Raw genomic sequence first — 72,089 nt, 5'->3', positions numbered from 1 at the left:
AAGTTGATGATGAGAGGATTCCTTAAAATAGCATATGCGTCCGAGGTTTTGATGGTGGAGGAAAAGAATCGGTTGGTGATATAGTGCTTGAGTTGACAATAGGACTGGTGGAATTCACCATGGAGTTCCAGGTACTAGACGTGGCCGTCTCCTACAATTTTGCTATTAGGTCGACCTTGGATTCATGTCGCCAAAGCAATCCCGTCCACTCGGCACCAGATGGTCAAGTTCGAATGGGATAGACAGGAGATCGTCGTGCATGGTGAAGATAATTTGTGTGCTCACAGTGATGCCTCTATCCCGTTCATTGAGGTTGCAGATGACGAAGGGCCTTGGCTCTATCAAGTTTTTGAAACAGTGCTGGTCGAGAAAGTTCCAGAAGGGAAATGTGTTCCTACTCCAAAGATAGCCTCTGCATCCGTCATGGTGGCCTCTGAAATGCTGAAAAATGGCTTTGTGCCAGGTAAAGGTCTAGATGCATCCTTCCAGGGTATCATACAGCTAGTCTCCCTCCCTAAAAACTTGGGTACGTTCGGTTTTGGATTCAAACCCACAGCAGCAGATGTGCAAAAGGCTAGAAAGTTGAAACAGAGGGTGTGGGCACTTCCAAAGCCTATACTGTGTCTCTCCAGGTCCTTTGTCAAGCCCGGTGCCAGAAAACACCCAGTGACGACAGTTCCAAGTTCTGTGGTTGACATTGATGAAGAGTTAACTGAAAGGTTCTAGAAATTGTTTGATGATGTGAACATGGTGGAAGTTGGAGAAGGTTCTAGCAAAGCAGACATGCAGTTTGCCGGGCCGAATGTAAAGCTTAACAATTGGAAGACTACTCCTCTCCCTACCAGGAAGGAGTCTTGGTAGTTTGTTTTATTTTCCTTTCTATCTAGGTCATTCCAGGGTTGTGACCCAGATTTTTTTTTTCTTTTCGCTTGTTGATGTACAAACCCTGTTATCCTTTATTTTCAATGAAATGCAATTTCCCTTTTCCATCATTCCTGATAGTTTTATTTTTGTTTTTTCCTTTGTACAGTTCTTTTTATGCTGGTTTCAATGACATGACATGCATGAAGAATCTTTAGACCAGTCTTAAAAGTCAATCTAATTCTGAAATAATGATCCAAGAAATAGAGTATGATGACGAGTCAGAATATGATGACGATGAGGCCTTTGAAAAGATTAGTAAGGAACTAAGTCATTTTGAAGAAAAACCCAAGCCTAATCTGAATGAAACAGAAGAAATCAATCTAGGGGATTCAGATAATGTCAGAGAAACTAAGATAAGTGTCCATCTTGAATCGCAAATCAGGGAAGAGATAATTAAAGCATTGTTTGAGTACAAGGATATTTTTGCATGGTCATATGATGACATGCCAGGCTTGAGCACCGATTTGGTGGTCCATAAATTGCCAATTGATCCAGCATTCCCTCCCGTCAAGCAAAAGTTGAGAAAGTTCAAAACTAACATGAGTGTGAAGATTAAAGAAGAGGTCACAAAGCAGCTTGATGCAAAGGTCATTCGAGTCACACGATATCCCACGTGATTAGCCAATGTTCTTGTGCCAAAGAAAGATGGTAAGACCTGGGTTTTGTGTTGACTACCGTGATCTCAACAAAGCAAGTCCAAAGGACAACTTCCTACTCCCAAACATCCACATTCTGATCGATAATTGTGCCAAGCATAAGATTGGATCTTTTGTGGACTACTATGCGAGGTATCATCAAATTTTAATGGATGAGGAAGATGCGAAAAAGATGGCATTCATCACACAGTGGGGAACATATTGCTACCGGGTCATGCTTTTGGTTTGAAAAATGCTGGGGCAACTTATATGAGGGCAATGACAACCATGTTCCATGACATGATACACAAGGAGATCGAGGTTTACGTGGATGATGTGATCATAAAGTCCAGGAAGCAGTCTAACCACATCAAAGATTTGAGAAAGTTTTTCCAAAGGCTATGCAGGTACAATCTTAAGCTCAACCCTGCAAAGTGTGCATTCGATGCTCTATCGGGGAAGCTGTTGGGATTCATCGTCAGTCGGCGGTGTATTGAATTAGATCCGTGAAAGATCAAGGCTATCCAGGAATTACCACCGCCAAGAAACAAAACCGAGGTGATGAGTCTGTTAGGGAGACTGAACTACATCAGTAGGTTTATCGCTCAACTCACGACAACTTGTGAGCCTATCTTCAAGTTGCTAAAGAAGGATATTGCGGTCAAATGGACCGATGAGTGCCAGTAAACCTTCGATAAGATCAAGGAGTATTTGTCGAACCCATCTGTGTTGGTCCCCCCAGAACCCAGAAGACCTTTGATTTTTTATTTGACAGTCTTGGATAACTCATTTGGTTGTGTGTTGGGTTAGCAAGACATCACCGGAGGGAGAGAGCAAGTCATCTATTATCTTAGCAAGAAATTCACATCTTATGAGGTTAAGTATACTCCCCTTGAGAGGACATATTGTGCTCTAACTTGGGTAGCACAGAAGTTGAAGCATTATTTGTCGTCCTACACCACTTACCTCATTTCTCGCCTGGATCCTCTAAGATATATCTTTCAGAACCCATGCCCACAAGACGGCTCGCAAAGTGGAAGATCTTGCTCACAGAGTTTGACATCATATATGTGACCCGAACGACGATGAAAGCCCAAGCTTTGGTCGATTACTTGGTCGAGAACCCGGTGAATAAAGAATATGAACCTTTGAAGGCTCATTTTCCTGAAGAAGAGGTAATACACATTGACAAGGTCGAGAAGGAGGAAAAGCCCGGTTGGAAACTCTTCTTTGATGGGGCTGCTAACATGAAAAGCATTGGGATAGGAGCTGTACTCATTTCTGAAATAGGGCATCACTACCCTGTCACTGCTCAACTTCGTTTCTATTGCACCAACAACATGTCTAAGTACAAAGCGTGCATTTTGGGTTTGAGAATAGCTATAGATATGGGAATCCAGGAAGTCTTAGCCTTGGGAGACTCGGACCTTCTGGTGCACCAGATTCAAGAAGAATAGGAGACACGGGATTTAAAGCTTATACCGTATCGACAATGTCTGCATGATCTTTGTCAACGGTTTCGATCTATAGAATTCAGGCACATTCTAAGGATTCATAATGAGGTTGTCGATGCCTTGGCTACTCTGGCGTCGATGTTATATCATCCAGATAAGGCTTATGTTGACCCTTTGCATATTCAGGTCTGTGATCAACATGCTTACTGTAACATGGTGGAAGAAGAACTTGACGGTAAGCCTTGGTTCCATGATATCAGGGAGTACATCAGGTCGGGAGTATATCCAATACAAGATATAGGGGATCAGAAGAGAACAATTCGACGTTTGGCAAGCAGTTTTTTCTTCAGTAGAGGAGTTTTGTACAAAAGAACTCCAGATCTTGGATTGTTGAGATGCATAGATGCTAGACAAGCCACGACTATCATGACCAGAGTGCATTCCGGAGTCTGCGGACCGCATATGAGCGGGTATGTTCTAGCAAAGAAAATTCTCCGAGCAAGTTATTATTGGCTCACCATAGAGAGAGATTGCATCAGTTTTGTGCGCAAGTGTCATCAATGTCAGGTACACGGAGATTTGATTCATTTTCTGCCGTCTGAATTGCACACAATATCCGCACCTTAGCCCTTTGTTGCTTGGGGTATGAATGTCATCGGACCAATTGAGCCTGCAGTATCCAATGGGCACAGGTTCATTCTGGTGGCCATTGATTATTTCACTAAGTGGGTTGAAGCTAAAACGTTCAAATCTGTGACCAAGAAGGCAGTGGTCGATTTTATTCATTCAAATATCATTTCCGGTTCGGAATCCCAAAAGTGAGCATCACAAATAATGGTGCTAATCTTAACAGTCATCTGATAAAGGAAATGTGTCAATAGTTTAAGATTACACATCGTAATTCCACCACATACCGCCTTAAGGCGAATGGAGCAGTCGAGGCAGCCAACAAGAACATAAAGAAGATACTTCGAAAAACGGTGCAAGGTTCCAGGCAATGGCATGAGAAGTTGCCATTTGCGTTGTTGGGTTATCGCACTACTGTTCGCAATTCAGTATGTGCAACTCCTTATTTGTTGGTATATGGCACTGAGGCAGTGGTACCCGCGGAAGTTGAAATTTCATCCCTTCGAATTGTTGCTGAAGTCAAAATTGATGATGATGAGTGGGTCAAAGCCCGTCTGGAGCAGTTGAGTTTGATTGATGAGAAAAGATTGGTAGCAGTGTGTCATGGCCAGTTGTATCAAAAGAGAATGGCAAGAGTATACAATAAGAAGGTGCGGCCCCGGAAATTTGAAGTGGGTCAGCAAGTATTAAAACGCATCCTTCCACATCAGGCTGAAGCAAAAGGCAAGTTCACCCCAAATTGGCAGGGGTCATTCATCATAACGAGAGTGTTATCCAATGGTGCTTTGTATTTAACAGATATAGAAGGCAAATGTGTAGATATGGCTATCAATTCTGATGCAGTCAAAAGATATTATGTATGATGCCTTTGGTTTAAATTGTGTCTGTTTGTACTTGGCATATTTTGAAGTTTGGAATGACGAAGACCTTTTATTCTGCTATCTAAACACTTTATCCTTTGTTACCCCTTTGAGCTTTATTTATTTTCTTTCATACCCCACTTTTGGAATCAGTAGCAAGGTTTAGAAACACGGATACAAAAGGTAAATAAAGAAGGAAAAGAGGAAAAGATAAGAGAAAAAGAGAAAGGAAAGAATGAAAAAGAGTGAAAAGAAGAAGAAGAAGAAAAACAAAAAAAAAAGAAAAGGAAAAAAAAGAGAAGAAAAGAAAAGAGAGAAAGAAAGAGAACAGACAAAAGTGCCAAAACAAAGCAATTCCTATGTCATGAACTACGTTCGACCTGATTCCTGTTAAGGATATGTAAGCAGCCTTACGGTTTGGTCCCATCAAAATAAAAATTCAAAAGTCCCCAAGCAAATAAACTGGGGCAGAAGTTGTGTTTGTTGTGAGAAATCTGATTCCAAAAGTTGTAATTCTAACCCATTCAAGTTGTTTTGAGCATTTGTGATATCCTTTCTTTCTAACCCTATCCAAAATCTCACATTACGGTCCAAAGAAAGACCTTTCGATCAGTCTTCGAGAGATGCCAAGTCGAGCAAGTAGAGGTGATTCATATCAGGGGCAACACTCCGGTCTAAGCAGGAAAAATGAAAAATGAGAGAGCCCTATTGATTAAAACCATCACGGGCACCGTAAGGCGATGGAAAGCTGAGAGAAATTTAAAAAATGAGAGAGTCTTATTAGTGAAAACCCTCGTGGGCACCGTAAGGCAACGGTGAGTTGAGAGATGAACAAATGAGAGAGGTTTGTTGGTAAAAACCCTTCAGGGCACCGCGAGCCGAACAAGGTCAGTGATTTGGTGAAGAAATTGGGTTATGGAAATCCTGGGGCATAAAGTATGGCAACTGAAAGGTGATTGGTTGAATCGGTTGGGCTGATTAATCCAAAATGCATGTCATGATCATTGGTGCCAACTGTTCCACTCAGATAAGTCTCTTTTTCTTTTCCCCCTCAAACAGTCATCCAGTTGTGAATTTTCTTCTTTATTCCTAACTCTTGAAGTCATTGCATTTTATTTCTTTTGGGCTTATTTCTCTAAGATTTTTCCAATGTCAGCCTTGTTTAAGCAAGTAAGAAAGGATTTCAAAGCTTACTACCAACTTCTAAATTGCACAAAGCAAAGTGCGGCCAAAGCATGCCAGAAATAGCATGATGCAAAACTTGAAAGAATAAGGTGTTAACGAAAGTTCAAACGGACGAATGGTTTGTGAATTTTGGGGAAGATACATAAGTTCAAATGGGAAGGACAGAAGCGTAAAACGACGGGTTTAGTGTAGAACATTCAAGTCATTCAGGGTCCTGTGGTTGAAATTCAGTAAAAAGATGAACAATTCTTGGCCAGTTCATGGCGGACAGTCGAAGCAAAGCACGGCAGCGAAAGGGCCACCTTCAGCAAGAATGCCACAAACTAACTACCACATTTTTAAACTAATAAGATTTTTCTTTGATTGAAATAGGGGCAGAAAATTTCATTTGTTTCGGAGAAATCTTCCGTAAGGAAAGCAAGTACCGGACAGGTTTGACCGTAAATTCTTAGGACCCGCCTAGATAATGGGATTTAATTTGAAGTTCTCAGGACCCTCCTGGACAATGGGACCTAGTTAAAATTCAAAACATTCATGAGTAACAAGATCTAGCATAAGTTCTAATTTGAGGAAATATAAGTTGGTTTTGAAGCTTTTATTCTTAGGATGAGATTCAATTGAAAATTTTCAGGACTCTCCTGAATAATGGGACTTAGCTTTAAGACCTCCATTAGATAACAAGATTTCGCGTAAGTTCTGTCGTAGGGAAATATAATTTAGCCTTAAAGTTGTCACTCGTAAGATAAACTTTGATTTTAATTTTCAGGACTCTCCAAGATAATGAGATCTAGCTTTTAAATTTTCATAGATATTGGGTAACATAATTCAATTAACACTCATAGATGTGCCCAGCTACCAAACTGGGGTAGAAAAGTTTCTTTTGTTTTGTCTATTTTTTGTAATCAGGTACCCACCTAGAGAAACAAGGGAAGATAGTTCAAAGGGAAGACAGTTCCAATGAAAAGCAATCTCAAGAGAAAGCAGTTCAAGTTTCAGGGAAAAACAGTTCGAGTGTTGGAAATCAGGAGCCCACCTGGAGAACAAAGGGAAAGTAGTTCAAGTATTGGCAGTCAGGCACCCACCTGAAGAACAAAGGGAAAGCAGTTCAAGTTTTGAAAATCAGGCGCCCACCTGGAGAATAAAGGGAAATCAGTTCAAGTTTTGGAAGTTAGGCACCCACCTGAAGAACAAAGGGAAAGAAGTTCAAGTTTTGAAAATCAGGCGCCCACCTGGAGAATAAAGGGAAATCAATTCAAGTTTTGGAAATCAGGCGCCCACCTAGAGAACAAAGGAAAAACAATTCAAATGTTGGTAATCAAGCGCCCATCTGGAGAATAAAGGGAAGCAGTTCAAGTTTCGGGGAAAAACAGTTCAAATTTTGGAAATCAGGCGCCCACCTGGAGAACAAAGGAAAGCGGTTCAAGTTTTGGAAATTAGGCGCCCACCTGGAGAACAAAGGGAAAGCAATTCAAGTGTTGGTAATCAGGAGCCCACCTAGAGAACAAAGGGAAAGCAATTCAATTGTTGGTAATCAGGAGACCACATGGAGAACAAAGGGAAGCAGTTCAAGTTTTAAGGAAAAACAGTTTAGATGTTGGAAATCAAGCGCCCACCTGGAGAACAAAGGGTAAACAATTCAAGTTTCAGAGGAAAGGAATACAATTTCAAGTTCGACAATCAGGCGCCCACCTGAAAAACAAAGGGAAAACAAGTCAAGTTTCAGAGGAAAAGAAGACAATTCAAATGTTGGTAATCAGGCACCCACCTAGAGAACAAAGGGAAAGCAACAATGTTCAAGGGAAGACGATTCAGGTTCAATGATCAGGTGTCCGCCTAGAGAACAAAGGGAAAGCACCTCAGAATACAATTCAAGTCAGCAACAAAGGAAGCTCACCTGGAGAGTACAAGTCAACAGAGCGGCAGAAATTGCAAGATCAAGTTCGAAGATACGTAGATAGGAATCTTGTAATTCATAGATCATTAATGTAGTCTAGCTTCTTCTATTTTGTCTTGGTGTAATAAGGGGTTCAGCAAGCAGCACAACAACAGCAATAGTGAAATCACAGCTTCCTGGTAGTCCCAGCAACTGAAACTTCTCGAACTAGACTGACCTGATTCCTTTATAGCCAAGTATATATAGGCAACATCGGAAGCAGGGTGCGGTCAAATCTTTCAAAAATGCTTCCCACGGAGTATCCAAACGGGCAAAAATCGCTAGTATTCGCTCACTTTATCTTTGCACGAAAACTCTTCGTGTTTTCGAGCAAAGAGGGGCAGCTGTGAGCACATGATTTTTTTCTTATGTGAATTACTCCCATAAAATAAAAGAAAAACAATTTTTCCATTTTTTTACAATTTTATAGGATTGTGTGGAAATTTGTGCCAATTATTTGCATTTTCTGTGCTGTTTATTTTTATTAAAAAACATGAAAAAGCCAAAAAATATTCCATGCATTGCATTTAGATCACTTTTTATATTTTAAGGTTAATTAGTTAATTATTTGCTTTATTAAAATTGAAAATCAAAAATTGGTTTATCTTTTGCATTTTTAGCCTTTTAATTCTAAATTAGTAATTTTCCCTTTTTAATTTAGGAGTAATTAATTCTTGTAAACATTATATTAGATAATTAACTTAATCTTGAAAATTATTTTATTTTAAGAGTTTAATTTTTGTTTTTAATCAATTGAAGAAGAAAAGAAAAAATAATTGAAAATTGAAAAGGAAAGAAAAGAGAATCAGAAATTAGGGTTGTTAGGGCCAAATCTCTGAAGCTCAAACCCCATTTCAACCCCCAAACCCGACCAAGACCCAGCCCAATCCTAGCCTACCCGGTCCAGTTTACCCAGCCTAACCAAACGACCCCGTTTCTATAGGTCAATCCCAGCCGTCGATCTAAGTCGATACAATGGCTGGGAACTGGGGTTTCTGCTTATATTTAAGTGTCTGAATCTACCCCCCTCCAGTCCAAACCCATTCCCTCCCATCTTCGTCTCCAACATAAGGAAACCCTAGATCCGCCGCCCCAAAATCCCACCGCCATAGCAGGTGGTGCAACCCCAATCAGCCCCAAATTAACATCTCACCACCCCCGTTCCCTCCTCTTTCCAAACACCCCAACCGTTTTCACCAAATCTTCATCGAATTCCTCGAATTTGAGATCGAAGGCTAGACCCCCGAACCCTAGCTTACCCAAATTCGCCCAAATTTGCACCCTACAGTTCCTATGTCTCCCCAAACCCAAACTCTTGGCAATTTTCTCAAACGAACCCTAGAATTTGTCGAATTTAGAATCTAGGGTTTAACCTAATTTTGGGTTGGGTTTGTAGTGAAGTTTTCTACTCACCAGGTTTGAAACTTGGTTTGACAGAGTATTCTTGACAAAGGTGCTCATTAGGGTGAGTTTCAGGCTTTGATGAAGCAGTTTGAGTGGCCATGTTGTTCATCTGTTGCTCTTGGCTAATGCTTCCGTTTGGTCAGTCATTCACTTTTCTTCTTCTTCTCCTTGTTAATTAGTCACTTAATTCTGTTTCTTCTTGTTTCTTTCTTTCTTTCTTTCTTTTTTAGTTCAAATCGATTTATGTTTGCATGTTAGATTTAAGTTATATTAGTTTATAGTAATATTAGCTTAATAATATAGTTAACATATTTTTAGTACTTTTGATTTCATGCTTGCCTTTTGCTTTGTTCTTCTTTTGTTTTGCTTCTTTAAAATTCTGATGCCAAAAGTTTCAAAACTATGTTGGTTTGTTTATGGGTTGTTGGTCTTGGACTAGAAATTGGGCCTCGTAGTTCAGAAGCCCGAAGGAAAGTGGGAAAGGTTCAAACATGCTGGGTTCTAGCCCAATTAGTGGTTTTTCTGAATGTAAATAACAAACATTTGAAGGGTAATTAGGGGATTTGTATTGAGAGAATCTTTTAAAAACTGCCTAGGAAAGTTCTAGGAAGGTGGGATTGGAGTGGTTTAACAAACAAGCTGTAATTTCAGAGTCTAAAATGAAAAAAAAATTGGGGAAGGGGTAATGTTAAAATCAATTCTGTTGCCCTAGGGTCTTTCTATAAAAGGTTTGTTTCCTTCATTGTCAAGGCAGAGATCAGGGGTCAAAAACACAGAAACGGCTGAAAAATTTCCAGCCTCACTTTCTCTGCATTAACCTTCTGAAAAGGCCATTTTCTTACTCTAAAAAAAATACTAAAAATTCCTGCATCTTTTGGGTTGTAATTGGTCTTGATTTTGCTCCTTAGTTTTGGTTGTTAGTTAGAAATCAAAAGCTTCAAGGAATTATTGTTCATCTGAGTTAAAAATGGTTTGAGTAGCTGAACATTGCTGTGTTTGGATTTGCTGATTCACTTCTGCTGCTACTACTGAACTCTTCATTTTCTTTGGTTTATTTGGATATCCATGTACCTCTTTGAACTTTATTGGATGTGAAGCTCAAACTTGAAGCATGTAATTGAATGAGGAGATTTAAGCATTAGTTCAGCTGACATTGTGTTGAATCTATCTTTGTTTTTCTTTGCATTACACTAGTTTTACTATGTGATCTACTGAATTTACCCATGTTGTTGACAGTATCATTTAGGGCTATATTAAACTTTAGCTTAGCATGTGAGTTTAGTTTTGGATGAATTCTTCCTGTCAAGTATATTATATTTGGACTTTAGTTTTGTCGTTTAGTTTTAGCTAGTTGAACTCTTGTTGTTGTGTATTTGATTTTGGACTGTTATAGTATGGACTTAATGTAGGTGAATAACATTCAAGTTAATGGTGATGTTGAGTTCCAGGTCAACTCTCATCATGACCTGGTTGTTTTAGATTTTGGTTTTTGGTATTTGAATGAATTCAGGAATTACTGTTGCATTGTGATGTCTAGTGTAAATGTCTGAAGTATTCTACTGTTGCAGTCACTATATGTATGAATTTAACATCGGTTAGTAGTAGCTTTGATCTTAAAAATACATGTAGCTTGAGTATTCATTGAGTGCTAGTGTTCTAATGTTCTACAATTTAGATTTAAAATAGATGGCGAATCTTTTATTTAGTTTGATGAAATCAATTGTCTAACGTAAATTAATGTTTGATTGATCAAAATGTAATAGATATTTGAAATGCCGAACCGCATCCCTTAAACAACCAGGCCCAATAAATGGCCTAAGACCGCCTGGCCCAAGCTGGGCTCGTGTATCTCAGGCCCAATACTTTGTCATTGTCCACTAGATTTGGTCGCCTGGCCTTAATAGCCCAAGGAGCTTATACGCTGGGCCATATCTTTGAAACGATCCATGGCCTAATGGTGCTCGCAATCAATAACTTCCTTTAATTTCAAACCTTTTGCAAATGCAAGTGTCTTTAGGCCTAGTTAAATATGACCCTTGTACTTAGATTGAGGTGTGCCATATCCACAAAACCTATAATGTATGGCCCTCAAAAGCTAGATCAAGACACCATTTGAGGAAATAGATTTGAGGCGTGCCATAAGCAAATTAAATCATCCATGACCCTCGTATTAATTAAGATATGAAAATGACAGATGTTCGTAGTTTGCTTTAGGCACGTTTAAAATACTATCGTGGTTGTGGACACGTTCGTGTGACATAATTATGATTTTAAAAACAAAACCGGAGTATGCGTTCGCGCAACTTTGGCCAAACTTCTTCTTAATAATAATAAAGCGCCACTAATTGTGGACACGTTTGCGTGACACGATATTTTGACGCGCCAAACCAATGGGTACACATACGTGTGACCCGTTTCAAGATAATTTCTTAATTAAAAGAGGCAAATGCACATAGGTTCTAAAATCAGTAATTAAATAATTTAATAAGCCAAGTATGATCAAAGCGACCGTGCTAGAACCACGGAACTCGGGAATGCCTAACACCTTCTCCCGGGTTAACAGAATTCATTACCCGGACTTCTGTATTCGCAGACCATAATAAGAGTCAACTTTCCTCGATTCGGGATTTTAAACCGGTGACTTGGGACACCATAAATTATCCCAAGTGACGACTCTGATTTTAATATATAATCCCATTTCGATTGTCACTTAAATTGAAAAAAACTTCTATATACTCTTAATTTCGCAAGTTTAATTTGAAAGTATTCAATCATTTTGAGTTCAATCCTTTATGCCAATAAAATAAGATAAATCATTTTGAGCTTGTACTTTTTTTCCTTTCATATTTTGTTTTTATCTAACATATGTTTTAACAATATTTGGTGTTATTTAAAGTTTGTTTACTGATTGACCTGGAATGATAAGATAAGAAACTACATATACATATACATGAAGGACCAAAATAGTTTGTAACCCCATACGTTAAGGACCAATTTTGATCATTTTCTCGTCGGTGTGCGCCAATTGCCAAAACGGCTTCGGCCAACGTGGCCGTACTTTGAAAAGATCGGTCAAGCAGCAGAGCAACAGTAAAGTACATCCAAAACCCTACTTCAATCTTCTCTGAAATTCCTCCTCGTACTTGTATGCTTAAACCCTTAACCCTTCGCATAATGTACGCTATAGCTCGGTCACGATTGCGCATTTCTTCGTTAATTTCAAGGAAAAATCGTCGCTTTTCATCAAGCGTTATCGCAGATCCTCCTAAGGAACCAATAATCTCTTCCTCTAATCTCCTCAAAGATCAGCCTCCTCCATCTCCACTGCCCGAACCTTCGGCCACCGGAGCCGAGAAGAATTCATGGAATTTTCTCAAGTACAGCCTCGGTGCTGCCTTCACCGGTGGTGTTGCCACTGCTGGTTACGCTACCTACGGTACTTTGCTTTATTCTTTTCTGTATTCTTCCACTTCATTTAGGACTTCTGATTTTGCCATTTAAATCGTCATCCATTTAGTATTGCTTGGATCGATAAAGGATTTTGTGACTCAAATTGAATGTGTGATTTTGATGCAAGACTGAAAAATGGCAAGGAAGAAGAAGAGAACTAGCGGCTACACTATGAGCCCGTCTGGATTAGCTGAATTTAAGTAGCAGTTAAAAACATTTTTAAGTGCTGGAGCTGAAAGAAGCTGAAAAGAAGGCGTTGATATGCTGTTAGTACTAAAAATGATCTTATTATTATTATAGTATTTTTAATATTAAATTAATTCAAATGCTGATAATTTGTGTCTCCATTCTGTTTAAGTTATAAATTGATTGGGTAAGTTTATTTTTAATAAATGCAAAGTATCTATTCAAATAACAGAAAATAGTTATTAATTTGAGTAATTAAAGTTTGTAAGCAAATATTAGCATTTTCCTAAATACAGCCAATAAATTGAAAAATACGGTGAGACAAAAGTGTCATCAAAGTAGACCATGAATTTGTATCTTACCATAGGAAAACACAAATTCTGAATTTATAGTTCACATCTAGCAGGCTTGATATGTAATTGCTAATATTAAGTTTCAAGGAGAGAAATTGCGCTAATTATATATCTCTATGACTCTATCTTCAACTTGTGCAATTTAAACTTTTGCTAAATCACCACAAACAAAAGCTAGGCTCCATTTGCTCTTTAAGGGTCAGCCTAAGAAATAGCAAAGAAGTGTTTTCGTTCCCTATGAGCAAAGTAGCAAACTATCACAGGCACTGTTATAGCGAAGAGGATAGCAACGACAATGGAAGCAGCAAAAGAAAGAAAGTGGAGTTGGGGTTTTTAATGAGGGAAGGGTACTTTAGAGATTGTAAAAACATGTAACGGATAATAAGATAAATTATTTGGTCAAACCTAAATAGCTTTAAGTTAAAAAGCTATGGGTTGGACATCCCCAACACTTAGGGCTTTTGGCTTGTTTTGGCTTAAAAACACTTTTGGAGTTTTACTAACAACAAAACAAGCCAAAGAGTGCGTTTAAGCTGGTCGTTTGACCAGCTTTAAGCCCATTGATAGTTTGGAAATGAGATAATTACAAGATTAAAGCAATGCTCTGCTAAATGGGGACATACTCTGCCATATTCGTAACTGAATTTTGGACTGTCATCATAAAAGACAAAAAGAACTATGCACAGCACCATTGACCCTCAGAAATTTCTCGGTTACAAAAAGAAGAAGAAGAGAAAGAATATCAATTGCATAAAAAGAGGAAATCAATTAAATGAAAAAGAAAGAGATAAACTATCCGCAGGCTAAGAATATAAAAATATTCATGATATGGGCTTGTTTTAAAGCCTTATCTTTTAAACCTCTCATAATTGTTACCAGGCAGACTGTTGCTTTGATTGTAGCTTAGTACATTGTTATTTAGTTTGGCCAACAGTGGGTTTATGTCCTGTTGTTCTTAATGGATTTGATATGTTGATTTGGAATAGTCTATGTGAAAAATTCAAAGGGGGCAAGGGACTGATACTTGGAAGGATTGAAAGGCTGTCTTTTCTAATTAATTTTCTGTTGGTGTTATGTGCATATCATTTCTGAACACCGACTATCTGTGATTTACAGCATATACGTTGGATGAAGTTGAGGAGAAGACCAAGGCTTTGCGTGCATCTGCAAACTATACTGCTGGTGATAATGCATCTGGTGTTGATGTTAGTCTGGGTCTGCTCTAATGTATTTGCACTGAATGTATTTATGTTATCCTGAGCCTGTAGAATAATGACAAAGTAGTTGTTTATTTGGCGTTATGAGGAGTATTGCAAGGTTAAATCTAAAAGGAAAGAAAATAAAATAAAATAAAAATTAGACAGTACATGCTACATATAAACAACATTTGGCTTGAGGCGGTGGGGAATAGATTATTCATGTCTTAGCTTCAACTATCTACTTAAATCACGTGTTTGGTTTGTGGTTGCATTTTTCTTTTTTACTTTGTCAGTAAACGAGGACTCGTCAAAAGTTGGAAAAGAATATGAGTGGAATGGTAGGATACGTTAATGCCATTCAAACCTGGAATATATACTGCTCAAACAATGCATACGTATTGGCAGTAATTGTTTGAAACTTTACCATGGGCTCATGAATACACACCTTTGGCCAATTTGATTCGCCGGAGAGATAATCAACATCCATTTGTGTTGTAATTTAAAAGTCTCTAGTTGATGAATCAGAATCTTGAGAAGAATTTTCATTTCTACACCATTATAGACAGTTCCATACATATTATCTATTTTATAGAATTCAAACTTGAACCTTATTCTTATTTTATTACAATTCATTATTTGTAAGGTAAGGGCGTTTACTGTCTGTTCTTGATTCACATGCTTCCAAGTTCCATTTTAGTGTCGGAGTAGATATTGTTACTTTCTCTCGTCCACGGAAGAAGAACCTAATCATTTTCCTTCCAACTTTCTTTCGGGAGAAAGGTGGGACTGAGAAGAGCCCGAGTAAATGGAAAGGACAAAATAAAGGATAAATCCCACTCTCACCTTACAGAGACAATGCTAGTAGTAGTCCAATTTATGATCATGAGGGTTTTGTTCCGAATAGTGATAGAAGTGTTGATATTGTTCCTTCATTATTCAGAAATTTCGATTTTTGCGCAATATCATGACAGGTCAATAAAAAGGGTTTCTACTTTTTCAAATGAACAATGTGAAGACCTATAACTGTTTGTGGAGTTGATCATTCGGACCTCTCAATTCATAAATGTAGATCTTGAACCTCTATGAATGGAGATTTGTAAGTTATATGATATTTATAATCCATTGATGCTTTGGTTCTTGTTGGGAGGATAAATGACTTACTTAACTCAATGGTTAGAGTACTGCTATCAACAACAATAACAAACCCAGTGTAATCCACAAGTAGGGTCTGGGGAGGGTAGTGTATTCGCAGACCTTACCCCCACCTTGTGAAGGTAGAGAGGCTGTTGCCGATAGACCCTCGGCTTAAGAAACACTAAACAAGAAGCAACCAACAATAACAACAAGAAAAAACAAAGACGCTACGTGTAATAACAGAGATCTAAAAATAAGAAATACAAGAATAATACTAACAAAACTAGTAAGAATGACACAACATGGAATAACAAATATCTAGGAACACGAAAATGTAAGAATATTATTAATACTACTGGTAGGATTAGGAGAAACTCTCGACTACCTATCAACCATAATTCTCGACCTTCACACCTTCCTATCGAGGGTCATGTCTTCGGTAAGCTGAAGCAATGCCATGTCCTGCCTAATCACCTCTACCCAATACTTCTTTGGCCTACCTCTACCCTTACTCAGACTCGCCATGGTCAACCTCTCACACCTCCTAATCGGGGCATCGATATCTCTTCTCATCACGTGCCCGAACCATCTCAACCTCGATTCCCGCAATTTGTCTTCCACAGGGGTCACTCCCACCTTGTCCCTGATAACTTCATTCCTAATCTTATCTTTCCTGCCCACACATCCATCTCAACATCCTCATTTCTGCTATTTTCATCTTCTAGACATGAGATTTCTTGACTGGCCAACACTCAGTACCATACAACATAGTCAGTCTAACTACTACTCTAGAACTTGCCTTAAGTCTTAGTGGCACATTCTTATCACACAAAACACCGGATGTGAGGCATCCTCGTCAATCTCCTCATTGCCTTAGATAACAGACCCAAGGTACTTGAAACTATCTCTCTTGGGAATGACTTGTGTATCAAGCTTCACGCGTCAAACAACAAACGTCATTGGTTAGAGTACTGTTATCAAACAACAAAAGTCATTGGTTCAAATTCAATAGGAGATAAAGCATATTTATTTATATAATGGATAAGTACCAATACGCGGTGGGGGAGTTGATCCATTATGAGTGAATGCATTAACCGATCATTTGTTTATCTGTAGAGTTATCTGCTCAATCTTAATGGATTGGTGCGTGTCTTATCTGTTTATTTAGATTTGGCAGTTTTATTCGGTTAGCTCTTCTTTTTGAAGAATTTTTTTATATCTGGTTTCCTATTCTTTTTGCAGAAATTTCAAGCTTTGCTATACTCCTCTGCAATGACAGGTTTATTTAGTTCCTAGTTCTCTCCATCTTATCCAAGAACATGAAGTTATGCCAATGCTACACATTGTCAGCTGTGTGCAATATATAGAGATAATACACATTACTTCATCAAAAGAAATATACATATAATACACATTATCATCTTCAACTTTTTTTTTTTCTATTTTATTTACTTATATATTTATTTATTTTAAGCACTAACATGCTGATTTTATGTTGCATGACATGTCTGGCAACTAGTCAGGCAGGTGGCCATAACTTCTGTGTTCCCTTTATTCATGAATTCTGCCATTGTTGCCACATCAAATCATGTGTTGCACTGTTGGGGGATGGGGGTTGTCTGTCCTGTACATGTAATGTGTAATTTATGGGATTATCCTTGCAATGCCTCATATTGGGGCCTATGACATGGTTTACTACATAGCTCATTGACATGATCCATGGGATTAACTATGTCCCCATTCCAGAACTACTGATTAAAAACAGAAAATAAAAAAAAAATGTGTGCTCAATTCTTGATTTTTCCCGGTTGTGGTCTTAATGGAAGCAAGTATAAGGAAGGATGAAACCATACTTTTTTAGGACGTAATTTTATTTTTTCTTAATTATGTTGATAATTTTTTTAATGCATTCTTTAGTAATTTTTTGGCTTAATCTTGACCCTGTTCTCCGTTTTTATGTTGCTGTATTGATTCTCTTCTGAAAATTACAGTGCCTGCCAAGTTAGTTGAGCTTTACCTAGATCTTAGGCGCCTGACTGAAGAACAAGTTCGAGTTGAGTAATTATGCAACTTTTTTATTTTTATGCCGTGTAGCTTTTCTAAGTCTTTGTTCTTCTTGCATATTATCTCTTCCCAGTTGCAGCTAATATCTTTTTGACTGCTTTAGGGTTTTAGTGAACCAATATCGGACAAGCTCCTGCCAGATTTGCATCCATTAGAACAGCATGTCTTTACCCTTGTTCTTGATCTGAGTGAGACATTGGTCTACTCTGACTGGACGGTAAAATTCCTATTCATAAACAAGATGGTTTTTCATTTAATTGTGGTAGTTTGAACTAACTGTCGTTGCTTTTCGTGGATCATGGAGGTTTAGTCGTACTATTAGGTTCTTCCTACCGGTAGAGCTTCTCCCTCCTCAGAGTATTCAGATTGTTTTATCATTTCATATTTCTGTCATTAATATGACTTTCTGTCCCCTAAAAGCGTGAGAGAGGCTGGAGAACGTTTAAAAGACCTGGGGTTGAGGCTTTTCTGGAACACTTGGCTCAATTTTATGAGATCATTGTATATTCGGACCAACAGAACATGGTATGTTCCACTTCCTTCCTAGTGTCTTCTGGATTTTGTACCAGTTATGTATTTAACACTTCTGCCTTTGGCATTTGCAGTATGTTGATCCCATTATTGATAGATTGGATTCAAAGCAGTCTATCCGGTATAGACTATCAAGGGGTGCAACTAGATATGTTGGTGGCAAGCATTACAGAGTAGGTGGTTTTGCTCATTCTCTAAATTTTCCATTCATTAGTGTATTCTTTATGTATCTTAGAGTCATTTAGTTGGTCAATGTCCTTCGTAATTACAATTCTCTTTACTCGTTGTGTTTTCGTCTGTGTCTGCGTGGCTGGAGTTAACCAAGAAAAAAATCGCATTATGGATGTTGCGTTATAGTTGGAATAATGAACTTGTGAATCCTGTAGGATACTTTTACTCCCATATATAAGTGTTCTTTAGTCAAGTCTTAATTCTGAATGATTTTGCTATTGGAACTTCTATACTAATGGTTTTCCTCTCTGTAAGATTTTGAGTCATAGTTGGCGTTCTTTGGACTATGAGTTTCCTTCTTGAAAAGCTTCATGTGATCTGTTGGCAGACTCCATTGCCTATCTTGGGGGTGAGGGTTTGTTTGGTATTTGAGGTGAAGTTGAATGGTGTTTGGTTGTCCCAAAATGGAGATAGTCTAATTGAGTTACGTAAATTAAATTCAGGAAAATACAAGAGAGACAAAATAAAAGTTAATTGGACAAGTATTAGATCAAACTATTTATGTTATTCAAATTGATTTTCTTAACCAAGACAAGTTAATCTGCAAGAGAGAAAGAGTTTTCTGTAACTGCCTATTTGGTAACACGATAGATGAAAGAGATTCCCACAAACATGGATTTGTAGAGTAACATGGAGATAAAGAAGTTCACTATATGGAATATTGGGTGTCAGCAAGACAATAATCAAAATGGAATATTGAGTGTTAGCTACTAAAATTCTGACGTGATTATAAGGATATAATAATCCAATATGCCCTTATATAATTACTTCATCCATTCCAATTCGTTTGATGTTCTTTACTTTTTACCCTTTAAAAAAAATTGTCGAATTTCTTAGATTTAGAAACTATTTAGTCTGAACATTCCCATTTTTAGTGACATGTTCCTTCAAAGATTGACATGATATGTTGTACTAACATACTTCTCTACTTTACACAAATTTAGCTTTTGTGTTAAATATCTTGGTTTCTGTCATAAATTTGGTTTGCATTCAACTACTGCCAAACAAAATGGAAGGGAGTACTAAATTGTAGGGTGGAAAAAGGTAATATTAGAAATCTGGTAGGCGTCTGGAATAACGCAATCGACTAAATTAAATGACCTAAATTTAGAAGTAGATCTTGGTGAAACAGTGAAGTTGTCAACTTCAGAGCCTCAAATGCACAAAATTGTGGACAATTATTGCAAATAAACATGACATCATATAAAATAAAAAGGATTTCATACTCTTGAGAGGGGTTGCTCTGATGGTAAGCAACCTCCACTTCCAACCAAGAGGTTGTGAGTTCGAGTCTCCCCAAGAGCAAGGTGGGAAGTTCTTGGAGGGAAGGATGCCGGGGGTCTATTTGGAAACAGCCTCTCTACCTCAGGGTAGGGGTAAGGTCTGCGTACACACTACCCCCCAGACCCCACTAAGTGGGATTATACTGGGTTGTTATTGTTGTTGTTGTTGAATAAGGAATCAAATTGTTAACTGATAGTCCTTTAATTTATATAATAAAAAGGATTTCATACACTTGAATAAGGAAACAAATTGTGAACTGATAGTTAGTCTGATTAAGAATTGAAGGAGACAAATTTCAGGTAAAGAAAATTTCCCCTGGGGATGCATAATTGTTAGATCCACTACTGTGAATATTGTCTAAAGTAAGGAAACAAAATTGTGAACTGATAGTCCTTTAATTTATATAACAAAAAGGATTTCATACTCTTGAATAAGAAAACAAATTGCAAACTGATAGTCAGTCTGATTTAGAAATTAAAGGAAACAAATTTCAGGTAACAAAATTTCCCCTGGGGATGCTTAATTGTTAGACTCCTTACTGTGAATATTGTCTAAAGTTAGGAAGATTATCGGAAATTATACTGGCAATGAAGAAAGGGAATCTGTATACATCCTAGTTCAGGTGAGCAACTGAGTAGTATGCGAAGCTATTTTATAAAGATGAAAGTACAGAACAAGGAGGGAATGTAAAAAAGAGTAATTTCTTGTAATCGCCCCCAGGTCTTTAGTCTAATGGTAAGAGCGCAACGCGTGATGTGTGGGTGAGGTGTACATCACGGCCACAGACAAATGCTTGGTATTTAAGTGGAGAAGGGTAGAGGGGCGGGCCCATTATCCACCTAGTTTTGAACCGTGCACTACTGGCCCTTGGGGATTTCTCGGTTATCAAAAAAAGAAAAGAAATGAAAAAGAGTAATTTTCTGTAAATCATGTGAACAGGTATATACTTTCCTGCATTGGTTTGCTTGTGTAGAGTTACCTTAGGATTGATCAAGTTCAGAAGCAACAAGCGGTACCCTTTTTTTTTTGGGATAAGATGGAAGGATCAAGAGGTACTTATCATAAAGATGGAACGTCAAGAGGTGCAATTAAACAGGTTATCACTGTGTTTCAGGGTTCAGGAAGGCTTATATTGAATGAGAAATTGAGATACAGGATTCAGGAAGGAAATTTTTCCAGTGTAACTTTACTTGGTAAATGTGATAGATGTGGTTCTTTGATCTTTTTAGCCAAAAGGTCCCCCAAATTAGCTGAATTACTGTACCTTTAGGCAATGTATTATGATACATCTAGATCCCAAAGTATGGAAGTTGATAACTGACACTTTTCTCTGGATTTCAATAAGAAGGTAACCTTTACTGAGTTCTTGAACTGTTTGCTGAGAGGCTTGAGCATCTAGCTTAGCTTTCAATATATAGAACTAATTACTTTATGCGTGAATGGTGTCTTCCTCTTAGAAGTTTGTTTTAGTCATTGGGCATCTTAGCTGCAAATGAATTTGGCAGAGGATGGGGCAGTACGGAAAGAAAAAATGTGGAACCTAATAGAAATTACTACTAGTTGGACCCCCCGAAAAAAGATTTTTTCTATCGATTGTGTGATAACTTTTTCTTCTTCTCAATCATTCAAGATATTATGTGAATTAATATATTACTGAATCTAATGAGTTAAACTTAAATTAAAAGTAAAAAAGAAAAGTTATAGAGGTTTCTTAACACTTGAAAATTCTTATGATTAGTCATCCTTGTGATGTGCATCTTTTGGATTAACAGAAATATTAGATCACACATAATTCCTTTTTTTGCGCAATCTTAAAGATATGCTTCAACTGCGACGAGAAAATCCTATCAACCTTACCTTTTAAGTTTCTCTTTTCTTTTTGTTTGTTTTATGTTTTACTTCATTTCCAACTCCTTGCAAATGGTGATAATTGTGATTTCCATTTATCTTCCCGTCTTTCTTTGGTGGGACCTCATTTTTTTCACCTTCCTTTTTTTATTTGTTTTATGTTCTCTAACTCTAGCAGGCAATTGTTAAGATTTCTGTGTCATCTGTGTCTGTTCTTTTGCAGGACCTCTCCAAGCTGAACAGGGATCCATCAAGAATTATATATGTTAGTGGTAACGCATTAGAAAGTAGCCTTCAGCCAGAGAATTGCGTAGAAATAAAACCATGGAAAGGAGATGTGGAAGATACCACACTTTTGGATCTTATTCCTTTTCTTGAATGTAAGCATGTCAATAACAGATGATGTATAGAATCAGGTGGTCACCATGCAAATCTCACTTTTAATGACTTCATACCTTGTGCATGCAGATGTTGGAAAGAATAGGCCAGCTGATATTCGAACTGTATTAGCTTCATACCAAGGACGTGATATCGCAAAGGAGTTTATTGAACGATCCAAGGAGCACCACAGGTCAAGTTTCTTGTTGATTCATTTACGAGATATCGTTGTGCACTTGAATAGTATTAAATTCTTGAAGACTTAGAGCTTTACATGATTCTGATTTATTTTTTTATTTCTTGTTTAATTATTCATTTTAGTCCCCCCCAAACCCCACCCACGCGGTTGATTTTATTCAACGATTGACCAAAATATTAATAATAAATAAAGGGTTAAAAGGTGTATGAAGGTATTGGAATTAAGGGGGTTGTTTATTTGCCAGGGCTGGTCCTATAAAGTGCATTGCTAGTTTCTACTTTTTAGTTGCTCCACCTGGCTCCCGCAGGGAAAGAAAATTGCTTGTTGGAAAATTTGTAACATGTGGATCAGATTAGTTCCAAGATTGACATAATCTCCTTTTGTTTCATGTACCTCCTAAAGATGGTATTATTAGTTAGTCAATCTTATAACACGAGAAAATTTCTTATGTTACCTTCTGAATGGTGCTAGTTTGTTTATTATTACCAATATTGTATTACTTTTAATTTTGATGTTTTTGTTTAAACGATCTAACTAAGTAATACATCTTTTTCTTAAACTATATTTTGATTCGTTACGTCTAAAAATCACTTTGCTTATTTAGCGGATAAAGAATTGTCAATCAGTTATTTATAGTCTTATCATGAATTATCAACCAGTTCTAGTGAAAGTATTATATTTTTAAAAAATTTAAAATTTAACATCGTAGTTATAAATGAACGTGGACGATATTGGAATTTTGAAGCAGTGATTAGGTAACTTTTAATGTAAATGTCACTCTTACTCTACATTGAAGTAGAGGGGAGGCTTCTCTTACTCTACAGTGTAGAGTTCCAAATCCATAAAACTGTATTAAGGTTTTTTTTTTTTTTTTTGAAGATGAATAGAAATATCCCCCAACTTGATCTATCTAGATTCTAGAAATTTGTTTCATTTATTCATTATTTTTGGCTCCATATGGGCGATTGGTCTCAAGATATGTTTTGTTGTTTGATTGGGGGCACTTTCTGTTTCACTCCCACAGATCAACCTTTAACACAATTTCTTACATATTTGTCTCTTAACATCTCTTCTTTTAACCTGGAAAATATGTAGTTATGCGCCTTCTGACTATGTTGTGCGAATTCTCCAAAATGCCGTCGGACCCATGTCGGATCCTCCAAAAATGCATTACTTTTGGAGGATCCGACACACCCGACGATATTTTAGGAGAGTCCGAGCAACATAGCCTTCTGATTTTCATCTCCATCTCCATATGATTTTCTTTTCTTATTCCCCAATTCCAAGCCTTTAGTTTGACAGTACTTTCTTTTTATCATTGGTGGCTTAGCTTGTTTTTGGATGAGATTGTTACTGGTTAGGTTAAATTCTGTGATAATTTATCGCATGATAGTGTTAACATAATGACCTGTTGATGCAGGCGTATGCAAGAGCAGAAGCAGCATGGTCGTCTTTGGCGTCGCTAGTGCTGCGTGTTATTTTTGGAAGTTTGAATTCAAAAAGGCTTTCTTCGGAAGATGAAAACAATTGACACAATACAATAAACTTTAATCCATTTTTTTGTGTAACTAAAGAATTCACTTTAATAATGTTACTCCTCTAACAACGTGCCTGTAATCTTTTTGCCAAGCAACGACATTTTTTTCTCATTTAGTTCCACTGTAATAATGGGGAATGGCTAATAGCCTGTTTGGCCAAGCTAATTTTTGGCCAAAAGTATTTTTTTTTTGGTCAAAAGCACTTTTGGCCAAAAATTAAGGTGTTTGGCCAAGCTTCTGGAAGGAAAAAAGTGTTTTTGAGGAGAAGCAGAAGCAGTTTTGGAGAAGCAGAAAAAAGTAGCTTTTCTCCAAAAGCACTTTTTTGAGAAGCACTTTTGAGAAAAATACGCTTAGAAGCAGTTTTTTAAAGCTTGGCCAAACACTAATTGGTGCTCAGAAGTGCTTTTCAATCTAATTAGCTAAACACAAATTGGTTCTCATCAAAAGTACTTTTGAGAAAAGCACTTTTGAAAATTAATTTTTGTAGCTTGACCAAACTGGCTATAAATTTTGTCCAGCTGCAGCTTTACTCATCATATGTTTCTTCTCTTAATTGATACTGCATGATTTTTGTCTTATTTATCCTTCTCTTTAGCTGATGAACTAATTCTAGATTGATGTTGAGGTGAAGTTAAAAGAAAGAAAAAGAAATTGGATTCTGCTTACCTTCTGGTATTTCATGTGCTTTGTGCGAAGTCAAACTGGCTAGCCAGATGAAAACTGAAGCCCTTTACAACAAAGTAATGGGCAAGTAACTTTGCCAAATCCAGTCATAATTTCAAGTGTAATTTTGCATGTGCACAGAAGAATAGCTTTAACTGGGGTAGATTAGTTCAGATCTCAGAATAAGGGAGGATTATATGATGCTAATTGCTACTCGAACAAATCCCTTAATATGGTGAATTTTGTGTTATGACAGACGATCATTAAAAAATTGATCAATTTAGATCTTTAATAGTTTGCTTATCTGTTTCCTCCTATTAAATGGGAGGCAGCGGTTAGGTCAGGGGTGGGGCACACTGGTGGTGAAGTAGTAACTTCTCATTATTCAAAAATAAATAGTTTTAATAACAGAAAGTAATACAAAGATCAGCAGCCACTAGTTGTTCAACCATTAATCCTGGGATTATGTAAATTTGTCAAATCTAGTTGTGGAAAGGCTGAAGCTTTATTAGTTGTTCCATCTAAAATGAAAACTTAAGCATGCAAATATTTCTGGAAGACGTATTTTTGTGCTTAGAGTTTGTTAATTGCTAACAACTATTTTCTTTTATGATACTTAAAAAAAAAAACACATTGAATATAACTTAAATGATACTTCCTCCATTTCAATTTATACCTATTTCCTTTTTAGTTCGTGCCAAAAAGAATGACTCATTTCCCTATTTTGAAACATTTTACCTTTATGGAAAGATTTATAGCCACACAAAATATATGTGCCTCATTTGACACCGCAAGTTCAAAAATTTCCATTCTTTTGTTAAATTTCGTGACCAGTCAAATAAATTTACATAAATTAAAACACAGGGAGTATTGGAAAAAAAAACCTCAAATTTGAAAGTTAGCTCGCGAGCGAGCTTTACCTCTTTTTTGGCCAATGTGAAAGACTGAAACACTTTAGTCGAGCAAAAACGCTCACACTAGAAATACACTGTAGAAAAAAGGAATCTATGCGTATTCTTGTTGTTTCTCTCATGGTGACTAATGACTATATGTCAATTCTTTTGTAATATCATTGTACGAGTTGGCAGTATGTGATTGGGTAAGTGTATTGGTCAAAATCTGACCGTCACGGCCGAACTGACCAACGTCCCACCTAAATGATCGGGTAGCGAAAAATAACATAGCCCACTTTACATCCCATTCCCGGCACCCGTCGAGTCGGAAGGAGCAACGTCTAAAAGGACGACCAAGACACACTGGATGCGAGAGAGCGTCGGACCAAGTAAATGGCAAGGGTGCCTTGACTATATATAGTAGGGGGAAACCTTCGATTAGAGGGGCTCCTCCCCCTTCTCTCTCCCAAGCTCACTTCTTGTAATCTCCATAGGAAAAAAGTAATCTACAGAAGAACATGTAAAACCACCTCTCCCATCGATTGATGGGAGTCACAATGTTGAATTTCAATAAGATCAACTATATCTCTTTCATCCTACGTACTATCTATACTATTAGTTCTTTGATCTGGATTGTATTATGTCTGACTAAGATTTACCCCTTCATTTTCTTTGATTGATTTGTTCAAAAATGTTCCAATATCTTTTGAGTCAAACAATTTGGCGCCGTCTGTGGGGATTTCTTAGTGAAATTTCCTAGTCTCTCCAAGATCAAAGACAAGAAATACGATCATCCACCGAAAAGAGAGCGAAGGAAAAACCAACCCATGCGGGACAAAAGCGCAGCACGGTAGGGGGAGGAGAGCCGAGTAGAATCACCAAATTTAGAAATCTTCGCTCCATCAACCATCAAAATGCCAAACAAGACGAACAACGTTACCAACATGTTCTCCCCCATCGGACCACCGGGTAGGGGAAAGGAAAGTATCATTTTAACTCACCTTCTCCTCTTTGCTCAAGAAGGAATACAAAGGCCGCGCGGACGAGCGAGTAAAGAAACATCTCAATTAAAGAACGAAAAACTACTGCAAAACAACTTAAATGTCGCCCGCTGGTGACACCTCCAAGCCGGAAGGCAGAAGTTAGACAAGGAAACTACAATGTGTGCGCAGAACAAACCTAAGCGAAATAGCAACGTTTCGTATTCTCCAACGTAGCACCCTTTGATGCAAGCAATGTCAAATGAACTGGAACTCTCCTAGAAAATGTTTGGCTCTCCAAAAATTGGGACTGACGACGAGTTACTATTTCGATAAGTTCGAAATAACACCCTTTAAGGCTAAGGGCCTTTGCCAAAAAGAAAAGAGTTCGACCCCGATCGAACGACGACGGAATACTATTTCGATAAGTTCGAAATAACACCCTTTAAGGCCAAGGGCCTTCGCCAAAAAGAAAAGAGTTCGACTCCGATCGAACGACGATGAGTTACTATTTCGATAAGTTTGAAACAACATCCTTTAAGGCCAAGGGCCTTCGCCAAAAAGAAGAGTTTAACCTCGATCGAACGACGACGGGTTACTATTTCGATAAGTTCGAAATAACACCCTTTAAGGCCAAGGGCCTTCGCCAAAAAGAAGAGTTCAACCCCGATCGAACGACGACGGGATACTATTTCGATAAGTTTGAAATAATACCCTTTAAGGCCAAGGGCCTTCGCCAAAAGAAGAGTTCGACCTCGATCGAACGACGATGGGTTACTATTTCGATAAGTTCGAAATAACATCCTTTAAGGCCAAAGGCCTTCGCCAAAAAGAAGAGTTTGACCTCAATCGAACGACGACGGGTTACTATTTCGATAAGTTTGAAAAAACACCCTTTAAGGTCAAGGGTCTTCGCCAAAAAGAAAAGAGTTCGACCCCGATCAAACAACGACGGGTTACGATTTCGATAAGTTCGAAACAACACCCTTTAAGGCCAAGGGCGTTCGCCAAAAAGAAGAGTTCGACCTTACTATTTCGATAAGTTCGGAATAACACCCTTTAAGGCCTAGGGCCTTCGCCAAAAGAAAAGAGTTCGACCCCGATCGAACGACGACGGGTTACTATTTCGATAAGTTCAAAATAATACCCTTTAAGGCCAAGGGTCTTTGCCAAAAAGAAGAGTTCGACCTCGATCAAACGACGACGGGTTACTATTTCGATAAGTTCGAAATAACACCCTTTAAGGCCAAGGGCCTTCGCCAAAAGGAAAAGAGTTCGACCCCGATCGAACGACGACAGGATACTATTTCGATAGGTTCCAAATAACAACCTTTAAGGCCAAGGGCCTTCGCCAAAAATAAGAGTTCGACCTCGATCGAACGACGACGGGTTACTATTTTGATAAGTTTGAAATAACACCCTTTAAGGCTAAGTGCCTTCTCCAAAAAGAAGAAGTTCAACCTCGACCGAACGACGATGGCTTACTATTTCGATATGATTGAAATAGCACACTTTAAGGCCAAGGGCCTTCGTTAAAAAGAAGAAGTTCGACCTCGATCGAACGACGACGGGTTACTATTTCGATAAGTTCGAAATAACACCCTTTAAGGCCAAGGGCTTTCGCCAAAAATAAAAGAGTTCAGCCCCGATCGAATGACAACGGGTTACTATTTCGATAAGTTTGAAATAACACCCTTTAAGGCCAATGGCCTTCTCCAAAAAGAAGAAGTTCGACCTCGATCGAACGACGACGGATTACTATTTCGATAAGTTTGAAATAACACCCTTTAAGGACAAGGGCCTTCGCCAAAAAGAAGAAGGTCGACTCGATCGAACGATGACGGGTTACTATTTCGATAAGTTCAAAATAACACACTTTAAGGCCAAAGTCCTTCGCCAAAAAGAAGAGTTCGACCTCGATCGAACGACGATGAGTTACTATTTTGATAAGTTTGAAATAATACCCTAATTGAAAGTGTTGGTTTATGTTTAGTCAACAATGGCATGCCAATTGGAAGAGTTGGTGGAAAGAGTTGGGGTGGATGCTAGAAAGAAGCTTCCTCCTTTGATGTCACCCATGACATCAAGAGGAGGTAGTTTGATGTCACCAATGACATCAAGAGGAGGTCTTTACCTCTATAAATAGATGCACTCCTTCATTTGTAGAAACTATCCCAAAAATAATACAATAGATTGTAGTGAGTAGAGAGTTAAGAGAGAAATTCTCTTAAGTGTAATTGGGAACTCTTCCCTTCCTTTGTTAATAATAAAAAGGCAACTGTTCTCTGATGGACGTAGGATTATTTTGATCCGAACCACGTTAAATCTTATGTTCTTTCTTTTACGTTTCCACTAACAATTGGTATCAGAGCAACAAGATTCTTTAACGATCCAAGGTGAAGAACAAGCAAAGATGAGTTCCATGAAGTTTGAAATTGATAGATTCAGTGGACGCAACAACTTCAATACCTGGAAGATCTAGATGATGGCGTTACTGCGGAGGGAAGGTTCAATCCATGCTATTGACGGAAAGTATCCTAAGGATATATCAGCTCCCGACAAGGAGAAGATTGAAGGGGATGCATTGAGTGCAATCCAACTATCCCTTGCACCTAACGTGCTTTGTGAAGTGAGTACGGGTACCGAAGAGACGGCCAAACAGTTATGGGAAAAGCTAGAAGGGCTATACCAAGACCGATCAGTGACAACAAGGATGTTGTTACAACGGCGTCTTCACACATTTAAGATGGGGTCAGGTACTTCGTTACAAGATCATTTAGATGCGTTCAATAAACTTGTCATGGACTTACAGATTGCAGGAATTAAAAAGGAGGAGGAGACGCTTGCATGTGCTTTGCTATTTTCATTGACTTCAGGATATCGTGATATTGAGAATTCAATGATGTATAGCAAGGAGCCTATCAAGCTTGAGCAAGTGCGGCAGGCACTTAACTCTAGTGATGTGCGGAGGCACATTGAAGGAGATAGAGATGACCAGGCAAGTGGGCTCTTTGTGAGAGGCCGGACTAGCCAATAGGGAAAGAGAAAATCAAAGCACAAATCAAAATCTCATATGAACATGAAGAATACAGAGTGTTGGGGTTATGGCAAGAAGGGGCACTTTGAACGAGATTGCCCAATGTCAAAGTCCAAGGAAAAGGCGAGTGCATCTATAGTTGAACAGGTACATGATTTTGATAATGATTATGTACTAACAACATCGTGTAATAATAATAGTAGTTATGGAAACAAATGGGTGTTAGACTCTGCTTGTACTCTGCATATGATGTTCCGAAAAGACTGGTTTAGCAACTATGAGAAAAGTGGAGGAACCGTAGTAATGGGCAATAATGCAACTTGTGTAATAGTTGGCATTGGTTTAGTTCGGGTTCGCTGCCATGATGGAGTTGTGAGGACTATTACATAAGTTCGTCATGTTCCTGATCTGAAGAAGAATTTGATCTCCCTGAGTACTCTGGATGAACAAGGCTACAGGTACAGGAGCGAAGCATGAACTATAAAGGTGACTAAAGGTTCTTTAGTCATGCTGAAAGGCAAGCTGGAGAACGGCCTTTACACATTGGCTGGAAGCACCATTGTTGGCTCTATAAATGCATCTACAGTGCAGTTATCTAATGATGACAAGGCAAGACTATGGCACACGAGACTAGGTCATATGAGCACAAGTAGACTGGAGATGTTGAGCAATCATAACCTTTTGGAAGGTGAGAAGATCAGCACACTTGACTTCTGTGAGCACTGTGTTCTAGGGAAGCAGAAGAAGGTCAGCTTCAGCACTGGCAAACACAAGACAAGAGGAGTGCTAGACTACATCTATTCAGATTTATAGGGTCCCTCTAAACTTCCATCGAAGGGCAGAAAGAGGTATCTTCTCACTTTTATTGATGATTTCTCACGAAAGGTTTGGCTGCATTTTTTGAAGGCAAAAAGTTATGCTTTTGAAGCATTTAAAGAGTGGAAGATTTTGGTTGAAAATCAAATGGAGCAAAAAATCAAGTATCTTCGCATAGACAATGGCTTGGAGTTTTGCAATTAAGAGTTTAATGAATTCTGCAAGGTTCATAGGATCTCAAAATATAGGACTATCAGGCATACCCCACGGCAGAATGGAGTTGCCGAGATAATGAACAGAACTCTTCTTGAAAAGGCTCGGTGTATGCTCATACAAGCCAAAATGTCCAAAGTATTTTGGGCTGAAGCAGTTCACACTGCTAATAATATTGTCAATCGATCTCCAGCATCGGCAATTGACTTTAAGACTCCGAATGAGGTATGGTCAAGTGAACCCTCTAACTATTCATACTTACGAGTATTTGGGTATCCAACTTATTATCACGTTAATGAAGGAAAGCTTGAACCAAGGGCTAAAAAAGCCATATGGGTATGTGGATGGAGTAAAAGGGTACAAACTTTGGTGTTTGTCTTTACTCAAATTTATAGTTACTAGAGATGTCACCTTCGATGAATCCTATATACTTGATCCCCGTAAAGTTTCCGTGGAGTTTTTAGGAAACAAGAACGACGAGTAGGTGGAGCTTCCGATGGAGCTTACCAAGGAAAAGGATCAAGAGACTCAGGTTAAAGATGAGTCAGAAGATGTAGACCTTGAAGAACTTGCTGTCAATGAACCATACACAATTGCGAAGGGGAGGGAGAAGAGGCAGACACGAGAACCGGAACGCCTTATAAATCAAGCAAACTTGATTGCATATGCGTTCGTAGCTGCACAAGAAGAGATTAAAGATCTGGAGCCCTCCTCGTATATTGAAGCAACTTCTTGCAAGGATGCCGCACAATGGCGGTTAGCCATGACTGAAGAGATGGAGTCTCTTCACAAGAATCAGACATGGGTCTTAGTGAAAAGACAAAAGGGGAAGAGGACAGTTGGATGCAAGTGGGTCTACCGAAAGAAAGAGGGAATTCCTGAAGTGGAAGATGCTAGGTTCAAGGCGAGATTGGTTGCAAAAGGTTTCAGCCAAAAGGAGGGAATTGACTACAATGAGATTTTCTCTCCGGTCGTGAAGCATAGCTCAATTCGCGTGCTACTAGCATTGGTTGCACAATTTGACTTGGAGCTTCAACAGCTTGATGTCAAAACTGCTTTCTTACACGGTGATCTAGAAGAGACAATCTATATGGATCAACCTGAAGGTTTCCTAGCTGAGGGAAAAGAAGATCACGTATGCCAACTAAAGAAGTCTTTGTATGGTTTGAAGCAATCCCCTAGACAGTGGTACAAGAGGTTTGATGCATTCATGACTACACATGAATTCTCAAGGAGTGCATTTGATAGCTGTGTGTATCACAAGAAGATGTCTGGTAACTCAATGATTTATTTACTGTTGTATGTTGATGATATGCTTATTGCTGCTAACAACATTACAGAGATAAATGCTTTGAAGAAACTGTTGAGTAAGGAATTTGACATGAAGGATTTAGGAGCTGCAAAGAAAATCCTTGGTATGGAGATTTCAAGAGAAGACGGTGTTGTACATCTTTCTCAGAAGAGGTATATTGAAAGGGTTCTCGAGAGATTCAATATGCATACGTGCAAGCCTGTAAGTACACCATTAGCTCCTCATTTTAAACTTTCAGAGTTACAAATGCCTCAGTCCGAGGATGAGGTGGAGCATATGTCAAAGATTCCTTATGCCAGTGCAGCCGGTAGCATTATGTATGCTATGATATGCACACGTGCAGATATTGCTCAATCTGTAAGTGTGGTAAGTAGATACATGTCCAGCCCAGGAAAGAGGCATGAGGAAGCTGTCAAGTGGATATTGAGATATCTCAAAAGAGCTTCTAGTGTTGGTCTTACCTTTCGAAAAAGTGGTACAGGTATTTCAATTCTCGGTTATGTGGATTCTGACTATGCAGGAGATCTTGACAGAAGAAGGTCCACAACTGGATACATCTTTACCCTCGTTGGCAGTGCCGTCAGTTGGAAGTCGACTTTGCAGTCGATTGTCGCTTTGTCTACGACAGAAGCAGAATACATGGCAGCAGCGGAGGCGGTAAAGGAAGCTATCTGGTTGAAAAGTTTAGTAGCGGAATTGAGTTTGGTTCAGCTGGAATCAACTCTTAGATGTGATAGTCAGAGTGCTATTCATCTAATGAAAAATCAGAGATTTCATGAGCGCACTAAACACATTGATGTCAGATTTCATTTTATTCGAGATGTTATTGATGAGGGAACTATCAAGGTCGTGAAGGTTATCACAGATGATAATGCTGCAGACATGTTGACCAAGATAGTCCCGCTCGCTAAGTTTGCACACTGCAAGGACTTGGCGGGGGTGTGCATCAACTGATGCAACTCCGAAGAGAACAGTTGCTAGGTGGAGGTGGTATGTTCAACAATGGTTTGATTCTTCTTGTTTCTTACAACGGGGTTGCCCAGTAAGCTTAGAAGTTTTGGCCAGAGTTGTTCACACGCTCGAAACGCAAACCAAGGTGGAGATTGAAAATGTTGGTTTATGTTTAGTCAACAATGGCATGCCAATTGGAAGAGTTGGTGGAAAGAGTTGGTGTGGATGCTAGGAGGAAGCTTCCTCCTTTGATGTCACCCATGACATCAAGAGGAGGTAGTTTGATGTCACCAATGACATCAAGAGGAGGTCTTTACCTCTATAAATAGATGCACTCCTTCATTTGTAGAAACCATCCCAAAAATAATACAATACATTGTAGTGAGTAGAGAGTTAAGAGAGAAATTTTCTTAAATGTAATTGGGAACTCTCCCCTTCTTTTGTTAATAATAAAAAGGCAACTGTTCTCTGGTGGACGTAGGATTATTTTGATTCGGACCATGTTAAATCTTGTGTTCTTTATTTTACATTTTCGCTAACACCCTTTAAGGCCAAGGGCCTTCGCCCAAGAGGAGAGTTCGACCTCGATCAAACGAAGACGGGTTACTATTTCGGCGAACATCCTTTAAGGCCATAAGCCATCGCCAAAGAGAAAGTGCAAAATATTCCTAAGGCCAAGGACCATCAGAAAGTGCAAAAGACTGGGACTCGCCGTGCTGGAATCTATCTCGCACTGAAGTCACGCAAAACAAAAACAAGAGTAAAATACAAGACAAATAACAGCGAAAAATTCTCTTTTATACAAAGTTTCCGCACAAATGGTCGCATATTACATAAGACCCAAGTCAACAATATAAAAAAAAAACAAAGGGGAAAAAGAAGAAAGGAACAACGACAATCGACTACGAACGAAAAATTGGGAAGAAAACAACAAACGGAAAACAGATCAATATCACTCTCCCTCTACTCTGCATCATCATAGCCACCCTCTCCACTACAATCTCCAAGAAGTTCTCCTTTGGCGTCCATTCCCCTATTGGCTTCTGCCATCGCCGCGTCATATCCGCAATTGACGCGAGCCTCCCGCGCCTCTTCATATGCAGCCTCAGTCACATTACCATCCTCCCACAAACTCTTGTATATATCCCGCTAGGCTTCGGCGTAAACCCAAAGCTCGTGCATACGACGGGGATGGCAGTGGAGGAAGATTTAATCTGAGCCAATAGTCGCTCATTTTCTGGCTCCAGTGCTGCGACCCGATCTCCCAGAACCGATGCCTCTTGGTCAATCTTGCTAATGCGCTCCTCAAGCCTTGCCTCCATAAAGGTGGTCGTTGCTCTCTCCGACTCCTACTCGGACTGGAGGATGCAATTGGTGTTCTTCAGGTCCGCCGCCCTCGCTGAAGCCGCGGACCAAACACTCTCTATGCCCTCCAACCCAACAATCTTGTTCTCTAGCCCAATCAATTTCCCCATCCATTCCGCGCTCAGCGCCTCGACCTTGATCAAGTTCTGATCCATCTCCGACTGTATTGACCTCAATTTCTCCTGCAGATGCTCGCACTCTGCAGTGACTCCCTTGCCCAACTCGAGCTCCTCGTCCTTTATTCGAAGTTGCTCCTCAAGCACACTCTTGCTGCGGATAGCCTGCATTAATTCCTAGTCCTTTTTCTCCAACTCCTCTCCAAGAGCCCGACTACCGGGGTTTGCCTTCAACCGCTCATGCATATCGCGACACTTGTTGCGGTAGGGACGATATTTCTCCAACATCTTCAAGAAAATATTGGCCTGAATGTTAGTCCTGCGAATGCTCTCCACTTCCACCATATACGTCTGAAAAATGAAAAGACGGGTTAGAATCCTATCATCAAGAAAGATGAGGGAAAAGCGAAAGTAAGCGTAACATACCCTTAAGCCCATAGCGCTCACCTCGTCCATCAAGTTAGCATCGGGAACGGTCCGAAGGGCAGCATTCTCGGCTACGGAGCATAGCATGCTGAACTGCGGCACCAGGTCCTCCGTGTCCCCCAAGAGATTGACATCCGAATGGATCTCAAGAATACGAGCCGAGCCTCCCGCACGAACCACCGAGTGAGTAAGACCCTCCTCAAACATCCTGACATCATCAGGATCGAGGGTCGAGGTCCGATTCGGATTCGTAATCATCAACCACCATGTTTTTTCCTCTTTCAGCAGCTGAAAAGGAAGCACGACCAACTGCGGAGGACTAGGGCACATCCTAAACTATAACGGTGGCCCCAGAAATTTGACCTTCCGCCACGATAGGTTGCTGACCACCGACAATGGTGGGAATCTCTGATTGAGCCAAGATGACGGTCAGTTCCGTCCCTACGGAGGAAGTCGCGACAACCCCCTCTCCAGATCCTGTCGAAGGAGAGTCATCTAGATGAATCACTGTTGGGGGTGTTGTCTCGAACTCAACTCATTGTCTTTTTGATAGCCTCTCTTCTTCCCTAGTAGGCAGAGATTTACCCGTCGGGTGAATGGCACGGGTCAAAACTTTGGCTTGAGAAGCGGCCCTCGTAGGAGTAACCACGACCGTAGACTCAACTGAAGCAGCCCTCGACGAAGGTCGGGCGGTGGGTACCGTGATAGAGCTAGAAGATGAGGCTGGCTGCCGGAAAGCTAACGGGGGAGCCCTCACTCTCTGCACCCTCCCTAACACCGACGAACAACACGTGAGGAATTAAATACAAAAAGGGAAAAGAGAAAAACGACGAATAGAAATGACATCTTACGAGAAAGAGGCATGCTCTCATACTTGTCATAGAAAGTCGCCCACGTGCGAACCCCCGCCGTATGAGAGAGAATATCACTCACCCACTCATGGATATTTTCGACAGGTGGAGGGGGCAATTTCTCAGCTGCAAAAATATAACAGGTTTAGTGCTGTAACAAAAAATGGTCAGATATATCCCCAACTAAAAGCATGAGACTTACGTGCAAAGTTCCATTTCTCAGGGAAGCCCGTCGGATCCGCCACAATGTGTTCAGTCTGCACATAGAAATAATTCTCATAAAAACGAAGGTTAGTCCTGTCGTCCATTTTCACCACCAGACTCTTAGACCCCCGAGGACGCATGTGAAGCATCGTGTCGCGGATAAGCTAAGGGGCGAAGATACTGAGCAGGTGATCCAAGGTGATCTCACGATCGACGAGTTACGCAAACTTGAGCAACATAAGGAACAGCTTGTACAGGTACGGTGAAATTTGGGCGGGACATACCTCATAAAAATGGCAGAAGTCTACCACCAGGAGAGGGAGAGGAAGTGTGTATCCAATAAGGAAGGGGTAGGCGTAAAATACACAGTACCTAGGACGGTCAAAATAAACTTTGTCGTTTCCTTCCGCCAGCCGCATGTCAACGTAGTCGGGGATCCCCCACCTGGTTTTCAACTCTGCAATTTTTTCTTCTCTCATAACAGAAGGTACAGGCCCCGGCTCCGCCTCGGTGCGGCTACTGATGTCGGTCAATTCTCTCTCGGGGCGAGACAAAATCTCAACTATCGACGGGACTTCCTCATCTTCCACTGCATCTGCCCCCTCCAGTGGTCTGAGCAGCACTTTTTGGTGCCGGAATTGTGATAGGGAGATCAGTGCGAGAGGGATCACCAGCCATTTTGTCCAGAAGATACGGCGAAAAGACAACGGAAAGAAAGGATGACAATTTTCAGTTAACAAAAGGGCAAACGAAAACTTGGAGTGTCAGGAAGAAAGTATATCTGCAGAATTCTTTCGAGTAAAAGACAAAGAAGTGTGTCAATCGAATGATAAGTTCCTTCTATTTATAAGAGATAAAGATCCCCGAGCACGAAATCCAAGAGTCGCTAATCGAACCTGATAGGGCACAAAACGTTTTAGTTCCCCAGGAACGTGTGTCATAATGGCGGTAACCACGAAATAATGCTTTGATGCCAAACGACGTTTTGGTTCCGAAACAGCCACAACGGTTCACGGGTATCGAAAGAGCGTCGCCACCTCGCCTAAAACCCAAGTAATGTAACTAAGGAACGAGAAGTCAGAAATCAGATTTCGCTCGAAATTGTAGCAATCATGATCCGTCTGCCGGGCCCGACAGAGGACAACCCCGGCAGACGGAGGGACTAACTGTATTGGTCAAAATCTGACTGTCACGGTCGAACTGACCAACGTCCCACCTAAGTGAACGGGCAGCGAAAGATAACATAGCCCACTCTACATCTCATTCCCGACACCCGTCGAGTCGAAAGGAGCAATGTCTAAAAGGACGACCAAGACACACTGGATGCGAGAGAACGTCAGACCAAGTAAATGGTAAGGGTGCCTTGACTATATATAGTAAAGGAAAACCTTCGATTAGAGGGGCTCCTCCCCCTTCTCTCTCCTAAGCTATCTTCTTGTAATCTCCATAGGAAAAAAGTAATCTACAGAAGAACATGTAAAGCCACCTCTCCCTTCGATTGATGAGAGTCACAATATTGAATTTTAATAAGATCGACTATATCTCTTTCATCCTACGTACTATCTATACTATTAGTTTTTTTATCTGAAATGTATTATGTTCTTATTAAGATTTACCTCTTCATTTTTTTTATTGATTTGTTAAAAAAATGTTCCAATATCTTTTGAGTCAAACAGTAAATGTGGAATATGAGAAAAGGCAAAGTCTTGGTCGTCGCTAGAGTTGCCCGGCACTAATGATGATTAAGTCTTTGGCCTCATCTTAATTCTTATAAGGTTCACACTTGACGTAACCAGCAAGCTTTGTCTGGTACCATACCTCATATGAATTTGTAAATTCCAATTTTGAAAAGGACAACTTTTTAAACCTTTTTTGTTTTTGTTTTTGGGGAGAGAAAAACACGTCATTTTTTTTCTCTCTCCGTAAAATATACTTTACCGAATCATTCTTAAAAAGTTATCCAAAGAGTTGCAAAAGTTACAAAAAATACTAAGTGGGTGTTTGGCTAAGCTTATAAACCGGTCAAATTGATTTATAAGTAATTTTTGGCTTATTTATGCGTTTGGTAAAATTAAAAGTGTTTATAAGTTAAGTGCTTATAAGTTAAAAGTCATAAGTTGGTCTCCTCCCACTTATCAAATTTCAGCTTATAAGCACTTTAGGTTTGACCAAAATATTTATTATTCTATCCCTAAAATAATTTTTTTTAAACAAAACTCTTCGTATACCCAGTTCTTCAACTGTTTATTATTAATTTCAGTACTTTTATCCAAACACGTAACTTTTTATTTTTTAAATCAATTTCAGCATTTAAAAGTATTTTTCAGCACCTAATGCTTATCAGCTACTCTAAATAAGCTAAACCAAACGGGTTCTAAATTACATGCTCTTGGGATGTGTATCATGTGACGAGTCATTAAAAACGTCAACCAATTTTCTTTTTTTTTTTCTCAACCAATTGTATTTATGGTAAATAGTAGTAGTACCATATATCAAGATTCACCAAAATGTCGACCAATTATATTTATGGTGAGTAGTAGTACCGTACTTTCACATGTTCCATTTTTACGTCAAATACAAACAAAAGTCTCCATTGCATTTGCAGTACGCTGATTTTCTCTCTCTCATGTCTTAATCTCTTTGTCGTGCAGTACTACACCAAATTTAACCACTACTACACTATATAAAAACACACACACATCTCCAATCTTCCCTCAATGATTTTCACTAAACTCCAATGGCACGTTATCAACCCCTTTTCTTCCTCAGTCTCTTTCTTCTTCTCATCATCTCCGCCGCTGCCCACGGCGGTGCTCACGACGGAGATGCTGACACAGATTCCGACTCATCTGCACCCTCCGATAAACCCCATCTGAGATCTCGACCGTTGGTTCTTGTAAAAATATGGTGTTTGATTATAGTCTTTGTAGGGACTTTTCTTGGTGGAATATCACCTTATTTTATGAAATGGAATGAAGGGTTTTTGGTTCTTGGGACACAATTTGCTGGTGGTGTGTTTTTAGGGACAGCACTTATGCATTTCTTGAGTGATTCAAATGAGACATTTGGAGATTTGACGAATAAAGAATACCCTTTTGCTTTTATGTTGGCATGTGCTGGTTATTTGCTTACTATGTTGGCTGATTGTGTTATCTGCTTTGTTTATGCCAAGCAGAATAACAGCAACGATGTTCAGCTCCAAGGTTCGTGCACCTTTTATTATTTTTAACTTGCTTTTTACAGTGTGGTGTTTTAGCCTTTTGATGCGACAAAATTTGACTTTATACTTTTTGTGCAGTTTCTCTTATATCTAAATTTTAGTTGATCTAATTTAGCTTCGAGAATTGGTCAAATTAGCACTTAATAAGCAAAATTCGTCATACAAACTAGGATGGTGAAAGTACTAGTGACATTTTATTTTTTTTCCCCAGAAGAAATGAGAAATTTAAAAAGCGAAAAAAACAATAATTTTTCTCTTGTTTTACATAATTTTAAGCAAAGCTAGTTAATTGGAGCTTCGTTTAAATTCGAATACGTTTTGTTAAAAAAGCATACTGCACCTAACTTTAAAAGGTTGAATGTAGAACTTTTGCTTGCTTCCAAGTTACTTATAATATGGCGTAGCAGGAGAGCTTCATAGTTCATGATATGACGGCAAGAATTGTAGATTAATTGTTTTTCATCGTTTTATATTGCTAGTTAATCATTATTAGGGGTGCCAAACGGGGTCAGATATGGGGATAAAAATGAGTAATGCAAAAACAGATAAATTATTCGACTGGACCCATAATGAATACGGATAAGAAATAGGTTAATCGGCGGATATTCATGGATTTTAGAATATGATCACTTTTGGGAGAATTCCTTGTCTCTCAAACTTGAGGCACCCTCAATTTGAGTAGTTATTATCTATATTTGACCCGTTTTTTAAAAAGTTCATTTTTAATATATAATGTGGGTGGATAACTGTTTTGTTTTATCCATTTTGCCACCACTAATCATCATGGTCAGTTTGGCTTTGTAACAGATTCGGGTTGTTAAAACTCCACGCCTGCTATAAGAATTAGAAAACTAATGCAGAGTCTTGACCCCTGTTTGGTTATAATTACAGCATCCGAATTTCCCATTCTTGAGGTTTTTAAATAGGAATTCTTGAATGATAAATCATGGCTTAAGCCTTGTTGCTAGAAAAGTAGGAATCTCACAACTCTATGCAATAAAGCAATCTCTGCTGATGCTTCGAATCCCATGTTTTGTTCCAGGTGCTACTGAAAATGGAAAAGGCAATGGGGTAGGGCAGTCACAGGTTAGAGATAAATCTTTATTTATTTTCCTCTAAGAGCCTTTTTGTGTGCTCATATTCCTTCTATTTGTAAAGTTCTGTTCTTGTTTGTGTGGCTAAGTTAATATGTGTCAATTGCTATCACAGGTCTGTGATGGTAGAGAAGATTACTTTTCAAAAGCACCTCTTGCAACTGCATCTTCACTTGGTGATAGCATCCTATTAATCGTGGCGCTGTGTTTCCATTCTGTCTTTGAGGGAATTGCCATTGGCGTCGCAGATTCAAAAGCCGATGCTTGGAGAGCTCTTTGGACTGTCTGTCTACACAAGATATTTGCTGCTATTGCAATGGGAATAGCTCTACTTAGGATGATCCCAAATCGTCCGTTATTATCTTGTGCAGCATATGCTTTTGCCTTTGCCATCTCTAGTCCAATTGGTGTTGCCATTGGAATCATAATTGATGCTACAACTCAAGGGGTTGTTGCAGACTGGATCTTTGCTATATCAATGGGATTGGCTTGTGGGGTTTTTGTCTATGTATCCATTAATCATTTGCTTTCAAGAGGATACAAGCCTCAGAAAATGGTCTTAGTTGACAAGCCTCATTTCAAGTTTTTGGCTGTATTGTTAGGTGTTGGAGCGATTGCTGTGGTCATGATATGGGACACTTGAGTTTGTGCTTGATTTGTTTGCAGCCGCGAAGCTAGGAATTGTCTCAAGGGTATTCAAATTTGAAAGAAGTGAAAAACAATTCCCGACAAAAACTGTTCAATATGTGTTATATACCTCTAAAATATAATATTTTACCTATATACATAGTGCAATTTTTCGACAAAGGGTGATCAAACTGACCACTCTTTGTGACCATGTGGCTTCGCCACTGATTGTTTGGCAGCAGTAGCAGAATAGTTACCTCTTATTTGGAAAATTTATTTCATTCTTGTTTCAAAGAGCAGGTATACATGACATGGAGAGTGAAATGTACAGTACTAAAAATTGGGATTTTTCTAGGTTGTCTTTATCCCCTCTTATTTCAATGGAATTGATTTTCAAGAATACCAAAGATTTTTTTGGATTATTGCCAAGTTGCATACTCCCTCTGCTCCACTTTAACTAATTGTTTTTGGTTGTTTTCACGTATATTAAGGAATTCACATTTTTGTATTAATTAATAATGTAATTGACCATATTAATCTTAATTTGTAAATTGAAAATACAACAAATACTCCTTGGTTCTTTACTCAAAAAACAACTTTGAAAAAAAGAAGTTAATTCTTTCTTGATATTTGAAAAAATCAAATATTGTGTGGATCGTAAAAAAAAGGCCAAAAAATCAATTAAAATGGACCGAATGGAGTACTGTGTAAATAATATTGATTGTCATACAAAGTGGGCGTTTGGACATAAGAATTGTAAAATTCCCAAAAAAGTGAAAAATTTTCAAGTGAAAATGGTATTTGAAAGTTAGAATTGTGTTTGGACATGAATATAATTTTGGGTTGTTTTTAAAGTTTTGTATGTGAACTGACTGAAAATTTTGAAAAACAGCTTTTTGGAGTTTTTCAGATTTGCGAAAAATTCCAAAATTCATCTTCAAGTGAAAATTAAAAATTTTATGGCCAAACACTGATTTTAAAAAAAAAATAAAAAAGTTTCGGGAAAAACTAAAAATATTCTTATGTCCAAACGGGCTCAAAATTGAGAAATTTTCATAAAGCACTATCTTTTAGTAGTAATTAGTCATCTATAGATACAATTTGTTATATTACGGATTATAGATACCTTTTATGTGGTTATAAGATGTATTTGATGTATTTAAGCTATTGTATTCATGAATACAGTAGCAAAAATAGGCGTAAATCAGGGAAGTCTAACTAATCAGTTGTTGTATTCGACTGTATTCATGGAGTGAAATATGGGATTACAGCTGGACAGATTATTATATTCGACTGTATTCACGGCGTGAAACATGGGATTACACTGTTTTTAAAACGGAAAGTGAATCAATTAACATAATAGACTCCTAATATAACTCAACAAACTCAATTATAGCACACAAATTTTGTATTTTCAGTTATAAAAAAGATTCTCAACCGAAAAATACCCAAAAACATAGCAATCTTCAGAGAAATTATATAATACATCTGAATATATAAATTATATTAATTAAAAAAAACATATGAATACATTCATGGCATAGAGCGAGACAGTGAATACAATGAAATACATAGAATACAGCGGGATACATTGAAATACGATGAAAAAAAATAGTGAATACAATGAAATACATGGAATACAACGAGATACATTGAATTCAATGAAAAAACGACAATGAATACAATGAAATACATGAAAATACATTGAAATATATTAACAGAAAATAAGTTGCTCAGCCCCAAACTCCGCCGTCATTGTTCTAGATAATGTATTACTGTACTGCTTGTTCACAGCTTGATATAGCTCCAAAGCAGGAAAAGTTTCGGTGAGTTTCGGATCCAAAGCAGCACATTACCACCATATTGACAATTATCTCTCGAAATCTATATCAATTGAGACCACCATAGTCCAATGGTATTAGGAGAAGTTTTCTGCACAACAAGTGTAAGTTCGACTCCAATTACCACCGAAACATAGTAAGTTTCGGTAAGCAAAGCAAGCACGAAGCTGTTCTAGGTCGTCGTCGGTGACGCTCTTCGATCGGCGACGGTCGGCGAGCTTCGTGCGGTAATTTCCTTTTCGCTTGAGCCAGGCTTCTTCTCGAAGCATATCAGGATACCATGATTTCTGCTTGAATAGCGGCGGTAGAGCTTCCCGTTCCGACATGGCATCTGCAGAAAATTACATGCGCCGCCGCGTTGGAATGAAAAACTTGATTGAGATTTTATGTAGATCGGGATGAAAACAAAATAGTGTGGGTGAGAGGAATTGAGAGAAGAGAATGCGATGTATCAAAGTAGAGAGAGAAAGAAAATAGTGTAATCGAATAGCGTATTTAGTGGGTTAGGGCTAGGAGGTAACCAAAATTAAATATTTTGCTATAAATCTTAAAAGATATCTATAGAATATAATTTTTTTAAATGGTATTTATTTAAAATAAACAAAGTGTTAACCGGTAAAAATTTCCTCAAAATTTCACTTTGGCCTATAAGAAGAGTTTACATTTTTGTAATGTTTTGCCAAATAGACATTTTTATTGTTAATTGCGCATAAACTAATAATATGTGATTGTTGTGTTAGGTAAGAGTGGAGCATAAGAGTGATCTTTGGTGTAGCTAATACTAAAGACATAAATCTTTACATGTTGCCAATAACAAGTAATGTGAAGTAGAAGAGGTAAATGTAAAGTGACTAGGCATCTATAAATCCCGAATAAATATTTTTCACACTTTAAACAACATTTGCATGATTTCAAATAACGCCTTTCATAAATGGATGAATTATCTACTTTACTCATCTGTAAAAGTAAGTGACTAGTGGGAGTTTGGACAATATTTGATTGAATTGAGAATGAATACTTGGAAGTTAGAAGTTGTATTCGAACTTGATTTTCACCTTAAAAAATTGAATTGAAAGATTGTCAATGAAAGCTATTACTATTTCACTTCAAATATTCCTTAAACAAGTTTTTAAGTATTTTCACCAACATTTGCCTCAACACTCTTTAAATAGCTACAAGTTCACAGGAAACGCTTCTCAAACAAAATTTTCAATAAATGTTCGCCTCAACAGTTTTCATATACTGGTTGGTCATATGTATTAGGACTTCTTATCAGGGATTGGGCGGATATTTACGTTTAGCGGTTTGTTTTTTAGTTATCTATATTTTCATTAAAACATGAATACAATGTTGATTTACAAAAATAACCTTATAATATTAAGCATAATAACTCACAATAAAGGGGTATAACCGGATTCTAGATATTAGCCTTGTATAATCCTATTAGTTTTAGGATATAATACTACACATTAGGAATCCTACATGATTACAGACATATTTTTAGTCATGTAATCCTATTACTTTTAGTTACTTTTAGGATATACTTCTTAAAATTTTCAATTACTAATTTAATTTGAAAATATATTATATTGTCCTATTACTAATTTAATTTGAGAATGTATTATATTGTCCAAATCCATTTAGAAAAGGGAGAGCCTGTATTATTAAAAAAAATAGGAATACAATATTAATCGACCAAAATAGTCCTAAAATATTAAATAAAAGAACTCATAGATAAATGACGTAACTAAAATAACCTCTTTATTTTTTTGGGGGACTACAAGACCTTCTATGTTAATTTTTTTAATATTTAAGATTTTAAAATTAATAAAATTTTATCTATTAAATTATTATTAAAAATATGTAGGAAAGTTTAATAAAATCAATTTCATAAGAATCCTCCATATTTGCAGTACATTACCACTCCATAATATCCAATACCAAGAAAAAATAAAACTAACATTAAATAGATTGCATAAAGCGTTAAAATTGAGAAAAAATATCCCCATAATATATTTTTATATTATATTTGAACTATTTTTCTACTCAAATAATATATTTTTTAATTAATTTTTCGTATAATATTGAAAAATATACCTAATTATTAAATAACAACTAAGAAAATATCTAAGATTATAAATGTGTGAGAAAGAGAATGAAAAATATTTTATAAGAGTCAATACCACTAATCATTCTACAAACATAAAGATCTAAAAATAGAATGTCAGATCGATCTTTTTACTCCTTGAAAATAAATTTTTTGGTGGATAAACTTATAATTAAGATTAAATCTTAAAAATAAGAGATGAACTAACAGTAAGAATCTGAGTTAACATAAAAAAATTATTTTTTATATTAAGACCAAATAATTTTATCTTTCAATCAATTGTTTAGCAAGAGAATCCAATTCAATTAATTTTTAAATTCATCATATGAGTAAAATTATTTTTAAAATTAAAAAAAAGATCTTAGGGTACATAAATTCATTACATAAAAAGAGTGTTAGAGATCTGAAAAAATCATATCATAAAGTAAAAAAGGTTAGTATCGTATTAAGAATCAAACGGCCATACAACTATCTGTTAAAGCACAATCAAAGCTAAATTCTGAACAAGAACAAGTTTTCAAGACTATATTTTAAAGCGTCTACTATGGTATAGCGGGATTATCCATTGTAGATGCCTCCGGTGAAATCGAAATAATATTTTTATTTCATGAATTACTTGTAAATGTCAAATCAAAAGGCATGATATTGTTAGCAATAATAACAAATGGTGTACTAGCAACGATTTTATTATGAGGCCACTCATTTTAGATTTGATATACCTCTTCAAACAACTAAAATAACCATCACAAATATATCAAAGCAAAACAATGGTGCTAAATTTATAAGAAAAGCAAAATTGATAATATGGGATGAAGTGTTTATGGCTAAGTGTCAAATGATCGAAATAATTGCCCAGAGTTTTGGAGCTATATTGAATATCAATGAACCGTTCGTGAAAAATTAATGGTTTGGAAGGTGATTTCTGTCAAGTACTACAAATCGTTCCAAACTCGACGAAAGCAGAGACGGTAAAAACTAGCTTGCCAAAATTATACTTATGCCTAGAGTTGTGCATTTGGATTAGATATTCGAGAATCCGAACCGATCCACCCTATTCAGATTTTCGAATTTCGAATATTCAATCGGACATGTGTTAGGTTTTTTTAAAATTCGGATATTCCGATCGGATTCGGATTCATATAATCTTAATCCAATCCAATCCGAAATATGAATTATATGGACATATATAAATATTAGACTTACATTTCAGGGTTAAGTCTTCTCATTTCATTCGCCTCTCTTTAAACTCTTCTTTTCTTAGTTTATATCGAAGTCTCTCTCTAACTTCTCTTCAGATTGCTCTGTCTGCTTCTATTAAGTCTTACCTATGTATCTCTCATTCTCAGTCTCTCTTTCCTATCAACAAACAACGACGCCTTTTCTTTATTAGATATTTGTTCAGAATTTCAGCTTATTTTATTTTGCTATGAAACTTTTGTTTTTGTCTATTGCTATGAAAAATATTTGATTCCTTTCAATTTAATAGAATGGTGAATAGCAATAGCCTTAAAAAAATATTGTAGCTAATTAGATTATTAGTAGCCTTAACAAGGCGTACAATCCGATCCAAAAATCTGAAATATTTATTCAGTCCAAACTTTAAAATTCGATTCGATCTAATTTAATTCGGATTGGATTCCGATTGCATTTTATAAAATCCAAAATCCGAATTTACAATCCAAAATTTGATAAATCCGTTCTGACCGATGCACAACCCCACTTATGGCCTCAAAAGAAAAAATTTTAATTGACAAGAAATATAAAGTAAGAACAGATCCAGTATTTAGTGAGTTCTTGCTTCGTGTTGGAAACGAAGAAGAGCATCTAATAAAAGATGATTTAATTCTTCAACACTTGATTATCAATCCCAATGGCAATAATAGTGCATTTAATAAGGGAAATATTTCTATCATTAGATTAAAACGCAATTTTTGCAAATTGTATGATAGAAATTAAAAAGATATCTTAGCTAGCATAAATGAATATGTTGATCAACTAAATAAAAGGTTGATTGTAAAATTTTATGGTAAAAATAAAATATTTTTCAGTTTTTGACTCAGCAGAAGATGGTACAAATAATTATAACCAAGAAGAATACTTAAAATACTTTAATACCAAATGACCTTCTACCACACAGGTTTGTTGTCAAGTTTATTTTTTCTTACGCATGTTAGTGCCGCCATATATATAATAGACTAAGTTAAAACTGATCTTCCGTTGCATATAAATTGATTTTGAAAAAATATATGACCGTCATGTTACTGAAAAATTTAGCTCTGCCGATTAGCTTATGTAATAGCACATAGATGGTATATAGAAGTTTTGATAATAACGTCATACATGCAAAAATTATGATATTGGTCAATGTGCTTCTGAGTAGATTTTTATCCCCGAATTCAATTTTCATCTTCCGAAACTAAAGAATATCCTTTTAAAGTTGTGAGAAAATAATTTTTGGTATATTTATATATTGCAATTATAACAAATAAAGCACAATGACAAACATCTTAAATATTGGACTATATTTATTGAAATATATTTTCTTGCACGATCAACTATATGTTGCACTTTCAAGAGGAATATCAATATCGACAATAAGAGTTTTGGTTATGTCAAAGCAACCAAAGCATTAGAAGGAAAGATACATAAAAAAAATCATCTACAAAAAAGCGTTTAGTAAGATACCATCACACCAAATATTTTTAAATTATAATACGTAATTATCTAACTAACATGACTAAATTAATCATTTGTGTAAGTTCTGATGATGTCCTTTCATTTTGAATTCACGTATTACGCTAATTTAATAATATTCTCCGACTTTTAGATGATTTAAATGTTTAAATCATCACGTGTCATTATTAACGTGCAACACACGTTCATAGATACTAGTTAACTTTTAAATGTACTAATCTTCAAGTTAACTGATAAGATATCGAACGATTTGGTATCGAGTAAGCAATTATCGAACGATTATCGGCTAAAAGTATACATTTCTCTTAATAAAGACCAAAATTTGACAATTACAGTGTTTTATCCTTAACTCCTAGAATATTGCAAAAACCAAAAGTATACACATAAGGAAAGCCACAACAGTACAATTCTTATTTATAGCACATCCAAAATTTACTAGCAATGCGAAATTAAGGTAACGAGTTGAACTCATAAAACTAGTTATGGCTGAGATTAGGGGTGTCAATCGTACAATTCTGTTGGTTATTTTTCAAAAATTATTCCATACTAATATTTCGGTTACTTTACTGTTACTAAAATTAGACTTTTTAAAATCGTCTCTATCTTCTCGATTTCTCTTTGTACAATTCAGTAAATTTTCGGTATTTTTTTAAAATTGTCATTTAAAAATGCACTATCATTAGAATGTCCCTATTCCCTGTCTAAAATAGTAACAAGCTTTAATATAATGCACACAGTACACAATTCTCATGATCATATAACTTATAAGACTGGTATGGTTCTAGACGGCTCGTAACCATGAAAATTGATGCAAAATGTACCATGGTATTTTACATGACTTCTGATTAAGAACATTAGAATTTATCCGTAAAAATTGCGCATTACGTAATCTAAAATATGTATGGAAGATGGTGCTCCAAACATGTAACAAATTCCATATAAGTTGCAAAACTCAAAGTAAAACTTATACTAACAGCAGTTTACTGTAAATGTTTCTTTCTAAGAATTTACTAAAGTTTTTGCATAGTCATATCAATAAAAGTATCCTTGAAAGAAGTTGCACCTGAGCATGTGATCAAGCTAATTTCTATGTGAAATAGAACTTACTCATAAGTTTTTATGGTGTCATTTGCCTTCAGACACTTCATAATACCCACAACATATATGAATATAATAGAAAAAACTGTTTGCACCATGAAACAAAGCTTCTATCTATTTTTTCTATAAAGTACTTTAGCATTAAGGGTGTGTTTGGTATGAATGAAAGTGTTTTCTGAAAAATATTTTCCAATTTTTTCATGTTTGGTCGGCTCAAATATTCTGGAAAATATTTTCCTTATGAACTCATTTTCCTCCAATTGAAGGAAAATGTTTTCCTTATCAAAAGAAAGGAAAATATTTTCTAAAACTCCTTCTCAACCTTCCCCACCCTATTCCTCACACCTCACCAACCCACCCCACACCCTCTCTCCAAAAAAGCTTTTTTTTTTCGTTACCACCCACCCTAATACCCTCCCCCCCACCCGCAAAAAAAAATTATTTTATTTTAATTTTAAATTAACCTGTTTTTTCATTTTTCTGCCCCTCCCCCCCCCCCCAAATTGACCCCCTCACTTCCCCACCCAAATTTTTTTTTACTTTTTTTTTTGTAATTTCAAATTTTTTTTTCGTTCTTCTGCACAACCCCTCCCGCGCGCCCCGCCCCTGCCCTCTCTCTCCCCCCCTCCCCCCGAAAAAATATTTTTTTTAAAATACATTTTCAATTTTAGTTTTTTCATCTTTTAGTTTACAGGTTCAAAATTTTACAAGTTCCAAATTTATGAGATCGGAGGTTTATGTGTTTGAAAGTTTTCGGGTTTAGAAATTATAAAGTTTGGGTTTGAAAGTTCGAGGTTTTCAAAGTTTAGCGGTTCGTAAGTTTATGAAATTTATGGGTTCGGAAGGTTATTGGTTCGAAAGTATGGCTTCATATTTATTGTATCTAAATTATTTATGAATACTCTTGAGAAGTTATTTTCCTTAATTTGCATACCAAACACCGGAAAATAAATAAGATTATTACTTGTTTTTCAAAAAAATATTTTCTTGGAAAATATTTTTCACGAAAACATTTTCCGTTATACCAAACACACCCTAAGACTATCAAAGAACTATATAAATTAATGGAACTAAGAACTAGAAAGTGATCCGTGCAAGTGAAAATAGTTCGAAAGAAAAACCGACCAGTGGAAAAGCAGTGGTGCAGTGTGTGCATGACAAGCCAGTTATGGTGATGGGGGAAGGGTCCAGCAAGGCGGATGTACAGTTTGTGGGACTGAAAGCAAAAATCAACAATTGGATGATTACTTCTCTTCCTATCCGAAGGGAGTCTTGGTAGTGGGCTCTGATTTTCTTTCTTGTTTTCTGGATTATTCCAGGGTTGTAATCCAGATTTCTTTTTGTGCTCGTCAAAGTGTGAAACCTTGCTATCCCGTATTTTAATAAAGTGAAAGTTTTTTTCTTCATTCCTTATTTTGTTTTAATTTTTCTTCTTCTTTTTCTCTTCTGAACAATTCGCTTTATACTGGTTCTAATGACATGGCATGCACGACGGATCTTCAACCTAGTCTAAAAAAAATCAATCTCATTTCGAACTTATAGTACAAGATTGTGATGATGAGTCGGAATACGATGAGGATGAAGCCTTCGAAGAAATTAACAGAGAGTTGAGCCAATTTGAAAAAAAAACCCAAGCCCAACTCAAATGACACGGAAGTCGTCAATTTAGGGGATGCGGATGATATCAGGGAAGCTAAGATAAGCGTCCACATTGAACCAAACATCAGGGAAGAACTAATCAAAGCATTTATTAAATTCAAAGACATTTTTGCATGGTCATACGACGACATGCCGGGTTTAAGAACCAATCTAGTGGTTCACAAATTGCCCACTGACCCGGTATTTTCTCCCGTCAAGCAAAATTGAGGAAGTTCAAAACCGACATGAGTGTGAAGATTAAGGAAGAAGTAACAAAACAGCTGAATGTTAAGGTTATTCGGGTCACTCGATATCCTGATTGGTTGGCTAATGTGGTGCCAGTGCCAAAAAGATGGAAAAATCAGGGTGTGTGTTGATTATCGCAATCTGAACAGAGCAAGCCCAATGGCGCTTTATGTTTAACAGATATCGAAGGGAAATGCGTCGACATGGCTATCAATTCTGACGCAGTTAAGAGATATTATGTATGATTTCTTGTAATTGTAATTGTTGTTTGTTTGTACTTGGCATTTATCGGAGAATGAAATGACGAAGGCAATTCTTTCTTCTATCCAAACACTTTAACCTTTGCTTCCCCTTTTGAGCCTTATTTATTCTTTCATACCCCTCTTTCGGAATCAGTATTGAAAATGAAAAAAAAAAAGAAAATAAAAATATAAAACAACAAAAGTCACAAGAAAAACAAAGGAATTGGGAACTACGTTTGACCTGATTCCTCAAAAAGGATACGTAGGCGCCTCACGGCTCGGTCATAGTGTAACAAAAAATAAAAATCCCCAAGCAAGAAAAATTGGGGTAAAAGTTTGTGTTTGTAATTTTAGAAAGAAAGTTTGATTCCAAGAGTTGTACTGTTTTACCCATCAAAATTATTTTGAACTCTTGATACCCCTTTTCTTTAGCCATACACGAAAACCCATATTGATGTCCAAAAAGACCTCCCGATCAGTATCCGAGAAGTGCCAAGTCATGCACACAGAAGTCGGGGATAACACCCCGATCCCCAGCAGAGAAGAGGATCATGAACTGGAAATGAATTGATAGCCAAAAAGAATCCCCAGCAGAGAGAATCATATCGGCAGCACTCCAATCCCCAACTGAAAAATAAAATAAAATGAGAGAGTCTTATCGGTGAAAACCTCCACAGGCACCATAAGGCGACGTAAGTTGAGAGAAATAAAACGAGAGAGTCTTATCGGTGAAAACCTTCACAAGCATCATAAGGCGTCGAGAGTTGAGAGAAATGAGAGAGTCTTATTAGTGAAAAACCCTCGAAGGGCACTGTGAGGCGACAAGACAAGATTGGCAGGGAGGATTCGCAGTTAGCAAAGAGTTGAATGCCTGTTTATCCCCAGCAGGATGAGGCCGTCCAAAAAATTGATTGATATGAATAGACTGGGTTGATTAATCCAGAATGCACGACATGATCGTTGGGATCGGTTATATCATTTAAATAAGTTCTTTTCTTTCTTTTTCCCCAGCATTTGTTCAGAAACACTTCCGATACCTTCTACACATAAGTCAACATCCGATTGACTTTTTCAACTCAAGCTTACTTAAATGAGACTAAGTGTCTCATTCCTCTCCAAAACCACTTCGAACCCGGACCAACCAGCCTGATACCACATAATACAATTGAACAACACATAAAGAAGCAGAAATAGGGAAAACAGAGCGGTAACTCATGAAACGACTGGCCGGGTCGTTACATTTGTGGAATTTAGGGGTTAGAGAAAAAACCTAGGGTTGTGATAAAAATAAGATTTAACCACGAAATTTGTTATGGAATTTAGTAAAAATTATATATTTGAGTTCACGAGGTTATGGGTAACAACTTTCTTCGAAAATTTCCAGAATCCGGGCACGTGGGCCTGGGGGTAAATTTTAGGAATCCTATATTTGGGATTGGGTAATCACTTTAATAGTTGGAATACGAACTTTTGAGCACGTAATGATTAATTTTTATACCATTTGACTAGTTTTGGATTGTTCGGCACCAAGTTGAGGCTTTAGAGTGAAGTTGGGGCCGGAAAGTAAGCTTTGAGACGAGGTAAGTCTCTTTTCTAACCTTGTAAGAGCGAATTAACCACAGATGTGAATTGAATTAATATGTACTTCTATTTGTGGCGGCTACGTACACACGAGATGATGAGAGTCCGTATGTAGCTACTAATTATGCTTATGTCCGAGTAGTCTAGGACCCAAATCATGTTATACTTGCGATGTTTGCACCCTACTTGCTAATTTAATTTCTTAAATCATGTTGGAACTTGAAAAGTGAATTGTAAAAGCCTAAACTTCATTTACTAGACCGTTGATGATAATTGGTATTTCTTTGAATAATTTCCTTTTAATAAAACTTGAATCAGACGTTTCAATGCATTTTCTCTTCTTATGGAGCGGGCCGAACGCCTTGGTAGAAGATAAATGCATCTATGGTTCGTGTCGTTCGACCCTCGACAGTGCACAATTTAAATATCTTTATGCTGGATCGGACCGTACGACCTCGGCACGTATAATGAATCTTTGAAACTATTCATAATTGATATTGCTTCATTGGCTTGATATATAAATTGTTAAATGATGGAAATAAACTTGAAATTTACTATTAGTGAGAGGATTGTTTATTATTTCCTGTTATGGAGTTTTCAACTATATTTATGTAATCCATGCTTAGCTGTAATTTATGACATTTTATTATTAGCCCATAGTAAGTGTCAAAGTCGACCCCTCGTTGTCACACCTCCTTTTTATCCGCGCCCGCAGGGGCGCAGAGGAGTTTTTCCAATTAAAGGAAAAATCGAAACGGGATTTTATTTAAAGATTCAGAGTCGCCACTTGGGAGATTTATGGTGTCCCAAGTCACCGGTTAAATCCCGAATCGAGAAAAAGATCGACTCTGTATTACAGTCCGCGAACTAGAAATCCGAGTAAGGAATTATGTTAACACGGGAGAAGGTGTTGGCCATTCCCGAGTTCCGTGGTTCTAGCACGGTCGCTCAACTGTCATATTCGACTTATTTATCTGATTTTAATACATGTTGAACCTATCTGCAAATTTTAACTTTTTACCGCTTTATTATTATTTTAAAAGAGAATTGTAACGTCGTAAAAGCATGTCTCGAACCACGTCACATCAATGTACCCGTGGTTGTTGACACATCTTGACTCCGTTGAGAATTGGATTTGGATCACATAAATGTGCACCCAAGTTTAGGGAGGTAGTGTTATTAAAATACGCGCCTAAAGAGACTAACACATTATTATTTTGGGGAAAGCCGTAAAATTTACTAAACGGCCCGTCCCGAATTCTAAATATTTTATTTAACCCATTTATTGAGGGCCCCGCAAAGTTGCATTTTTATTTGGCGAGGCTCATCTCATTTTTATTCAAGGATATCCTAAAGCGACTATGATTTTCTATTTATTTGTCTCTAAGAATAAAGAAAAATCCTAATCAATTAGCATTAAAAGTTCGGGCTTCAAGTTCAAGTCCGGGTCCAAACAAAAGGAAACACCTTCTAGTTTGAACCCACTACCTAACTTAAGATCCGCCGCCTGCCGTTGTAAATATTAACAAACCAGCTACCATTTCGATCCAATTCAACTTTAGCTTTATTAGATGAATTGGACTAATGGAATTAACTATGTGTAATACAAAGCCATTTTTTGAACTCTTTTTATGACTTGTTGAAAAATGCATCAATGCTTAAAAACTGACATCAGGCTAACATTAATCACTAACATTTGAGAACTAACATTAGTTACTAACATTATTTACATTGCTATTTAAAATAATGTTATTTACTCAAGTGAACTCACAATTTCAGAATTAGACCTATTAAACCAATATGCTGATTTCCATAAACTATTTGAACCTGTTTTGTGACATAAAATATTTGAAACTATTTCACGACTACTGAAAAAGAATTAAATACAGTATATTTCATAACTAGTAATCACCAACTAAGATTAATTACAATTGATGTTCACATGTTTGTAGAAATAGATTCAATCAGTCCAGTTTATGCATTCCAAAGTCATTCTAATACATACTATGAAATACCAAGTGAACTACTGCTTATACATTAAATTAAACACAAAGAAACAGGGAAAATTCAGAAATCCATTCCAACAACTCTTTACTTCCTTTCCATTAAATTTGAGAGCTTTAAAACGTGTACCTGGAAATGAAAGTCAAAAGGGGGTGAGATCAAAAGTAAAAACAACAGCAATCACCAGCAGCAACAAAACAGTCCCAATTTTAATCCAGCTATTAACCCCAGATAGTTCAATGAAACAGTATATGGAAGATGGTTTCAGTCAATTCGAAATTAAAAACCAAAAATAAAAATCAGTGAAACACTAAATTGCAGTTTTTTTTCCCAGTATTTTCAGAATGTTTTCTTAGCTCTCTGCCCCTGTATATCTAGTGTATCCAGAGTGTATATCGAGTGTATACCGCTCTCTCCGCCCCCTCTTGTTTTCTTCTCTCTATCTATTTTTTCCTCTTTTTTTGAACCCCCTTCTTCCTAAATTTTCTATTCTATCTATAGTAAAAATTTTGAAATTTTACAGATTTGTTTTTTTATTATTTATTTATTTTTTAATTAAAAGAAATCCCATTTACAAATTGCTTTTATTTTTTTAGAAAAAGAAATCCCACCTTTATTTACTTTTATTTTTAAAATTCCAACTTTAATTACTTTTATCTTATTTAAAATCCCACTTTTTATTTTTTTAAAAGAGAATCTCACTTTATTTAACTTTTCTTTAAAAAAACAAACCACTTTCTTTTCCTTTTTCTTTTAAAAATGCTACTTTCATTTACTTTAAAAAAATTTAAATTTTTAGATACCTTTATATTTATTTTTTAATCCAACCTTCTTTTACTTTTTAATTTTTTAAAATTTTCACAAAACTTTTTATTTTTTTTAACTTTCTACATTCTTTTACTTTTTTTAAAAGAGAATTCTACCTATTTTTACTTTTATATTTTTTTTATTCAATACTTCCCTTTTTCTTATTTCATTCCCGAAATTTTTTTTGTCTTAAAAAAAAATAATATTTTCGGATTTTGTTTTATAAAAAAAAATAAAAAAAAATATTAATAGTGATAATTCAACTTTTAATTTTTTTTTTTTGTATTTTTATCCTATAATAAAAAGTATAATAAAGCTAAAATAATAGTAGGTTAAAACCCCCTAAAATATTTAGATAAAAAAAGTGAGAAAAAATTAAATGTTGTCAAAAATTAGGTGTTCACACTCGTCACTACTTCTTCGAGGTTAGACTGGATACTTACTCGGTACATATTTTTTATGTACTCATACTACACTTCTGCACTTAACGTGCAAGATCTGAGGCAGGTGCATCTGGATATCAGTCTGACGTGCACACTTGATCACTCCTACGAGACTACACGGTGAGCTGCCTTCGGAGCCCGTTCTGTAGCAGCCGGAGTCCTTCTTTTGCATATTTTTCTTTCTATTCCATTTCAGACAGTAGAGTAGTATTCTTTTGTATATTCTACTAGTAGCTCATACACTTGTGACATCAGGTCTTGGTGATTTATGCTAGTAGACACTTAATGATTTTGGGTTATTTAACTTGTTTCACTTGCTTTTAAAACTTTATCTATCATTTTATTAAAAATCTTACTTCTTATTTATGCCCAACTTAAAAATCAACTATTTTAATTCTTTAAAATAAAGGATCACAGAGTTAGTTCATTGTTGGCTTGCCTAGAGATAACGTTGGGCGCCATCACGGCCTATAGTAGAATTGGGTTGTAACAACATTGTATCAGAGCACTAGGTTCACGTAGGTCTCACAAGTTATGGGCAGGCCTAATAGATCTTGTGAATCGGTATGGAGACGTCCGTACTTATCTTCGAGAGGCTATAGGGTGTTAGGAAACTACTCTTTATTCATCTCCTATCGTACAGTTGATGGTGTACTAAGTTTTTTTTCTCTCACAGATGGTGAGAACGCGCACGACGGACATTCCTGACCCAGGAGGGGCTGCTCCTCCTGTTACTAGAGGTCGAGGCAGAGGCCGGGGGAGGGCACCAGCCCGAGGTAGGGGACGAGGACGCCTCAGAGTTGCCCCAGTTGCACCACCATTGGATCTAGTGGAGGATCCCATCATTAAGGAGCAGGGCGAGGTGCCTGCAGCAGATCCAACCCTGGTAGATTTCATGTCCGCACTGGGCTTTTAGGAGGTTATGGGCTGTATGATGCGATTCATGGATACTATGACCCATGTTGATTTATTTCCAGCAGACCCAGCCACATCTCAAGCGGGAGGGGGGAGCACAGACCCTACTACTCAAGCTCATGGGTATGCAACTGTTGTATATCAAACCCTGGGCACACAACCTGTCGGCGAGGCCCAGCCAGTAATAGCAGCCGTACCTGATCCCAGACCAGCTACGATCGGCGAGCTGCAAAAGCTATTAGACAGATGAACTAGGCTACATCGTCCTGTCTACGGGGGTGAGCGACATGAGGATCTCTAAGACTTCATTGGTTGGTGCAGGGACAGACTGCACAACATAAAGATATTGGAGTCCCATGGGGTGGATTTTACTACTTTCCAGCTGGAGGGCAGGGCCCGTAGGTGGTGGCGGTCGCATCTTCTCGGCAGACCAGCAGGTTATCCTCCTATGACTTGGGATCAATTTACACGCCTTTTCTTGGATATGTATATTCCACCCTCCCAGAGGCAAGAGTTGCGGTTTCAGTTTGAGTAGCTCCATCAGGGTCAGATGTTAGTGATTGACTATGAGGCGAGGTTATCTGAGTTATCTCGCCATGCACTTATGATACTTCCTATAGACGCAGGGAAAGTGCGGAGGTTTGTTGCTAGGTTGCACTCAAGTATTCAGGCCACTATGGCCTGGGAGGTTGAGATGGGGACTTCTTATCATCTAGTAGTGGAGATAGCTAGGAGGATCGAGGGTTACCATAAGAGGGGTAGAGAGCAGATGCAGCGGGATAAGCGGGTCCGTTATTGCGGGGAGTTTAGGGATGCCCCGGCTGGGGGCAGAGGTTAGTTTGGGAGGAGTCAGCCTAGCAGGCCCACATATCCAGCACCACCACTTCCTCGGGGTGCTCTACTACGACCCTATTTCAGTGCCATGCCTGAGAGTTCTTACCGCCCACCAGCTATATAGGGTTCTCTAGTGGGTACTCAGGCCATCAGGGTTCTTCAAGTGCTTGTTTCAGTTCCATGCCAGAGAGTTCTTACCACCCACCAGCCATTCAGGGTTCTTCCAGTGGGTACTCAGGCCATTAAGGTCAGACTTTAGACTAGCAGATCACCATACCGAGAGGTTTTTTTGAGTGCAGAGATTTCAGTCATGTGCGGAGGTTCTGTCCCAGGCTTCGGGGCAAGGTAGTACAGCAGGGCCAACAGACCATTATTGTAGCACCAGCTATCCGACCGCCTAGAGGCGGAGGGCAGGTGGGTAGGGGCCGTCTTAGAGGTGGAGGCCAGGCAGGTGGAGGCCAGCCAGCTACAACCCAGTCAGGTAGGGTCTAGCCAGTCAGCGCCTCAGCTAGGTTCTATGTTTTTCTAGCTAGACCAGATGCGGTGGCCTCAGATGCCGTAATCATAGGTATTATTTCTGTCTGTAGTAAGGATGCTTCAGTATTATTTGACCCATGGTCTACCTATTAATATGTGTCGTCTTTATTTGCTCATTTCCTAAATATTCCTCGCGAGTCATTGGGTACTCCTGTTTATGTGTCCACTCATGTGGGCAATTCTGTTGTTGTGGATCAGATCTATCGGTCATGTGTGGTCACATTCTGTTGATACAAGACTAGAGCGGATCTTCTACTACTTGATATGACCGACTTTGAGGTCATCCTGGGCATGGACTGGCTATCCCTATATCATGTCATCCTTGATTTCCATGCCAAGACTATTACCTTAGCGATGCCAGAGTTGCTGAGATTAGAGTGGAAGGTTTTGTCTGTCAGTACATCTAGTCGGGTTATCTCTTTTCTGAAGGCTCGACATATGATTGAGAAGGGTTGTTTGGCTTATCTAGCTTATGTTCGGGATACTACCACAGAGACTCCGGTGATTATTCAGTGCGAGTAGTCTGGGAGTTCTCTGATGTGTTTCCTTCTGACCTTCCAGGCATGCCACCAAATCGTGATATCAATTCCTGTATTGACTTGTCTCCATGTACCCAACCTATATCTATCCCACCATAACATATGGCTCCGAAAGAGTTAAAGGAGTTGAAGGAACAACTTGAGGAGTTTCTAGCAAAGGGGTTCGTCAGACCAAGTGTATCATCTTGGGGTGCACCAGTGTTATTTGTGAAGAAGAAAGATGGGACTATGTGGATGTGCATTGATTACCGCCAGAAGTTACCATTAAGAACAAGTACCTGTTGTCGCATATTGATGATTTGTTTGACCAGTTGTAGGGTGCTAGGGTGTTCTCTAAGATCGACTTGAGATCGGGGTACCACCAGTTGAAGATTCAGGACTCGGATGTCCCGAAGATTGCTTTCCATACTAGATATGACCATTATGAGTTTGTAGTGATGTCTATCGGCTTGACTAAAGCCTCAACGACATTTATAGATTTGATGAACATGGTGTTCAGACCATATATTAATTCGTTTATCATTTTCTTCATTGATGACATTTTGATCTACTCGCGCAGCATGGAGGAGCACGCGCAACACTTGAGAGTGGTGCTTCAGACATTGCGGGAACAGAATCTATATGTTAAGTTCTCAAAGTGTGAGTTTTGGCTAGATTCTGTAGCATTCTTGGGGCATGTTATATCAGACGAGGGTATTAAGGTGGATCCCAAGAAGATTGAGGTAATTCAGATTTGACCTCGTCCCACTTTGGCGACCGAGATCAGGAGCTTCTTAGGGTTAGCAGGTTATTATCGTAGGTTTGTGGAGGGCCTCTCATCTATTGCAGCACCTTTGACTAGATTGACCCAGAAGGGTGCTCTGTTCCGTTGGTCTGATGACTATGAGGCGAGCTTTCAGAAGCTCAAGATAGTTTTGACTACAACACCAGTTCTAGTGTTGCCTTCCGGTTCGAGGATGTATACTGTGTATTGTGACGCTTCATGTGCCAGTTTGGGTTGTGTATTAATGTAGGAGGGGCGAGTTATTGCATATGCTTCACGTCAGCTGGAGATCCACGAGAAGAACTACCCTGTGCACGATTTGGAGTTGGCAGTGATTTTTCATGCTCTAAAGATCTAGAGGCATAATCCTCATGGGGTGTCCTATTAGGTTTACACTAATCATTACAGCTTGGAACATTTGTTCAAGCAAAGGAATCTTAATTTGAGACAGTGCAGATGACTTTATTTACTGAAGGACTATGACATCACCATTCTTTACCATTCGGGAAAGGCAAATGTAGTTGCGGATGCCTTGAGTAGAAAGGCAGATAGTATGGGTAGTTTGGCATTCATTTCAGTAGAAGAGAGACTACTAGCTTTGGACATTTAGTCCTTGGCTAACAGACTCGTGAGGTTGGATACTTCAGAGCCCAACTAAGTTCTTGCATGCGTCGTTGCCAAGTCTTTACTATTGGAGCAGATCAAGGCTCGACAGTTTGTTGATCTGCATTTGATGGTTCTCAGAGAAACGGTACTACAAGGTGGTGCCAAGGAGGTTTCTGTCGGCGAGGATGGTGTTCTACGACTCCAGGGTTATCTATATGTTCCTAATGTCGATGGCTTGAGGGAGAAGATTCTAGAAGAGGTACACAGTTCTCGGTATTCCATTCATCCAGGTGCTACGATGATGTATCACGGCCTGAGACAACATTATTGGTGGCGGAGGATGAAGAAAGACATAGTTAAGTATGTATCTAGATGCCTAAATTGCCAGCAGGTTAAGTATGAGCACCAGAGGCCAGGTGGCCTACTTCAAAAGATGACTGTACCAGAGTAGAAATGGGAGCACATTACTATGGACTTCATAGTTGGGGTGCCACGGACCTTGTAGAAGTTTGATGCAGTTTGGGTTATTGTTGATAGGTTGATCAAGTCGGCACACTTCATTCCAGTTGTGACTACGTATACTTCAAAGAGGTTGCCAAGATTTACATTGAGGAGATAGTTCGGTTGCATAGTGTGCATGTTTCCATCATAACAGATAGAGGCCCTCAGTTTACTTCGTATATCTAGAGATCATTACAGAGTGAGTTGGGGGCCCATGTAGAGCTTAGTACAACATTTCATCAACAGACCAACGAGCAGTCGGAGCAAACAGTTTAGATCTTGGAGGACATGCTCAGAGCATGTGTGATTGACTTTGGAGGGCAGTGGGATCGATTATTACCTTTGACCGAGTTTGCTTACAACAACAGTTATCAGTCCAATATTGAGATGGCTTCATTTGAGGCTTTATATGGTCGGCGATGTCGTTCTCCCATCGAGTGGTTTGAGCCCAGCGAGGCTAAGTTATATGGTACTGATTTGGTGAAGGATGCCTTAGAAAAGGTAAAGTTGATTCAGGAGCAACTTCGCACGGCACAGTCCAGACAGAAGAGTTATGCAGATCAGAACGCACGTGATTTATCATTTATGGTGGGCAAGAAGGTTCTCTTGAAAGTCTTACCGATGAAGGGGATCATGAGGTTCGGGAAGAAGGGAAGGTTAAGCTCAAGGTTTATAGGCTCATTTCAGGTGTTGAGACGAGTTGGGGAGTTTCTTATGAGCTTGCTTTACCTCACATCCTATCGGAAGTTCATCCGATTTTCCACGTGTCTATGCTTTGGAGGTATCATGCTGACTTGTCACATGTGTTAGACTTCAACACGATTCAGTTAGATGAGAGACTAGGTTATGAGGAGGAGCTAGTTGCCATTGTTGATAGGCAGGTTTGCCAATTGAGATCCAAGAGGATTTCCGCGGTAAAGGTTCAGTAGAGGGACAACCACTTGAAAAAGCGACCCGGGAGTCCGAGGAGGACATGCGGAGCAGATATCCACACTTATTCAGTACTCCAGGTATGATTCTAAACTCGTGCGAGGACGAACGTTTGTTTAAGAGATGGTTAATGTAACAACTCAATCAGTCATTTTGCTTTCTAGAACCCCATTCCCCTAAATAAGACTTCCCGTAGGTGCTATTACTGTTTTATGACTTGCGGGGATGCTTAGTTCGAGATTTGGAAGAGTTCAGGTTGAAATCAGAACACTTGGTTCCTTAAAGTTGGCTAAAAAGGGCTAAGTTTGACTTTGATCAACATTTTAAGCAAACGACTTTGGAATCAGGATTTGACAGTTCCAATAGGTTCGTATGATGATTTTGGACTTGTTCATATGTTCGTATCAGATTTTGGATGACCCGGAAGTGTTTTGGTGCCTAATAGTGAAAGTTGATTCTTTGAAGGTTTTTGAAGTTCTTTAAATTTGGTTTGGAGTAGGTTTTGGTGATATTGAGGTCTAAATGGGATTTCGAGACCGGGAATAGTTTCATAATATCATTTAAGACTGACACACAAAATTTGGTGTCATTCCGAGTAGTTTAATTACATTTCGGCACATTGGGAGTAAATTGAAGAACTTGAAGTTCATATTCTTAATTCAATTGGTTTGGGGTGGGATTCATAGTTGATGTTGCTTTGTGCGTTCTAAGAGTTCGAGCGAATCCATTTTATAATTTCAAACTTGTTGGTATGTTCGGGTGGGGCCTCGGGGGCCCTAGGTGTTAATCGTCAAGGCTCAGACCAAGTTGGAAATTGGGAGCAACAGTTGAAGCTCCTAGCTGCTGTTGTAATCGCACCTGCGCTTGGTCAACCGAGGTGCGAGCTCGTAGAAGCGACCCATTGTGGGCTGCCCAATGACCGTAGAGGCAAGGCAAGTGCCACTACTATGGCGCCGCAGGTGCGAAGAAGGCCATCGCAGGAGCGGACTGGGATCGCAGTTGCAACATATGCACCGCAGTAGCGAGGGAGACGGCTGAGGGGAAGGACCGCATCTGCGAGGCCTTTCCGCAGATGCGGCTACTGAGCCACTGAAGCGCAAATCACTTGGTAGAAGGTTTCAATTAATACGGAACTTAAACCATTTCTAACCCATTTCTCTCACTTTTAGGGCGATTTTGGAGCTTCTTGAGAGAGGTTTTCATCTACCATTTTAAGGTAAGTAACTTCTACACAATATTAGTTTAAGACATAGATTATGGGTAGATTTTAACATGTAAATTTGTGGAATTTATGGGTTAGAGGAAGAACCTAGGGTTGTGATAAAAATAAGATTTAACCACGAAATTTGTTATGAAATTTAGTGAAAATCATATATTTGAGTTCACGAGGTTATGGGTAACAACTTTCTTCGAAAATTTTCGGAATCCGGGTACGTGGGCCCGGAGGTAAATTTTAGGAATCCTATATTTGGGGTTGGGTAATCACTTTAATACTTGGAATATGAACTTTTGAGCACGTAATGATTAATTTATTTACCATTTGACTAGTTTTGGATTGTTCGGCACCGAGTTGAGGCTTTAGAGTGAATTTAGGGCCGGAAAGTAAGCTTTAAGATGAGGTAAGTCTCTTTTTTAACCTTGTAAGAGGGAATTAACTCCATATGTGAATTGAACTAATATGTGCTTCTATTTGTGGGAGCTATGTACACACGATGTGATGGGAGTCCGTACGTAGCTACTAATTATGCTTATGTCCGAGTAGTCTAGTACCCAAATCATGTTATACTTGCGATGTTTGCACCCTACTTGCTAATTTAATTGCTTAAATCATGTTGGAACTTGAAAAAGGAATTGTAAAAGCCTAAACTTCATTTACTGTACCGTTGATGATAATTGGTTTCCTTTGAATAATTGCCCCTTAATAAAAACTTGAATAAGATGTTTCAATGTATTTTCTCTTCTTGTGGAGCGGGCTGAACGCCTCGGTAGAAGATAGATACATCTATGGTTCGTGTCGTTCGACCCTCGACATTGCACAATTTAAATATTTTTATGATGGATCGGACCGTACGACCTCGGCATAATTGTGTATAATGAATCTTTGAAACTATTCATCATCGATATTGCTTCATTGTGATATATAAATTGTTAAATGATGGAAATAAACTTGAAATTTACTATTAGCGAGAGGATTGTTTATCATTTTCTGGTATGGAGTTTTCAGCAATATTTATGTAATCCATGCTTAGCTGTAATTTATGACATTTTTTATTAGCCCATAGTAAGTGTCAAAGTCGATCCCTCGTCACTACTTCTTCGAGGTTAGACTGGATACTTACTCGGTACATATTTTTTATATACTCATACTAAACTTCTGCACTTAATGTGCAGGATTTGAGGCAGGTGCATCTGGATATCAGTCCGACGCGCACAATTGATCACTCCTACGAGACTACACGGTGAGCTGCCTTCGGAGCCCGTTCTGCAGCAGCCAAAGTCTTCCTTTTGCATATTTTTCTGTCTATTCTATTTCAGACAATAGAGTAGTATTCTTTTATATATTCTACTAGTAGCCCATACACTTGTGACACCGGGCATTGATGATTTATGCTAGTAGACACTTAATGGTTTTGGGTTATTTAACTTGTTTCACTCGCTTTTAAAACTCTATCTATCATTTTATTAAAAATCTTACTTCTTATTTATGCACAACTTAAAGATCAATTATTTTAAATCTTTAAAGCAAAGGATCACAGAGTTAGTTCATTGTTGGCTTGCCTATCGATAACATTGGGCGCCATCACGGCCTATAATAGAATTGAGTCGTGACAGCATGGTCACAAGCTCACAATCACATGAAACAGATAATATAAGAATGCATGGGCATGATCAATAAATATCAAATTCCATATTTCCGAGCTAGTATAAGTGGCATGCTATGATGTATGCTTGTGCGAGTGTACTACTGCAACCCAAGTCAACAAGTAATTTCAAAGACATCGAATAGCTCATCGAAGCAATGTAATAAGTCAGGTAAGTTGTATGACACACACAAGGAAAAGCAAACCATCACATGAAAATTTCCAGCGCAATGTGCCCAAGCCATCACACATCATCCCTGTACATTGCCACTATTATATCTACGATAGCCACCATATCACTCTGCCCTGACAATATCATCAGCCACCTGTATCGATCTGATAGCAACCCGTATCACTCTGTATAACAGCCACCCTTATCTCTCCGTCCGGATAATAATATAATAGCCACCTGTATCACTTCGTACATTCAACAACAGTGAGATGCCACCCTTATGCCCTGCATAACAATGCCGGTGAAATGCCATTCTTATACTCCGCATAACAACAATCAAATCACATAAAAATTCACATGTGCTAACATCACAACTTCACGACATATCAACTCGTACCACAAGTTCCCATGGGACAAAACCTTTCCAAAGATCCAACTATATCACCATTTTCACAACAAATAGCTCAAACACAATGTGTATAAAATCTCAATAACATCAAAATGAACGGAAAAATAACTCAACAAAGAACAACACCCCCTTTAAACACAACTTCAATTAAAATAGATTAATGACTTTCAATGACCTCAATTCCAATTATTTGTTAAGGATAACTCGATAGTGAAAGTATTTCCATGAAGTGGCAACTTCGGATTCCAATGTATGAATTAGGCTAATATTGAAAGGGATGAAACGAACTAGTACTACGCCTAAATGCTTTCTGAGAATAACTTGGCAATAAAAGAATATCACGCAACAACAATCTTAACTAAGAGTAACTCAACAATAAAAAAAATCACATAATGATAAAAGTGGTAACAATTTAAAATAAAGCATATAAGAGCAAACATAACAATAAAAGATAGAACGTGTCACGATCCAAATCGGAGGGTCACGATGGGCATCTGGTGCCTTACTCAACCGGGTACGCGCCTAAGAATCCGATCAAACTTACAAAATCCAATCACTCATTCCATAACGAGTCCAACCATACCAAAATTTCGACATCAAATCGGCCTTCAAATCCTCATTTTATACTTTAGAACTTTTTTATGAAAATCCCCAATTTTCTCCAACTCGAATTACTAATTTAATGATAAAAATAAAGATGAAATCACGATATAAAATTTAATACAGGTGAAGAACACTTACCCCAATACAAAACATGGAAATCACTTTCAAAATCGCCCAAAACCGAGCTCTCTAACCCCAAAAGTGATAAAAGTATCATAACCCTCGAAATAGAGGACTTTTATATTCTGCCCAAATGTTCCTCTTTGCGATCGCGAAGTACAAAAATACAAGCTGCCAAAATTAACCCTTCGCGAACGCATGCATACAGTTGCGAACGCGGAACTCAATCCCCAGCAAACATCGCGAACACATTCCACATCTTACGAACACGGAGAGCAAATTCCTGATGCCCCCTTCCAATTCCTTATACGTGATCGCGTATACCCCAATGCGAACACGAAGACAAAAATCCTCAAAGCCACGCGAACTCGGTCTCCGTTTCGCGACCGCAAAAAATGCCATCTTCCTCAGAACACAACGCACACACGATTGATTCATCGTGATCGCGAAGAAGAATGACAGATAACAACAAATCAATAGTCCAAAATAGAAAGATAATGGCCCGTAGCCTATCCGAAACATACTCTGGGGCCCCGGGATCCCGTCCGAACATACCACCCAGTTTTGAAATATAACGCAGATCTATTCGAGGCCCCAAATCACATCAATAAATATCAAAACTACGAATCACATCCCAAATCGAACTTAGGAACTTTCAACTTCTACAACTCGCATCGAATCATATCAATTCAATCAGGAATAACCTCAAACTTTGAATGTAAGTTCCAATTGACATAACAGAGCTATTCCAACTCTCTCAATTGCAATTCGAGCCCGATATCCACAAAATTAACTCCCGATCAAACCTCTTAATCTTCCAAACCTTGAACTTTCTAATTTTTACCAAATGCATCAAATCAACCTATGGACCTCCAAATACAAATTCGGACACACGCCTAAGTCCAAACGAAGCTATTGGAATCATCATAATACCATTCCGGAGTCTTCTATACAGAAGTCAAGTCCGATCAACTCTTTTCACTTAAGCTTCTCAAGAATTATTCTCCCAAATTTATCCCGAATCATCCGAAAATCGAACTGGACCATACACACAAGTCATATACATGATACGAAGCCGCTCGAGACCTTAAGCTACTGAATGGGACGCTAAATCTCAAAGCGATCAATCGAATCGTTACAACATCTCACCAAAGCAAAATTTCACATAATTTAACTTGTAACATGGATCCAAAACAATAACAACAAACAACAAATAATTGGTCATATTATTAAAAGACAAATATTTATGAAATTTCTCCATTATTGTCAATGCTATATTTCTCATGTCATCATCTTCATGAACAAAAAGAGACTCAATTACAAAATGAATAGCAATCAATTCACGAAAAACAATGTGTTAGAAGTATACAATGAGCTAGGAAACTTTAATGTCGTATTATAAAATAACTTTAAAAACTTCGCAAAGCATCTTGCAGCTTGAAAATCGTCATACCTAAGAGGTCTAATAGTTTTTTATCTCTTTTTTTCTTCTTCTTATTTACATGCTTCTTTTTCCCATTTTCGCTTCTTCACAAGAATTACCAACATCATTGATCTAAAAAAATTCAATAGTTTTTTTTATCCTTTTCCTTGTTATATTTTGCATCTTTCCTGTCATCCATCATTTCATTTTAACCCCTATCAAAGTACTTTTTATAACTTGGATCGTCTAATTTTATCCTTATAGAAGCTTTCTCAAATTTCTCAACATGTTCCAACATCTTATATGTGGAATTCCATCTCGTATCAACATCAAGACAAACAAGTTGTTTATAAGAAATTTTCTCTTTTTCAACACATTTCTTAAATAAACTGTATTTGATAGGAGAAGACCGCACTTATCTAGTTGCATTTCGAATTCGAATTATAGCCTTATTTTGCTCAGCTAAGCCTTCTTTGACAATTAAATTAATATGGGCAGCACATTTAACATGCATGTATTTATTTTCTAAAATTGAATTTTTCCACTTTACATACTTCATCAAGTAATCAAGATAAGTATCGTTTGAACTTGCATTATCTACCGTCACTATAAAAACACTTTCAATTCCCCAATTAAATTCCTCAATAGAATTGCCAGTAATCCGTCCTGCATGGCTCTCAATGAGCTGAAAGATTAAATTCTCTTTTGGTACAACCAATCGTTGTCAATCAAATATATTGTAAGACACATATAATTAAGATTTTAAATTGATGTCCAAGTGTTTGTGGTAAGGCACAAACGATGCTTTTAAATTAATTTTTTCAATGTGACTTTATCTTTTACGTAAAGCTCCAAACAATCTCTTACAATTGTATTTCTCGAATGGATTATGAATCTAGGTTCAAGTACTTTACTAGATATCTGAAAACCTTCCCCTTCTATAATCTTAAAGGGCAACTCATCAATAATAATCATGGCAGCCAATGCGTTTCTAACTTTTTCTATGTTAAATGGTCTTGATTTGCTAGTTTCTTTACTATCACCCTTTTCACCTTTGGTGGCAAAATCAGTTATAGATTTTTTATTTTTATCTATTTTATAAGGATATAATTTACACAGATCCATATGGCTTCACACATTTGAAGTGCCATTTCTCCCTGAAGGAGCAAGTTCTTTTTTTATAATAATTACGTGTAGCTTTAACTGGTTCATTTTCTTCAATTTTAGTAAAATGATACCAGCACTAACCCTTGATCACTATATTTCTTTTGAGGAGCTTTTCGATTGGTTCTTTTTTGTTTTTGAGGTGGCCAAGGAGGTATACATGTCTTTGGGTTTATTTCTAATATCCTCTGTTCTGCTCTGATCATGGTCATTAATTTGAAAACTTTAACTCTTGCCCATAGCATTTGATTGATCCATAGATATAACTTGTTAAAACAAATAAAAATGAGAATCATTAGTGATTAAATAAAGACAAAGATATTTAGTAATTCTTGATAAATAGTTGAAATAAGAATAATTTAAAAGAATTATTTGATTATGAAGAATGTATTAAATGAATACTGAAAATATGATTGTTAAACTTAATGTTTATGAATTGTGTGATATCACATTTGTCACGACCCAAATTCTCCCTCTGTGAACTATCGTGACGGCACCTAGTCTCTACGACTAGGTAAGTCTATCATTTGCGAAAAATGAAACGAAAACATAAAATCTATCAACTAACAGGTAAATTTAAACAAGAAAATGAGATACCGCTCGACAAATACAATAATCACTTTCGACAGGTGCATGAACTCTCCCAAAATTCGGAATGCATTAAGTCACAAGCTAAAGAAAGAAACAGTACTCCCATACCCCAGAGTCTAATAAAAGAAGAAAATACAAGAAGCGTTTGATATGGGGAAGAATAGATAGGGACTCCGAGGTTCGGGGACACGACAGATATACCTTAAAGTCTTTATAGTTGGCTTGCCTCACTATTAATGCGGCTGATAAGCGGTACCTGGATCTGCACACGAAAAATATGTGCAGAGAAGGATATGAGTACACCAAAATGGTACCTAGTAAGTGCCAAGCCTAACATCGGTCGAGTAGTGACGAGATCAGGTCAGGGCCCTACTAGTATAAATATAATGAAATAAGACAGAATGAAATATCACAGTAAAATAAATACGAAAATCTAACAGGAATAGAATTAATGAAAGACAACAACTTAGAACACAGAGATAACAACAGGGGATCTACCGAGATACCGTCACATAGTCCCAAACGTAAATGTGCAAGGGGATCTTTCGGAATACCGTTCCGTAGTTCCAAATTAAATATGCAGAACAAGGGGATTTTCCAAAATACCGTTCCGTAGTCCCAAAGTAAATATGTAGTATAAGGGGATCTCCCTGAATAGCGTTCCGTAGTTTCAAAGGAAATACGCAGCTCAACCAATAGAAATAATAGTTATAGCAAGAAAAAACTACAGTTTAGACCAAGTGCAAGTCAAGGAAAGCAGGAAATATTCACTAAACATGTTACATAAAGTTCAAATAGGCAGTTAAAACACGTAGTCATGCTATTGTAAACTAAACATGATAGTTACATATGCTAGTGTAGTTCAAATAAGGAGCAACAAATTTATGATTTAGTGAAAAAATGGGGTTTTACAATAAATAGCCCGTGTACGTACTCTTCACCTCACGTACACGACGCTCACATATCAAAACAGTACCAAATACTAAGGGTAGTTCCCCCATACAAGGTTAGGCAAGCCACTTACCTCGAACCAAACTCAATTCAATCCGTCACAATGCTCTTTCCATGAATATCTGACTCCGAATGGCCCAAATCTAGCCAAAACCAATTACATAACATAAATACAACTACAAAAAACTAATCTAGCTATTAAAATCAAAGCTAAGACAAGAAATTAGAAAATCGCCCAAAAAGCCTCCCCGGGCTCACGTCTCGAAATCGAGTAAAAGTCACAAATACGAATACCCATTCAATCATGAGTCTAACCATATCAAATTTGCTCAAATCCGATACTAAAATCTTGATCAAAGCCCCAAAATTCGGTCTAAGAACTCTTCTCAAAAAATTTCAATTTTCACCTCAAATCCGAAATTAAATGATAAAATTAATAATAGATTAGTGGGATATAACCAAAATCAAATTAAGAATCATTACCCAATTGATATCTCTAAAAATCCCTCAAAATCTTGTCCAAATCCGAGCCCTCAAACTCAAGTTTTGATAAAAGTGGTCAGCCCTCGTTTTTGAAATATTTAAGTACTGCCCAGTGATTCCTTCTTCGCGAACGCGGAAAACCCCTCGCATTCGTGAATCACAACTCACCTTGACCTAGAAATTATTCATCGCGAACGCGATGACCCTGTCACACACACGAATAATACTCAGCTCACCCCTTTGCGAACGCAGGACCAACATCGCGAACGTGTAGGCATAAGGGCCTGGGGGGCCAGCTGGCCATTCCTTCTACGTGAATGCATGATCTATATCGCGAACGTATAGGCTAACCTTCCCAGTGCTTCGCGAACACAGGACCTCCTTCGCAAACGCGAAGCACAAAATCTCACCTGACACAAAGTCCTCTTTGCGAACGCGCGATGAAGGAATGGTCTGCAACAAAACACTAGAAAATCTGCCAACTCCCAAAATCCAAAAATGATCAGTTAAGCATCTGAAACTTACCCGAGGCCCCCGAGACCTCAACCAAATATGCCAACCAATCCTAAAATACCATACGAACTTATTCGAGCCTTCAAATGACATCAAACAACGCTAAAATCACAAATTGCACTCTAATTCAAACTTAAAGAACTTAAAACTTCAAAATTCTACAACCGATGCCAAAGCCTATCAAACCACGTCTGATTGATCCCAAATTTTGCACAAAAGTCTTAATCAACACTGCAGACCTACTCCAACTTCCAGAATTAGAATTCGACCCCGATATCAAAATTTCCACTACCGATCCATATCTCCAAAAATTCGACTTTCGCCATTTCAAGCCTAAATGAGCTACGGACCTCCAAAACACAATACGGCACACCCCTAAGCCCAAAATCACCCAACGGAGCTAATAAATTGACGAAACTCCATTCCAGAGTCGTCTTCACACACTTCCGACCACGATTCAAATTTTAAGACTTAAGCCTCCGTTTAGGGACTAAGTGTCCCAAAATACTCCAAAAACCAAAACGAAACCTCCCGCCAAGTCACAATAGCAGAAAAAATACGGGGGAAGCAGTTAATATGGGATTAGAGATCTAGCTCTCAAAACAATTGTTGGGTTGTTACAACATTCTTGCTTAATTTTTGGCACAAACATCCCTCTAGGGATGATATACAGACCTAGTAAATTGTCATAGCATGCAAATACTATGTGTTACAACCCATATTCACGTATGTTAGCTCATGCCATAAGGTAGTCAACGTAAATCCATGAAGAGATTATCTTTAAGATGATAAGAAGTTAATCCTATTGGTCTTAAATGATACAAAAAAGTATAAGGGTGGTTAACAAGTATTAGAAGTTAAACGAATTAAGGATGTTATCACCCGTATTTTCGGATAAACCTAGAGGTGCTTAATATACTCAAGAGGTAGTGTTTTAAGGTATTTGAATCATATAATATCCGTATTATAAGTCTTGAAGTCAAATGAGTTATGAGACAAAAGTCGACAAAAGTTGTCACAACTTAGGTTCATAATTTTACTTAAACATTAGGTCAAATGTTACTAAGCTTTTCTCCCAATTTACTTAGAATTATGGGGTAATCTACCAAAAAAATTGAAGATCTACGAGTCTAGTTTTCAACATATTAAGCCGTTCATCGATACGATCTTGAAGTAGAGAGATATTCGCATTTTCGTAAGACTGCGCCAAGCACCTCTCTATGGGGCCCACTTAGGCGGTTTAAGACATTTGGGTATATATATGATGCCTCCAACCCGTTTTAAGTCATGTTTTTCATGATATTCAAACCTTAGGACCCTAGTAACACCCTCTCAAGTTTCTCTCAAGATTCAAGACCCAAACAAAGGGCTAACAACACAAATCAAATGTCGGGAATCCCGTGGCGCTAGTAAGTTTCTTTTTCTTCTTGTTGTTGCTCATTTTTGTGTTGTTCCAGCTCGCGTGGGAGGTTGTTTTAAAAGGTTTATATTCTATAAATACTCCCTCAAGTTCTTAATATCAACCCTAGGAGATTTCAAGCCTTCTAAAGTGATTTTATTGCCGAAAAACACTAATTGATTGCTAGTTTTGCTTTCTTGTTGTTGTGGGAGCATTGGAGGGTAATTTCATGGAAAATTAAGGTCAAATTGGAGTTGCTCTTTCTGTATAAAGGTAAGGAACCTCTTACTCTATATGTATTTAAGATTATCCAAGTTGCAGCTAAGTCATTGAAGCTAGAACTTGTGGAATATATATCGAAAGGCTTGGTAGTAATGTTATCGGTTGGTGGACTATTTTGGGAGGTTCAATATGATTAACATTGATGTTGTTTGGGCTGTATGGTGATTGTTTTCACTTGTGGAAGTCATATAAATAGGGTAGGTGCTGTCTGTTTCATCATAAAATAGATTGTGGTCGGTACATAATAGTTACGACGCTTAAACATTAACGATAATGTCATTTCTCCTATTGTAGACTAAGGAGTCTTGACATTTGCATAGCTTGAGGTTGGGCAGTATATACAAGGTATGTGAGGCTATCCATTTCCTTCTTTTGCACAACTCCGATTATACATAATGTAATGAACGAGCTTCCAAAGATACTTTACTCTTAGATGGTAGCAGTACTTACATTATTTCCCCTCTTATGGAACGATTAATGTTGATGTTGCTTCTCTTATTCTTATATTATCAATATTGTTAGTACTTCCTCATTCTTATAAGGTTCATAGTGAAGAGTTAGTCCTAATAACGTGTACAGAGGATACCGACCTTACGTCACTCCGAAA

At 37.8% G+C, this 72,089-nt stretch overlaps 3 protein-coding genes across 3 annotated transcripts; all 3 read left to right on the top strand.

The window, feature by feature from the left end:
* The first annotated feature begins 11,992 nt into the window (after positions 1 to 11,992).
* On the top strand, positions 11,993 to 23,528 carry LOC104216307 (mitochondrial import inner membrane translocase subunit TIM50-like). Its single transcript, XM_009766334.2, has 10 exons — positions 11,993 to 12,458; positions 14,128 to 14,216; positions 16,587 to 16,623; positions 17,336 to 17,397; positions 17,512 to 17,625; positions 17,829 to 17,933; positions 18,014 to 18,112; positions 21,526 to 21,682; positions 21,771 to 21,873; positions 23,300 to 23,528. The coding sequence occupies exons 1-10, from the start codon at positions 12,170 to 12,172 to the stop codon at positions 23,343 to 23,345; spliced, it is 1,101 nt and encodes a 366-aa protein (XP_009764636.1). The 5' UTR covers positions 11,993 to 12,169; the 3' UTR covers positions 23,346 to 23,528.
* A 14,404-nt stretch (positions 23,529 to 37,932) lies between these two features.
* LOC104216319 (zinc transporter 11) lies at positions 37,933 to 40,607 on the top strand. Its single transcript, XM_009766342.2, has 3 exons — positions 37,933 to 38,447; positions 39,507 to 39,550; positions 39,674 to 40,607. Exons 1-3 carry the CDS (start codon positions 37,982 to 37,984, stop codon positions 40,199 to 40,201), a joined length of 1,038 nt encoding a protein of 345 aa, XP_009764644.1. The 5' UTR covers positions 37,933 to 37,981; the 3' UTR covers positions 40,202 to 40,607.
* Positions 40,608 to 57,813: 17,206 nt separating this feature from the next.
* On the top strand, positions 57,814 to 60,510 carry LOC138873381 (uncharacterized). The gene is made up of 6 exons (XM_070151849.1): positions 57,814 to 57,968; positions 58,271 to 58,433; positions 59,175 to 59,519; positions 59,618 to 59,757; positions 59,950 to 60,082; positions 60,409 to 60,510. The coding sequence occupies exons 1-6, from the start codon at positions 57,814 to 57,816 to the stop codon at positions 60,508 to 60,510; spliced, it is 1,038 nt and encodes a 345-aa protein (XP_070007950.1).
* Positions 60,511 to 72,089: the final 11,579 nt, after the last annotated feature.

The sequence above is a fragment of the Nicotiana sylvestris genome, chromosome 7 (assembly GCF_000393655.2).
Source record: "Nicotiana sylvestris chromosome 7, ASM39365v2, whole genome shotgun sequence".
In the NCBI taxonomy this organism is placed as follows: Eukaryota; Viridiplantae; Streptophyta; class Magnoliopsida; order Solanales; family Solanaceae; genus Nicotiana; species Nicotiana sylvestris.
This window is presented reverse-complemented; position numbering and strand designations above follow the sequence as displayed.

What these genes read in the sequence shown, in the direction of transcription:
- LOC104216307 (XM_009766334.2), top strand. Translation starts at nt 12,170, where the DNA reads ATGCTTAAACCCTTAACCCTTCGCATAATGTACGCTATAGCTCGGTCA. An exon ending in TGCTGGTTACGCTACCTACG is followed by an intron (nt 12,459 to 14,127) that starts GTACTTTGCTTT and finishes TGTGATTTACAG; the next exon opens with CATATACGTTGGATGAAGTT. An exon ending in TTGGTGGCAAGCATTACAGA is followed by an intron (nt 18,113 to 21,525) that starts GTAGGTGGTTTT and finishes GTTCTTTTGCAG; the next exon opens with GACCTCTCCAAGCTGAACAG.
- LOC104216319 (XM_009766342.2), top strand. Translation starts at nt 37,982, where the DNA reads ATGGCACGTTATCAACCCCTTTTCTTCCTCAGTCTCTTTCTTCTTCTC. An exon ending in CAACGATGTTCAGCTCCAAG is followed by an intron (nt 38,448 to 39,506) that starts GTTCGTGCACCT and finishes GTTTTGTTCCAG; the next exon opens with GTGCTACTGAAAATGGAAAA. An exon ending in ATGGGGTAGGGCAGTCACAG is followed by an intron (nt 39,551 to 39,673) that starts GTTAGAGATAAA and finishes TTGCTATCACAG; the next exon opens with GTCTGTGATGGTAGAGAAGA.
- LOC138873381 (XM_070151849.1), top strand. Translation starts at nt 57,814, where the DNA reads ATGGCTCCGAAAGAGTTAAAGGAGTTGAAGGAACAACTTGAGGAGTTT. An exon ending in AGAGGCCCTCAGTTTACTTC is followed by an intron (nt 59,758 to 59,949) that starts GTATATCTAGAG and finishes TTACAACAACAG; the next exon opens with TTATCAGTCCAATATTGAGA. An exon ending in TGAAGGATGCCTTAGAAAAG is followed by an intron (nt 60,083 to 60,408) that starts GTAAAGTTGATT and finishes AACACGATTCAG; the next exon opens with TTAGATGAGAGACTAGGTTA.